The sequence below is a fragment of the Tachyglossus aculeatus genome, chromosome X2 (assembly GCF_015852505.1).
Source record: "Tachyglossus aculeatus isolate mTacAcu1 chromosome X2, mTacAcu1.pri, whole genome shotgun sequence".
NCBI classification, from domain to species: domain Eukaryota; kingdom Metazoa; phylum Chordata; class Mammalia; order Monotremata; family Tachyglossidae; genus Tachyglossus; species Tachyglossus aculeatus.
Window position 1 is genome coordinate 4,883,190 of NC_052100.1, and position 70,815 is coordinate 4,954,004.

The following is a 70,815-nucleotide window of genomic DNA, read 5'->3' on the forward strand; positions in this document are numbered from 1 at the left end:
TGGTGCATAACTGATAAACTGCTTTTCATTAGAGGGAAAACAGGGAACGAATCAATACGACCATCAAAATATGACACTTTTCTCCTGGTTCCAAGAGCGAAGCCTCGCTGCTCTGGGAGTTTAGGGCCGTGCCTGGAGGCTCGGGGTAGCCCAGACTCTCAGGGTAAGGCCAAGCGGCATCCTGCCTTCCACGGAAAAGGAAGCCAGTGGCTCAGAGCTTTTTTTCCTAGTGATGAGAGATGGACAGCAGCTCTCCATGTGTCCTGGAGGGCTGGAAGCCCCTTGAGGGCAGGGATTGCATCCACTGACTCTCCCAAGTGCTTAGCTCAGTGCTCTGCGCATAGCAGACTGGATGTTCCTTGAGGGCTGGGATTGTATCAGTCAATTGTATTTACTGAGCACTTACCTTGTGCAGAGCACTGTACAATGTACTTGAGAGAGTACAACATTCCCTTCCCACAACAAATTTATAGCCTAGGGATTGTCAGTAGTAGATTGGAATAGTAGTAATGATAATGATGATATTTGTTAAGCGCTTACTACGTGCCAAGCACTGTCCTAAACGCAAGGGAAGATACAAGGTCATCAGGTTGTCCCACGTGGGGCTCAGTCTTAATCCCCATTTTCCAGATGAGGTAACTGAGCCACACAGAGACTTGCCCGAAGTCACACAGCTGACGAGTGGCAGAGCTGGGATTAGAACCCACAGCCCGTTGCTGGGTAGGGACCATCTCTATATGCTGCTGACTTGTACTTCCCAAGCGCTTAGTACAGTGCTCTGCACACAGTAAGCGCTCAATAAATACGATTGAATGAATGATGTCCCAAGTCCGCGCTCTTTCCACTAAGCCAAGCTGCTTCTGTAGTCAGTAGATTGACTCTCCCAAGTGCTTAACTCAGTGCTCTGCACACAGCAGACTGGAAGCTCCATGTGGGAGCTCCGTCTTTCATCTACCTTAGCACTCAGTATAGTGCTTGGCACATAGTAAGCACTTAACTATCACAATTATTATTACGATCCCAAGAGCTTAGTACAGTGCTTGGCACACAGTAAGCACTCAATAAACAACTGAACGAGTGAATGAATGAACGCTATTACCAGCCGCGTGACCTTGGTCAAGTCACTTCCCTTCTCGGTTTCCTCGTCTGTCAAATGGGGATTCAATACCTGTTCTCCCTCCCCCTTAGACTGTGAGCACCGGGTGGGATGGGGCTGATGATGATTCTGCCCAGGTGCTCAGTGCTGGGAACATAGTAAGCGCTTAAATACAGCGATTATTTTTATTTGATCCCGGGGAGGCTTGGCTGGGTCCTCGCCCAAGGCTGGCAGAGCAGGAGGGTGGGAGGAAGAGGAGGAAGGAGCTGAGACCTTCTGGTACGGTGCCCGGGGGAGAGCTAGCTCTGATTCAGCCTCCGCTAAGACCCGCCCTGGGCCTCGTTTCCCCGGCAAGGTCACGCTGGAAACTGCTTCCCCGGGGGAGGGATTGAAGGCCTGTGAAAGAGGAATATTTTTTTTCAACGTTAGCAAGCCCACAACCCGTCCCGAGCCTCCTGGGCAAGACAAGGGAGCGGGCTCGGCAAGACCATCACCCTCCTCCCACTGAGAACGGCATCGGCAAACACCATTGGCATTCTCCTACCGGACAGGACTCCTAGTTGCCCTTCTGTGAAGCTCGTAGCAGGCAGGGACTATGTCTATTTATTGTTATATTATAATAATAATAATAATAATAGCATTTTTATTAAGCACTTACTATGTGCAAAGCACTGTTCTAAGTGCAGGGGAGGTGACAAGGTGATCAGGTTGTCCCACGGGGGGCTCACAGTCTTCATCTGTGGGGATTAAGATTGTGAGCCCCATGCGGGACAACCTGATCACCTTGTGTCCCCCCCCAGCGCTTAGAACAGTGCTTTGCACATAGTAAGCGCTTAACAAATACCATCATTAATCCCCATTTTACAGATGAGGTAACTGAGGCACAGAGAAGTTGAATGACTTGCCCAAAGTCACACAGCTGACAATTGGCGGAGCTGGGAGTTGAACCCATGACCTCTGACTCCAAAGCCTGGGCTCTTTCTACTGAGCCACGCTGCTTCTCTAAGTACACTTAGTGCTCAGTACAGTGTTCTGCCACTCAATACTACTGAATATGGAGCTGACCACAATCCTAATAATATTGGGGTATCGGGTAAGAACTGACACCGTGCTAAGCACTGGGGCTAATAGGCAATACATTCGGATCGGACCCAATCCCTGTCCCACATCGGACTCACAGTCTAAGGGGGAGAACGGAGATTGAATCCCCATTTTACAGGTGAGGAAACTGAGGCCCAGAGAAGCAAAGTGACTCGCTTTAGGTCCCACAGCAGGGAAGGGGCAGAGCAGAATTAGAACCCAGGTCTCCCGCTCCCCCCATCCATCCCGTGCCCTTTCTCTCAGCTGGGCCAGGCCACTTCTCCCTCAAGCTCACCAGTTCTTTCGGATCGTGGCATCCGGATCCGGGCTTTCAATCCAGGGGACACGTATGGCCGAAGCAATTAGGGTTGGGGAGGTGGGGTTTTCACCCCAGTTCCTTAGAGGTTAGTGCACAAAGCAGCAGTGTGGCCTGGCGGGAAGATTTCGGGCCTGGTAATCAGGGATCCTGGGTTCTAATCCTGAGCCCTTTATCTGTGGGGAGACCCTGCAGTCGCAAGGGGATGCAGAGGGCAGATATTTCCGCTGGGACCCTCTGGGGTAGGGGCGGAGGGGGCCGGCCTTCCAGATCACTCCTGAAAGAGGAAGAGGAAAATTCCAGAAAAGCCCCAGTGAAGGGTAAACCTCCCTGAAGGCAAGGGATGTTCCCAAGGCTTAGTTCTGTGCTCCGCACAGACTGCAGACTGTAACCCCTAGACTGTAAGTTCATTGCGGGCAGAAAATGTGTGTTTATTATTGTATTGTACTCACCCAAGTGCTTAGTATAGTGCTCTGCACACGGTAAGCATTCAATAAATACAACTGACTGCATCCACCCTCCTTGGTACTTGTGTGTAGACATTTGCTTCATGAAGCAGCGTGGCTCAGTGGAAAGAGCGCAGGCTTTGGAGTCAGAGGTCATGGGTTCAAATCCCAGTTCCGCCAATTGTCAGCTGTGTGACTTTGCCCACTTCTCTGGGCCTCAGTTACCTCATCTGGAAAATGGGGATGAAGACTGTGAGCCCCACGTGGGACAACCTGATCACCTTGTATCCTCCCCAGCGCTTAGTACAGTGCTTTGCACATATTAAGTGCTTAACAAATGCCATCATCATTATTATTATTATTTCTTGGCTTAGTGGCTAGAGGACCAGCTTGGGAGTCAGAAGGACCCAGGTTCTAATCCTGGCTCCACTACATGCCTGCTGTGTGACCTTGGGCAAGTCATTGGACTTCTCTGGATCTCAGTTACCTCATCCATAAAATGGGGATTAAGAGTCTGAGCCTCACGTGGGGTAGGGACTTAGAATAGTGTTTGGCGCATACTAAGTGCTTAGCCAGTGCCATAATTATTGTTTGTTTTTGACCACTGTAAGTAGCTTTCTGTTTGTCTCCCCCATTAGAATGAAAGCTCCTTGTCCGCAGGGAACAAGTCACTTTATCCTGTCCTTCCCGAGCGCCTAGTACAGTGCACCATCCTGAGGGGGCTCTGTCAAGTCTGCTCCTCCTGCCACAGCAGAAATACAGGAAATCCCACTGACCGTCTGGCTGATCCAGGGGTCCCTAAGCCACTGGTTCTCTCCAGGATTTGGGATTTCCTCCTTTTCCCTACAGATTGAAGCCATTTCTTGGAAAGAAAACGGCGTGTGAGGCTTTGGCTGAGCTGGAGTGACCACTTCCCTTCCCCACCCTGACCCCCCCACAACACACCCGAGAAATGTATCCAGGCAACACTTCCACCTTATGGTTTCAGGACTTCATAAAAACATACATAAATATATTTAAATTTTTCTCTTCGGCACTAAGGGAATCCCGACGGCAAGCTAGAAAACACTGGCTCTGGACATCGCTTCCCGGTACAAAGCATAGAAAACGTCAGACACGGTGGTGTCCGTTCTGCCTGCTGGCTTGGGGTGGGGGTGGGGGAGCGGCCGGCCAGTGGGGGCAGGGGAGGGGGGTGCGGCTCAGGATTTTCTCCTCCTTCCTCTGCCGGCTCTGGTCTGGGCCCGGCCGCCGGGCCGGATGGACAGCTGCTTCTTAAAGTCCACCAGGCAATCCGTGGCCTCCGAGATGGAAACGAAGGACTTGATGGGGGAGTCGTCGTCATTCAGGTCCGGGGGCGAGAGGCGACTGCGGCCTTCCCAGCTGGGGCCCGCAGCCACCCCTCCGTCCTCCTCCTCTGTCCCCGAGAGGAGCCTGGGGGAGGGGGCCGGCAAGAGGCAATCAAACAGGGCCAAGTGGGGTTTCCACCCCCTGCCAATCACCCCGGCCCGGGGCCGGCCTCCTCCCTGAGGTCTCGGTAATGTTCCCCGCTGACTGGACCTCCCCTGGGTTAGAGTCTGCTCCTCCCGCCCTGGCCATGAGCCCCGGCCATGACCCCGGCGGCTTTCCCGGGCCGAGCTACAAAGCCCAAGCCGAACTCTGGCTCATAAAGCCAAAGACCCCCGGAAGAGAGGATCAAGCCCCACAGATGCCTGGGCAGGACACCTCGGGGGGAACGCGGAAGCCAGGACCCCAACGGTGCCACTTTGCTCCATGCCATCCCACCTCACTTCCAACACTCGTGTAAACTGGGGCCGCCTACAACATTCCCAAAACATCCTCCCTTATCCCCCCACCCCCCTGACCTGGGGGCTGCACATGACACGTTGCCCTCCATTTGTCCCTGAATGTGCCCCGTCTCACCTGAAGGCTCCGCCTACTGAGGACCCCAGCTTCCCTTCGGCATCTGTGACGACAGGAAAGTTGGGGGGGGGGGGGGGGACGGACTTGTTTTTCCTACAGTCTTCTCTGTGGATGGTGCCCTGTGATGGGGATCCACTACAAGTGCAGAGAGGGGGTGCCCTCTACCACACTTGCTAACTTGGGGGTGGGAGAGAAGGGTCTGACAAAATCAGCCCCAGGAGGGAGAAATTGGGGTTTTTGGGCCGGGAGAGGAGGAGGACCAGGCCCGACAGGAGCGTTGCAGGCCGCTCTCCCGGGTGTGGCCCTGTGACGCCCCTTGTATTCCAGGAACTGCTGTGGACTTGGGGGCGGTCACTCCCTGTAGTTCTTGGGGCTCCAGGACTTCTCCCACCTCCACCTCCAGTTTTCTGAGTAAATTCCCCACCTTCCTCCTCCACTCTGCTGACCCCTGGGGACTTGAACATCCTTGTGGACTTTCTTGATGACCTCCCCGGCAGCTGCCCACTTCCTCTCAATCCCCGATTGCCCCCAGACTCCACCCCCCCAACCCCCTCAGACCCTGCCAAAGGTCTCCTCGCCATTAACTCTCGCACCGTCTCTGACCCGGCCTACCCAAAAGCCACCCGGACCCTCGGCTCGGAGCCCCTCACCTGAAGCCTTGGTCTCGGACTGCTCCAGGAGGCTCAGGAGGCGGCCCTCCTTTCGGGCCCCTTCCTGCGCCGGGGGGCGGGGAGAGAGAAACAAGCGTCACCCTTGGGGGGTCATGGAGAGGCCAGACTCTCAGGCCCAGCCCAGGTCCCTCTTGGGATGGAAAGGTGGGTGTGGGAACCAGGTTTGCTTTCTAACACACACCCCCATGCAGCAAATACTCTCATGCGCATACACTCATGCATATACTCTCATTCATATTCTCTCTTTCTGCCCCTCATGCCCAGAGTCCCAGGCAGCCAGCCAAACATCAAGTGCTGACTGAAGACCATCTAAATCTGGCCCCCTCCCAAGACTGGCCATCTCCCTGAGCCTAGTAGGCGGTGGTCCCCCTCCCCACCCCCAAAATCCCTGACCTGTCACCCTGAGAGAGCCCACTGCTGTCACCTAAGAGGATGGCCGGCCCTGGCTCGCACTCGGAGCCTAGACTAAAACATTGAGCAGCTCAGCTGAGTGGGCAGTCACCCTCCCCAAGGAGTTGGCATTGGGAACTCTCCACCTGGCTGCACTACGGAGCCAGCCCCTGGCGCGTGCCATCCACTTAGGCGGCTGCTGCCGAATGTGCCCATCTTCCCCGGACACTCAGGGGTACCCTGAGTCTTTTAGACCAGTCTTTTACCAGTCTTTTAGACTGTGAGCCCACTGTTGGGTAGGGACTGTCTCTCTATATTGCCAATTTGTACTTCCCAAGCGCTTAGTCCAGTGCTCTGCACACAGTAAGCGCTCAATAAATACGATTGATGATGATACCCTCGGGCTGGCATGGCTGCCGGGCTTTCCTCCCTGATGCTCCGGGATCCAATTTCTGTGGGTGGGTCTGCAGCCTCCGATTACAGTAACAATTATCATCACTGTCCTATGGGTTAATAATAGTGCTAGGGGTCAAACATTGTGCTAAGTGCTGTGGTAGACTCAAGATAGGCAGGTTGGACATAGTCCCTGTCCCAAACTGGGAACGGAGTCTAAGAGGGAGAACGGGGATTTCATCCCCGTTTTCCAGAGGCGGAAACTGGGGTCCAAAGAAGTGAAGGGATTTGCCAAAGGTCATCCAGGAGAGGTGCAGAACCCCGGTCCCCTGATTCCCAGGCCTGAGCCCTTTCCACTAGGCCACACTGCTGCTCTTGCAGCACCCAACCAAGGCAGCCGGTTGGCTCCCCATAATTTCTGGGTCTTGGCCATTTGGAAAACTTCAGTAGGGGATGGTGAGTGTGGAGGAGAGGCAAGAACCACAGCACCCTGGATAGAGAAGCGACATGGCCTAGTGGAAAGAGCCCAGGCCTGGGAGTTGGAGGACCTGGGTTCTAATCCTGCCTCTGCCACTTGTCGGCTGTGTGGCCTTGGGCAAGTCACTCCACTTCTCTAGGCCAGTTCCCTCATCTGTAAAATGGGGATTAAGACTGTGAGCTCCATGTGGGACAGGGAGTGTGTCCAACTCCATTTGCTTGTATCTACCCCAGGGTTTCGCACGGTGCCTGGCACATTATAAGCGCTTAACAAATACCACAATTATTATTATTATTAGTCGGCCCCCACCCACCTAAGCTTTACAACCCACTGGACCGGCCCAGGGCGATAAGGGGAGAGCAGGAGAAAGGCCCTCCTCATGGGGGCCTCTCCCCAGCCAGTGGCCGAGCTGGGGGTCAGGGCCCGGGCCAGTGGGCAGAGTGGCCCCTCGGGCCTGGAGCCCCTGGGCCCGGGGCGTTATGCTCACCTTCCCGCTCTTCGGTCTCCGCGACTTCCCAGGGCCATCCGGAAGCGGGTCGGCCTGCACGGTCCGAAGGCAGCTGTCGACGTGCCGCCGGTAGTCTGTGAATGGCACCAGGGACCTGCAGAGATAACATTTCTCCCTCCTCCCCGCCCCGGGAGAGAGGGAAGAGGAGTCACGGGAGGGTGGTGGGAGTCTCCAACAAATGGCGCCTTCCCGTCTCCGGGCCGTTACCGCCGAGAGTCCCGTGCCAAGCGGTCCAGATTCGCTCAGCGGGGCGGCCCGTCGACCTAACCCGGTGCCAATCAGGAGGGTTGAGTGATTAGCGGTTCTGCCGGGCCGCTTCCCTGTCCTCCCGCTGCTCTACCAGCGGGGTGATAATGAAATCAGCTCCTCTAACTACCTCAAACAACACTGATCGCTCTTCGCACGTAAACCATTCTGTCAGACGCCGCCGGAATGAAGTGTTATGGTTCTTTCGGGGGCGGGGGGAGAGGGGGAGTTGAAATTTCAATGGGAGGAGGAGCCCGGAAGGGCAGTAAATCAAGGTGACGGCTTTTACCCGGGTGGCTGAACTCTTCTGATTAGTAAATCAGTCCTGCCTATTCGCCGACTTCCTCCATTTTACAGCCGGCAACAGCGGCTGGAGCATGGGGTCTTCTGGGAGCCCTTCTGGGTCATGCCCTCCCGAAACCCCTCCCATCGTGCCCCTTTATCCCTGCCCTTGAGCTCAGAAAAAGACTGAAAATGATCTGCCACATCTTGGCTGTAAGCCGACCCTTCGATGAGGCCCTGAGGCGGCCTTTGGGCTGCCCATCCTTTCCTCCCCCATCGCCACCAGGCACCCCAGCTGCAGGGTGGCACTGTGGGAGGGGAGGATGGGAGGTCCAAAGGCTGCTTTGAGGCTCCATCCAAGTGCCGGCTCACAGCCAAGACGTGGCTGACCGTTTCGGAGGTGGGGTAGTTGGGGGACGGCGGGGGGACCTCCTCCGTGGCCTCTGACGGGTGGAGGAGAGGCAGAGGCAAGACGAGGCGAGTCCGCGGCTTGAAGGGAACGAGAGCTGCGAAGACGAGCGTACCTACTTACTTGTCAATGTCTGGGGGCGGGTGGGCATCTCTCCCGTCGTCGCTTCGGCCCCTGGGCTCCCTCCGACTCCGGGTGAGCACTGCAAATGAGAACGAGGGCGGGTCAGCCGGCTGGGCTACGAGGGTTTGGGAAGCGCGCCAACCCACGGCACGGGGAAGGCAGTTTTGCGATGAGCCCAAGGGAGAGAGTGCTGTCTCTGAAAAGGGCTCCCAGCGGAGAGATCCGTAGAAAGAGCCTGGGCCTCGGAACCCGGAGACCAGGTATCTAATCCTGGTTCCCGCCACTGGCCTACGGTGGCCATGGGCATGTCACTTCACTGGGTCTCAGTTTCCTTCTCTGTAAAATGGACACTCAAGACTCAGAGAAGCAGTGTGGACTAGTGGTTACAGCATCGGCCTGGGAGTCAAGGGACCTTGGTTTTAGTCCCGGCCCTCCCACTGATCTGCTGGGTGACCTTGGGCAAGCCACTTTATTTCCCTGTACTTCAATTTCCTCATCCGTAAAATGGGGATTAAGACTGTGAGCCCCATGTGGGACGGGGATTGTGTCCAACCTGATTTGCTTGTATCCACCCCAGTGCTTAGAACAGTGCCTGACACACAGTAAGTGCTTAACAAATACCATAATTATTGCCATTACTACCTGTCCTTTCCCTTAGACAGTGAGGCTCGTGTAAGATTGGAACTCCAACTGATGCAATGGGGATCTCTGGGCCTTTGCCCACTAATTCAGCTCTCCTACGGTCAAAACCACTTGAGCGTCCCAAACAGCACTCTCTCACAAAGATGACAGCTCTGTGTTTGTGTCAGTGTTGCTGTGGAGTCATTTCGAGGGCCAGGAGCGAGGGGAGAGGATTCTTTTTTTCACTACCTAACCACAGGAAAGGCCTAGAGGCAGCTGGGCTCCACTGGAGCTGTGGGGAATCACATTGGATTCAGCCTCTCCATCGGACCTTTCTGGATGGAGCTGCCTGCACTGAGAAGACCAAATGCTCTATTGTTCGGAAGGGCCTTGGGGCCTCTCGAGGCCAAAGGGGATTCAGGGAAAGCACACTGGAGGAGGCGAATCTCACGCGGTTCTTGAGCAGTTCTGGTCCTGGGCAATCAATCAATCAATTGGTGGTATTTACTGTGGGCAGGACATACATCTGTTGCGTTGCGCTCTCCCAAGGGCTTTGCACAGTGCTCTGTAAACAGCAGACTAAGTTCGAGGACAGGGAATTGTATCTATCAATTCTATTCAATTGTTCTCTCTCAAATGCTTAGGGCCCTGTGAAGAGTAAGTCTGTGAGGTCCTTATGGGCAGGGACTATCTACCAACCCAACTGTACTGTACTCTCCCAAGCACTTCATAAATAAATGCCACTAACTGATTAGTTGGAGGGGAAAGGAGATGGACCGGACAGGGCCCGGGGTCAGAGTCGGCAAACCGGAGACCTGTCCATTGGCTTGACTTCAGACTCAGAGGTCTTGGGAATGAGAGAGAAAGGGGTGGGATCCAGAGGAACTGGCTGGGCCTGAAGCTGTCTCTCGACGGCTGATGCAATAATAATAATAATGATGATAATAATAATAATAATAATGGCATTTATTAAGCGCTTACTATGTGCAAAGCACTGTTCTATCTTTTTTTCTGTTTTCTTTTATTTTTTTTGCAAAGCACTGAAATTGGGAACGTTTATGGGCTAAGGAGGAGTCAATCAATCAGTGGTGCTTACTGAGCATTGACAGTATGAGGAACACTAAACTAAGCCCTTGGGGGAGGAACCATAGTGTTAGGAGACATGATGCCTGCCTTCAAGGAGCTTACATCTACTGTGTGCAAAGCACTGAGCTCGAGAAGCAGAGTGACCTAGTGGATAGAGCATGGGCCAGGGCTACAGAAGGACCTGGGTTCTAGTCCCGGCCCCATCACTCATCTGGTGACTGTGAGCCCACTGTTGGGTAGGGACTGTCTCTATGTGTTGCCAATTTGTACTTCCCAAGCGCTTAGTAGAGTGCTCTGCACATAGTAAGCGCTCAATAAATACGACTGATTGATTGATTGATTGATTGGTGTGTGACCTGGGACAAGTCACTTTTCTACTCTGCGCCTCTATTCCCTCATCTGTAAATTGGGGATTCCGACCGTGAACCCCATGGGACAGGGATTCTGTCCAACCTGATTACCCTGTATCCACCTCAGCACTTAGTAGAGTGCCGAGCACACAAATACCATTAAAAGAAAAGAAAAGTTAACGTCTCACGAGGTGAGCTGGCTTCCTCAGACGAGGCCCTCAAAGCCCTGGATCAAAAGCTACGCAAAGGCCGAGGACCAGGGGACGTGGAGATTCCGATTAGAACGGGAAAATGCCGCAATCTGTCATGGTTTACACAGCCCAGGGGTCTCGGAGGGTGAATCCAATTAAGCAGCATTAGATTGGGTTACTGACCCTGAGCCGTCTCCGGGCGGATCAGGAAGGCACTCGGAACGTGGGATTCCGAGTCGGCTTGTTGAGAGGTCCTGCCGGGAGGGTCTCCCCGTGAAGTCAGAGGGCAGGTGGAACGAGCCTGGACTAGTGGAGGGAGGGCGGAAAATGGACACGGGAGCCGAAAGCCGATTTCGAGGTCGAGTGCCTGGGATGGCTGGGTTCCTTCCTCTCCTGAGCAGGGGACGGGGGAGGATCATGGACCAATTTCACGCTTGTGAGGGGGGCCTAGCAGCCGGTGCGATTTAAGGCCTTTGCTTGGCCTCAAAACTGCAGTCGCTGTGGGTAGCGGCATCGGTGGTAGCCTTCCCAGAATCCCTCTGGCCCGAGCCGTGGTCCTGGACCAAAAAGGATGCCTCGATACCCTGTTCCCCTTGACCTCCTAAACTACGCCTGACTCCCAGGCCAAAGGATGGGGAGGTTGTGTGGGCCTTTCCCCGCTCTGTAGCCACCTAAAAGTACTTGGAACTAGGTGAGGTCCAATGAGTAGGTTGGGGGGGTTTCTGTCGCTTTGAGCTACAGGCTCCCACCCCTCGATGATTTGCATCTGCAAATCACCTCCGCCCCACAGCTCCCCACTGACGAGGGGTCCGTTTCAAGTTCGAGCACTTCCTTATTCTAAGAAGCAGAGGTGTTGCTTCAGGAGGGTTAGATAAACCCCAGGTCTTTCCTTCCTGGCAATCAGACAGGGGTTCTCTTTCTGATACTTGCGGTGACCCAGCCCACAACTATTCGTCAGCTAGATTTGGGGGTCGGCAGAATGTGAAGGCCAGCTGTTGGTCTGAAATTCTCCTCCGCATGTGAACCCCGAAGGTGGTGGGGGGCGGGAGGGGAGGAAAAGCTTGACATCAAAGACCGGGTCTTGGGGCGTGTTCTCAGAAGGCAGACGTTTATTTAGTCAGGATCCCATTCTGCCACTGAGGCAGATACTGCTACACTCTGGGATCAGAGTAAGAGTCACATCGTCCTATTATTAATCCTACTGTTTAACTGGTACTTGTTAAGCACTTATAGCCAAGCACTGTAGAAGATGTTGGGGTAGATATGTGATAATAACAACTGTGGTATTTGTTAAGCGCTTACTATGTGCCCAGCCCTGAACTAAGCGCTGGGGTAGATGTGGGTTGAACAGGTCAGACACAGTCCTTGCCCTAAATTTAGGGCTTCGCGGTCTAATAAGGTAAGTAGAGCATTGATTTTATTCCCATTTTCCAGTTGAGAAACAGACCCAGAGAGGTAAAGTGACACAGGCCTGGGGGTCAGAGGTCCTGGGTCCTAATCCCAGCTCTGCCACATGGCTGCTTTGAGACCTTGGGCAAATCACTTAATTTCTCAGTGCCTCAGTTCCCTCATCTGTAAAACGGGGATTAAGACGGTGAGCCCCCTGGGGGACAGGGACTGTGTCCAATCCATTTATCTTGTGTCTGCCCCAGTGCTTACAACAGTGCCTGGCACGCAGTAAGGGCTTAAGAAGTATCATTATGTCCGAGATCACCCGGAGGGCCGGTGACGGAGTTGGGCCTAGGACTCGGGTCTCCTGACCACCCCCCGAGCCCCAGGGCTAAGCTCTTCCCAGGTAGCCACGAGAGGGGCACCGGCAGAGAGAGGAAGCAGCAATCGGCAACGGCGGGGTGGCCGCTGTCCGTCGTTCTACTTTTCACGTGGGTGCCTCATCACTCTGGCCAGAGGCGACTCCATAAAAGATGGGCAGGGGGACGTCATCGTAGCTCAGGTACCGAAATCCGCAAGCTTGTTCGAGGGCCCGGGAGTGGCAGGGGGAATGGGACGTTTTCACCTAGGCATTCCCCCTGCCGAGCACTTATGTACTTATCTGTAATTTATTTACTTACATTAACGTTCGTTTCCCCCTCTAGACTGTTAGCTCATTGTGGGCAGGGAATGTTCTCTCTCAAATGCTTAGTACAGTGCTCCGTACATAATAAGCCCTCAGTGAATACGACTGACTGACTGGCTGATGGTGGGAAAGGGGAAAAAATGGGGCTGACCTGGTGGTGGCCTGCTTTCCTGCTTCTCGAGGAAACCTTCGCAGTTCATGGCGTGCCGCTGGATCGTGCTGGGGGGGAAGCACCGATCACACAGGGGACATGTCACCCGCGGCCTCCAGGCCGCTGCTTCCTCCTCCTCCTTCTCCTCCTCCTGCTGCTCCTCCTCGGGGCTGCCAGCCTGGGGGTGAGGAGACAGCTGTGAGCCCGCGGTTGGGAAGGGACCGTCTCTATGTGTTGCCAACTTGTACTTCCCAAGCGCTTAGTACAGTGCTCTGCACACAGTAAGCACTCAATAAATACAATTGAATGAATGAATGAAGACCAGTCTGGACTGGAAGATGACTCCAGCACAGTCTGGGCATCTCTTCCAGCGCCACGCGACGCGAACTCCCTTCCCCAACTTCGCCGAAGTTCCAAGTCTTCACCGACGGGCAGAGTGCAAGTCCGAGGAGGGGGACGAGCTCGCGACTCTCAGCTCCACCAGCCTCGGATTGCTTAGTACAGTGCCCTGCATACAGTAAGTGCTCAATAAATATGATTAAATGAATGCCCCCCCCCGCCTCTCCGCGTCCCAGATTTTCCACCTTCCCACTTTGTGTCCGTCGGACCACCGCTCTCCCCATCTTCCAGGCCAATCACAGACGAGCCTACCAACTCTGTTGTACTCTCCCAAGTGCTTAGCACAGTGCTTCACACTCAGTAAGCACTCAATAAATACCAATGATTCCAAAATCACATCACAACCAGGAAGATTTCCCTGACTATCCTCTCATCTCTGCTCACTATTCGCCCTCCCCTATGCGTTGCCGATATATTTTTTTTTCTGGTATTTGCTAAGCACTTACTATGTGCCAGGCACTATAGTATGTGCTGGGGTAGATACTAGATAATCTTAAGCACTGATTTTCACCCCACAGCACTTCTGTCCATATCCTTACCCTGTACCTCTCCTGCTATCTTATTTTAACATCTCTCTCCCCGGCTAGACTGTGAGTTTTTTGAGGGCAGGGATCATTTCCACCAATTCTAGTGTATTTTCTTAAGCTCTTAGCCCAGGTCTCGGCACTCAGTAAGCGCTTGGTAAATACTATACTGATTGGTTGGAGCAAGTAGAAAACCCAACCAACTCCTACTTGGCTCCACTCAAGTGGCAAGAAATACCCGAGATCTGGGGGCACGGTCAGACACTGGCTGTCCTGGGATGTGGGGCCGATGGACATGTCTTTGAAATTCTGGGGTGGATTTTTTTTTTAATGGCATTTGTTAAGTGCTTACTATATGCCAGGCACTGTACTAAGCCCTGCGCTAGATCCAAGCTAATCAGGTTGGACAAAATCTCTGTCCCACAGTTATATCCAATGGACGATTACTCTCTCCCCCTTCAAAACCTTATTGAAGGCACATCTTCTACAAGAGGCCATCTCTGATTAAGTGCTCCTTTCCTTTTCTCCCACCCCTTCTGTGTTGCCTTGACTTGCTCCCCTTTATTCATCCCCCCTCCCAGCCCCAAAGCATTTATGTAAATACCTATACTTTTATTAATTATAAAACATCTGTCTTCCCCACTAGACTGTGAGCTCGTGGGCAGAGAATGTGTCTGTTGTAGTGTACTCTCCCAAGCGCTTAGTACAGTGCTCTGCACACGGTCAGTACTCAATCAACACAACTGACTGACTGGTGAGGAAGTGGGTTGATGGGGTTCGGTTATCTGTGAGCTGAATGGAGGTTGTCACTGGGGTGGTTCTCTCCAAGGTGTAGGCTTGAAGCTCTTTGTGGGCAAGGATCACATAATAATAATAATAATAATAATAATAATAATAATAATAATAATAATATGATATTTGTTAAACACTTACTATGTGCCAGGCACTGTACTGAGAGCTCGGATAGATACAAACAAATCGGGTTGGACACAGTCCCTATCCCGAATGGGGCTCACAGTCTCAATCCCCATTTTACAGATGAGAGAACTGAGGCCCAAAGAAGTGAAGTGGCTTGGCCAATTACACAGAGCAAACAAGTGGAGGAGTTGGGACTGGAACTCATGACTTCCTGGTTTCCAGGGCCATGCTCTATCCACTACGCCATGCTGCTTCTCAGCCACATCTACTGACTCTGTTGTACTGTGCTTTCCTAAGTGCTTAATACCATGCTCTGCACACAGTAAACGCTCAACAAATATTACTGATTAAGCGCTCAAATACCACTGAGCAAGCCTTCAATAAATACCACTGATTAAGCCCTCTATAAATAACACTGATTAAGCGCTCAACCACACCACTGCTCATTTGTTTCTTTGACATTTTTTAAGCACTTACTGTGCCAGGTACTGTACTAAACCCTAAGGTAGATACATTATCATTGGGTTGCACAGTCCGGTCTTCTCCAACTCCCTTCTGCGTCACCCTGACTTACTCCCTTTTTATTCATCCCCACTCCCAACCTGACAGCACTTATGTCCATATCTGTCATTTATTTATTTCTATTAATGTCTGTCTCCCCCTCTAAACTGTAAGCTCGTTGTGGGCAGGGAATGAGTCTGTTTATTGTTATATTGTACTCTCCCAAAAGCTTAGTACAGTACTCTGCACACAGTTAGTGCTCAAGAAATACGATTGAATTGAATGAATGAATAAAAGTGTTGGTAGACACGTTCCCTGCCCGCAAGGAGCTTAGAGTTACACTGAGGCAGGAATCTCCCCTGATGTCGGCATCCTTACAGTCTAGAGGGAGCTGAGGCCGGCGTCTCCCCCCCAGCCCGGGTTGGCGCCGGGGTCTTACCTGAGGAACTGGCTCTCTGTCCACTGAGTAGGCCTCCTCCTCCTCTCTCTCCAGGTCACAAGCCTTGGGCGGGCTCAGCTGCGTCTCTGCAATACAAGAACACGATGCCTTCCGGGGGAACCTGCCCGGCAAGCACTCTCCCCCTTAGCCGGCCCTTCGGGAGGCCTGTTGCCCGGACTCTGTCTTTGGAAGCAATCAGGTGTGCTTCCCCCGGCCCCCAATTCCAGCAGGCGAGAGTAACACTCAGCAGGGAGACGGCACCCAGAAGGTGTGAGAGATACGGAGACAAAGACAAAGAGACAGACCCAGAGAGACACAGGCACCACCACACATAGAGACCTCCACATACAGACACGCAGGTTGCAAGGAGCAGCGAGGCCTACTGGACAAAGCTAAGGTCTGGAGTCAGTAGGATATTCATTCATTCACTCATTCAATCATATTTATTGAGTGCTTACTGTGTGCAAAGCACTGTACTAAGCGCTTGGGAAGTACAAGTTGGCAACATCTACAGACGGTCCCTACCCAACAGCGGGCTCACAGTCTAGAAGGGGGAGACAGACAACAAAACAAAACATATTAACAAAATAAACAGAATAGTAAATATGTACAAGTAAAATAAATAGAGTAATAAATATGTACAAACATATATACAGGTGCTGTGGGGAGGAGAAGGAGGGATTGTCTCTCTTCATTGCTGAATTGTACTTTCCAAGTGCAGAGAAACAGCGTGACTCAGTGGAAAGAGCCAGGGCTTTGGAGTCATATGGGTTCTAATCCTAGCTCCACCACTTGCCTGCTCTGTGACCTTGGGCCAGTCACCTCACTTTTCTGTACCTCAGTTCCCTCATCTGTATAATGGGGATTCAGAATGTGAGCCCCACGTAGGACAGGGAATGCGTCCAAATTGATTTGCTCGTATCCACCCCAGGGCTTAGTAAATTACCGGAACATAATAAGCACTTAACAAACACTACAATAATAACAATAAATAATTATTATTTATTCTAACTGATAATTTTTAAAAGATAAGAACAGTACTTCAGACGGAACTGACTCTGGGGCAGCAGCTGCAGGCTGCTCTGTCTTTTTTAGGCACTGGTCGGCCATCTGGATGCAATCGGAATGTGGAAATGTCCGTGCCCCGTTCAACGGGAGGGGAGGAGATGGGTGAAGAAAGAGATCTCTCTCTCCCAGGGTGCAGAGACACAGATTTCCAAAGCATCGGGTTTCACAACGGCGCTGCCGGCGGGGTGACGGGGGGGAGGGGAGCCCCTTCTAGACTGAAAGCTCTTTGTGGGCAGGGAATGTGATTCCCAGGCGCTTAGTACAGTGCTCTGCACACAGTAGGCGCTCAATAAGTACGATCGAATGAATGAATGAGAGAAATGTTTGAGTGTTTTGAGAGCAGAAAGCGGGGTACTGCCACGTCGGAAACATGCCGGGCCCGCAGCTTCAACACGTGGAGGAGGCAACTTCCTGTTGTAACGCCTCTCATTTCTCAACCAGGCAGGTGCTCTATTTCGGAGCCTCGGAAACAGCCGGGGGAGCTTGCGATAATGGGGTGGGGGAGGTCCCCCTGCTCCCCCAAACTGGCCCTGTGCCTCGGCGTTCTCTCTGTTGAGCCGAATGAGCTGCCGGCCTTGCCCGTGGGGTCAGCGGGCCCTGGGAGGCCGGGGAAACGAACGCCTTGGGTCACTGAAACCTTGGGCCCTCCCCGAGTGGAATATGTCAGCAAACCTTTGGACTAAATTACCAGGTTAAGGGGCAGCAACTGAGGATCAGAAAAGCTGTCTCACCTCAGTCATGGTGTGCCCATCCCCTTCCTCGCCCCGACCCCGACCTTAACTGTGTGCTAAAGAAGCAGAAGCAGCACGGTTGAGTGAAAAAAGCACAGTCTTGGAAGCTGAGGGACCTGGGTTCTAATCCCGGTTCCGCCGCTTGTCTGCTGTGTGACCTGGAGTAATCACCTCACTTTTCTGGGCAAGATGGGGACTCACCACCTGTTCTCCCTCCTACTTAGGCTGTGAGCCCCCTGTGGGACCTGAGGATCTTGTATCTACCCTAGTGCTTAGTAGATCTACTAGCTTCTGCATTAGATTCTTTGGAGAGTCCAACAGAGTTGACTCTCAAGGGGCTTCAAGTCTACTGTAAATACCCTGATTGATTGATTGATTGGGGGAATCCAATATAGGGGAAAAAAATGATCCCTGTCTTCAAGAAGATTACAAGGGCCAGGGATTGAGACAGGCAGAAAATCTGGAAGCCAGAGAGGAGGATGCTTAATGACGGCAGCTCCGATTTCCTTTCTCCCAAAGGATTTACGGGTCAAACCATGACACACAATTCACTGTAAACAGATACACAGTGAACAGCTGGGCAGATATTTTCCCCCATTCTGGATCATCCCCATAAGCTGTGGGCGTATCCCCCAAGTGTCTCATCTTTAGGTCATCGGCAGGTCTCGAGGGGGGCCCTGGGAGCCAAATTCGCTCCTCTCAGACCCTCACCACAAAACCACACCGAAAAAAAGCCTGAACCCCCTTCTCCTACTCCTCTAAGCCGAACAAGGGCTCCCATCTGCACCGAAGCCATGGTTAATCAAGAAATCTCGGACAAGAATGGCGCACCAAGTCCACGAAAGATCCACGTCCGTTTGGGAAATTCTGGGCGGAGAAGTGATGGGAGCTGGGTGCCCAGTCCTGCCAGAGACTCTGCGGTCGAAAAGCCAGCGGGTAATGCTGACTTTCGGCCACCCAAGGCACGGGCCAGAGACAGAGCGTGAAGAAGCTCGGCGATCTAAGACGCTCAGTCAGAAGATAATAATACTAATTATAGCATTTGTTAAGCGCTACTATATGCCAGGCACCATCCTAAGTGCTGGGGTGTATACAAGCAAATTGGGTTGGGCACAGACCCTGTCCCGCATAGCGCTCTCCATCTTAACCTCCATTTTACAGATGAGGTAACTGAGGCACAGACTAGTTAAATGCCTTGCCCGCAACCACACAGCAGACAGGAGCCGGGATTAGAACCCATGACCTTCCGAAGATGACGGTGCGCTCTTACCGGGACAGACGGTGACGTCCTCCGGCGGGCTTCCGGGGGCGGCAGCCGGGCTCTTCGCGTTGGTCAGCGGCATCCAGGTGGTGGGGCTGGCAGCGGCGGTGGGTTGTAACCGGGCCCAGCGGAAGACAAAAGAAAATCAGTCAGAAAACGGAAGCGCGGCCGCGGAGAAGGGCTTTCCCCCAGGGGCTCTAATTTGGCGACCGGTCTGGTCAAGAGGGGACTCCTGGACTTTGGGGCTTCAGGAGAAGCAGACCCCCGGTTGAAAGAAGACCCGAGCTGCTGGCCACCCGGTCCCTCTCTAGCGGAGAGGCGAGTGGGCTGGACAGAACGGCATGTGGGAAACGGAATTCTGCAATGCCCTGCAGATGGGCCTGGGACCTCATCAGCCCAGTCTGGTTTCTGTGGTACTTGTATATTGTTCTATTGTTCGCTCCCAAGCACTTAGTACGGTGCTCTGCCCACCGTAAGCACTCGATAAATACAACTGGCTGTTTTAAGCGCTTACTATGTTCTTGCACGTGCTTACATATGTTCTTACATATGTACTATATGTTTGTACATATTTATTACTCTATTTATTTATTTATTTTGCTTGTACATAGCTATTCTATTTATTTTATTTTGTTAGTATGTTTGGTTTTTTTTTTCTCTGCCTCCCCCTTTTAGACTGTGAGCCCACTGTTGTCTCTATATGTTGCCAATTTGTACTTCCCAAGCACTTAGTACAGTACTCTGCACATAGTAAGCGCTCAATAAATATGATTGATTGATTGATTGATTCCGGGCACTGCTTTAAGCCTTGGGTTACATACAAGTAAATCAGGTTGGACACAGTCCGTGCCCCACAGTGGGCTCACAGTCTTAATCCCCATTTTACAGATGAGGGAACTGAGGCCCAGAGAAGCGAAGTGATTTGCTCCAAGTCACAAAGCAGACAAGTGGCAGAGCCGGGACTAGAACCCAGGGCCTTCTGACTCCCAAGTCCGTGCTGTATCCATCAGGCCGCACGCTGCTTTTCTCGGGTGGGCTCTCCGTTAGCCCTGTCTTGGAGGCAGGGGGTGGAGGTTATCTCCCCGGCAGCCCTTGGCAGAGACGTCTCCCCCGGCCCCCACCCCCGATCGGGGCAACCCCTCACCTGTGTGTGATCTGCCTCGTCTCCCCTTCTTCGGGCGGGTCCCCGTCAAACAGCCCCTGCGAAGCCTGAAAAAAGAAAACACCCATGTCACCGCGTAGCCGGCTCCGCCTTCCCACTCACCGCGGCGATTCCCGAGCCACGAGGAAGGAGAGGAGCGGGCTTCCCGCAGTTGTCGGGAGTCAGAGCCAGCCCGTGATTTTTAGGTAAGCAGTTTCCCGACTGTGGAAGGGAGGGAAAGGTGGGTGAGAGCGGCAGGAGGAAGAAGAGAAGGGACCAGCAGGGAGGGAGGGAATCCAGAACTCACTGCTGCACATCAGATTCCCCTCGCAAGGCAAAACCCTACAGAGAAACCCGGGGTCTGCTCGCTCTGCACAAGGTAGACTGTAAGCTCCTTGAAGGCAGGGATCGTATCTGCTAACTCTATTCTCCCAAGTACTCAGTACAGTGCTCTGCACACTATAAATTCCTTGAAGACAGGAACCGTGTCTCCAAACTCTATTTATATTCATGTCTGTCCCCCCACACAAGTATACTGTAAGCTCGCTGTGGACAGGGAATGTGTCTGTTCACTGCTGTATTGTACTCTCCCAAACTCTCAGTCCAGTGCTCTGCACACAGTAAGCATTCAAATTTGATTGAATGCACGAATGAATTCTATTCTCCCAAGAGCATGAGTTTGGGAGTCAGAAGACGTGGGTTCTAATCCCGGCTCCGCAATGCTGCTGTGTGCCCTTGGTCAAGTCACTTCACTTCTCTGTGCCCATTAAATCATCTGTAAAATGGGGATTAAGACTGTGAGCCCCATGTGGGACAGGGACTGTGCCCAACCTGATTACCTTGCTTAGAACAGTGCTTGGCACATAATGAGTGCTTAGCAAATACCATAATTATTATTTATACTCTCCCAACCACTTAGTTCAGTGCTCTGCACACAGTAAGTGCTCCACCAATACTATTGAGTGACTGATCTCTAAAAGGAAGAGGCAAATTCACCCCACTCAGAAGTAAATCCACTTTCACGGCAGGGATCCGGATGGGGTCAAGGGAAGCAAACCAAGAGCTACGCTCTGGGATTAAAGTCTGAAGCCCTCGAAATCCATTCATTTATTCAACTGTATTTATTGAGCGCTTACTGCATTCATTCATTCATTCAATCGTATTTATTGAGCGCTTACTGTGTGCAGAGCACTGCACTAAGCGCTTGGGAAGTACAAGTCGGCAACATTTAGAGACAGTCCCTACCCAACAACAGGCTCACAGTCTAGAAAGGGGAGACAGACGACAAAACAAAATATGTAGCCAGGTGTCAAAACTGTCAGAATAAACAGAATTATAGCTATATGCACATGCCGAACCCCCAAATTTGGGAGTGTCCTCATGTCCTCTTCTAGACTGCGAGCCCGCTGTTGGGTAGGGACCTTTCTCTGTATGTTGCCAACTTGTACTTCCCAAGCGCTTAGTACAGTGCTCTGCACACAGTAAGCGCTCAATAAATACGATTGAATGAATGGGAGTATTGCCTGCCTCGGGGCGCCTTCTGCGACCCCAGGTAGGGGGTCGAAGCGGGGCCCTTTCCGTGGTGGGTTCCGTGTGGCCCCACGCCCCATAAATAATGCCGGCGGTGGCGGAATGATGGGAAATGACAGAAGTGATGGCAAGGATGGAGCCGAGCCTTCGGTCGGAGGGGAGAAAGAGTCATACGGTGATGGCGATCGGAGAGCCAAGTCCGTTATGAAAAATTGGTGGCGGGGAGGAGGGGGTGTCGAAAGAGACGGTCGAAGAAACTAAAATACAACGGCCATAAAATACTTCACCTGATGAGCCATTTGTTGGCACCGTCCAGTGACAAAGAGCCCCAGTCCACCAAGGTGGGCGTAAAAAAGGAAGAAGCCGCACTGACATCTACCGGCTGGATACTAAACCCTGGGGAAGGAGGAGGCAACGGCCACCGTGGCTAGAGTCGGGGCGTGGGGGGGCCGAAGGACCTGGGTTCTAATCCCAGCTCTTCCACATGTCTGCTGGGTGACCTTGGGCTAGTCGCTTCACTTCTCTGGGCCTCACTTACCTCACCTGTTAAATGGGGATTAAGACCGTGAGCCCCACGGGGGACAGGGACCGTGTCCAACCTGATTATTATTATCAGCCCAGGTTGGAAGTATAATTATTATCATCATTCGCCCAGGTTCTCCCTGAAGAACCAGCTTCCAGATATCCGCTCCAAGTCTGTTCACCCCGAAGCCAGTTCCGTCCCCGGATCTGGGCTAGTGGGATCTCCTCCCCTGCTTTTCCGAAGCGCCCCAGGGCAGGAAAGGGTCCTTTTCCCCCATTCGTCGAAAGCGGATTCGGTGTGGCCTAGTGGAGAGGACCTGGCCCCGGGAGACCTTGTGCAAGTCTCCTCCCCTCCTGCTGCCTCAATTCCCTCATCTGGACAATGCGGATAGGAGCACTGCTCTCCCTCATCATTCGTTCATTCATTCATTTATTCAATTGCATTTATTACGCCTTTACTGCGTGCAGAGCACTGGACTAAGCACTGGGGAGAGTCCTATACAACACTAAACACATTCCCTGCCCACAACGGTCTAGAGGGGGAGACGGACATTAATAGAAATAAATTACAGATATAATAACTTAGTGTACTCTCCCAAGGACCAAGTACAGCACTCTGCACACAGTAAGCACTCAATAAATATGACTGACTGACTCCCTTTCTCCTCCCCACCAACTGGGCGGTGGGCTCCCATACCTGACAGTGGCTGGTCGTCGCCTCGTCCTCCGACGGGGCCCCCTCCTGCTCTTGCTGGTCCCGCGTGGGGCTCTCTGGGGGCTCCCCGCTTTGGGGGCACCAGGCCGCGGCCCCGGCCCCCCCGCTGTTCTCCGAGTCTCCGTCTCCCGCTTCCTCGGGGGCCGCTTGGGGTTCCCGGTCCCGGTCACCTCGGGCCGGGGGGCCGGGCACCACTGGCTCGCCGAATGCCCTTTTCCGCAGGAGCTGGCGCTGGGCCAGCTTCAGGCTCTTTTGGTAGGCCTCCAGCTGGCACAGGATGACCCGGGTGTACTGGTCTGGGTCCACCCCCGCCGGGCAGAACGGGACGCCCCAGTAATAGTGCACTGAGCCCCCATCCTCCTGCTGGGGCCCCGGAGCGTCCGCCGGGCCGGGCAGGCGGCGGGGGTGTAGGGTGGGCGCGGTCCCGGCTGCTGGGGGGTCCCCGGGGGAGCGGCGGGCGTCCCCGCAGCCCTCCGCTGACCTCTCGCCCTCCGGGTCCCCGGGCAGGTGGCGGCTCCGGCGGCGGGAGGCTTCGGCCTTCCGGACCCCGGGGGCCGGCCGGCTGGGTCGATCCTGGCCCTCCGGGCCTCCGGGCGCCGGCCCGACGTCCAGTCTCCCAGAAGGGTCCGGGGACCGCTCGGGCGTCCCCTCGCCCCCGCCCCTCCGGCCGCCGAACAGCTTCCGGGGCGCCAGCTGCCAGGGGCTGCCCGCCGAGCGGGGGAAGGTGGGACTGGGGGCCAGCCGGCTCCGGGGACCAGGCCCGCCGCCATCGCCGCAGCCGCCGAAGGTGGGCGAGGGGGCGTCGTCGCCGCAGCCGGGCGGGGGCCGGTCCCGCCCCGGGGACACGACGATGCCAGCCGTCAGTGAGGACTCCACGATGTCCTGGCTGAGCCTCTTGAGCACGACCAGGGGGCTCCTGGGCACCTCGGCCCCGCCGCCACCCCCCGGGGACTCCCGGGACCGGGCCGGAGACCGCGGAGACTCGGGTCGGGTCGGTCGGTCCCGCTCCAGTCCGGGGTCGGCCGGGTTGTCGCCGACATCCGGCGAGGGGGCTTTGTGCGTCCCCGGACCGTCGAAGGAACCGGAGGGCTGGCAGCTCTGAAACAAGGAAACCCTGGTGTTTGAATACAGTGCTCGGCACATAGTAAGTGCCTATCCGATACCATTAGAACAAAGAGAAACCACACAAGGAATGAAGCTACTGGAAGCATTGAGGGGAGGGAGGGCCTGTTATTGGATTTGCTCCCTTTATTCACCCCTCCCTCAGCCCCACGGCATTTATGTCCATATTTAAATTATATATTACAAATGACTTATTTATTCATATTAATGCCTACCTCCCCCTCTAGACTGTAAGCTCATTGTGGGCAGCAAACGTGCCAGCTAATTCTGTTATAATGTACTCTCCCGAGCACTTAGTACAGTGCTCTGCACATAGCAAGCGCTCAATAAAAGCCACTGATTGACTGATGTCTGTAAATTATTTATATTGTCTATCTCCCCGCCTCTGGACTGTACGCTCCTTTTGGGCAGAGAAGGTGTCTTATCAAATCAGCTGTATTGGACCGATCTGGGCTAGCAGAGCTCAGTTCGGAGAATAGGGAGGGAGGGAACGGGCTGGAAGGCTTAAGGTTCAGTTTTTCCTGGCTCCCTGGACGCCCACAACCTTTCTTTGCCAACAAGGGCTGACTGATAGAAGGAACGGCTTGGAGTGCACCCTCATCCTCTAAAGGAGCCACTCCCCGCCCCTTTGTTTCATTTCCTTATATCTGCATAAATAAGAGCACTCTGACTTGGCATCATCCGGTTCCCCTCCCTCCCCTCCACTGCTCAATCTCTCCAGGGCGGCTTAATTACATTCAGGCTCTCGGCGATGGCCTTCCTCAGCAGCTCCTCTTCTTCCTCCTCCTGACTGTTTGCTTGCCTGGCTTCCTGCTCGCTCATCTGCAGAGCCAGAGCGAACTGCTCTTCTTCCGTCATCTCTGAACGACAGGAGGAAAGACAAACCCACAGCTTATTAAAAGTATCGAAGAGAATAATAACTACAACAGTAACTGTGGTGTTCGCACAATGCTTACAATGTCCAAGCCCTGTGCCGAGCACTTGGGTAAAGACAAGATCATCAGCTCAGACATAGTCCTTGTTCGATGAGTGGGCTCGCGGTCTAAGAAGGGGAATAGGGATTTCTTCCCCATTTTACAGAGGACACGGAGGCCCAGAGAAGTGACTTCCCCAGAGTCACCCAACAGGGAAGGGGCAGAGTTCTCCTCAGGGGTCACAGCTTGGGGTTTTCATTCCCTCGCCTTTGAGTTCGTCTCCTCTGCTAATGATAACGACGATGACTGTGGTAACTCAAGTGTATACTATCCGCAGTGCACTGTGCTAAGCACCTCGTGGATAGAGCATGGGGCTTGAAGTCAGAAAGACTCAATCCCCATTTTACAGATGAGATAACTGAGGCCCAGTGAAGTGACTTGCCCAAGGTCACACAGCAGACAAGTGGCGGAGCCAGGATTAGAACCCACGACTTTCAGACTCTTTCTCCACTACGCCACACTGCACTAGTTCGAATCAGTCACCATCTAAAGGTGATAAAACCTTGACCGCCTTTCTCCCCGGCCTTCCCACGCCGCGGAAGAAGGGGCTTGACTGCATTAGGGACCTCAAAAGAAAACCGAGGCCCTTCTTTTTGAGTCTTTGTTGTCAAGATGTGCTGACGGCAATTTCTGGGCTGTACGATTTTTCAGACAAATGGTCTCCTTTTAGAACAGGCCCTGACTTAAGGCAGAACTCATAAGAAAAGCAGACCTCGCGTCTTAGGGGCTTTATTTTATCCTGCCTGAATAAAACATCTCAGGTAGAGGCTACGTGATGAATAAATGACGGAGAAGCCTCCGGGGGGCTCTGACTGTCAGTGAAAACCCTTTCTCCCGCCCCCTTAGGCCCTGAGCCCTGTGAGGGGCAGGGGCTGGATCCGACAGAGAGCTTGGCTTTCTAAATACGGCCATTATTATTTAATTATGAGCCCACCCAACTCAGACTGGCAACCTGAAATGCACAGGATGCCAGAAAGCAGGGAAAAAGAAAAATAAATCAGTCTTTCTCCATCAGGATGTGAAAAACACATCAGGGCTCATCGGTCTGTGGCAGGGTTTTTTTTTTGTTGTTTTTTTTTAAGTCAGCTAGTGGGATCATAAAAGAGAAGGAAGGAATTGGGAGGATTTCAGACTGAGGAGGGTCTCAGAACCAGCAGGACCACCAGTGACTGCTGGGGTTGTGAGACCCTTGAGGAAGGGGATCGCTACTAATTCTAGCGTGCTCTCCCGTGGGCTGAGTTTGGTGCTCTGCACACAGAATGCATGCGAGAAATGCTAGGGATCGGCTGGGTGGGTCTGACATCCACACAAGCAGCGTTACAGAATAAATATCTGTAATTCGTTTATTATATCTGCCATTTATTTATTATATTTGTAATTTACTTATTTTTATTAATGTCTGCCTCCCCCTCTAGACTGTAAGCTCATCTTGGGCAGAGAATGTGTCTGCTTATTGTTCTATTGTACTCTCCCAAGCACTTAGTACAGTGCTGTGCACACAGTAAGTGCTCAATAAATATGGCTGACTGACTGACCGACGAATTGACTTAGTAGTAACAGTAATTGCTCTTTAGGCGTTTATGGTGTGCAGGGCACTGTACTAAGCACCAGGAGAGACTCTACATATATGGGAATCAGACACGGTCCCTGTCCCTCAGAAGGTTCACATGTGACATCTCTAAAACTCGATGTGCTTCTTTTTATTTTATAGTATTTGTTAAGTGCTTACTATGTGCCAGGCACTGTACAAAGCACTGGGGTAGATCCAAGCTATCAGGTTGGACACAGTCCCTGTCCCACATGGGGCTCACAGTCTTAATCCCCATTTTACAGATGAGGGAACCGAAGCTCGGAGAAGTCAAGTGACTTGTACAAAGTTACACACAGCAGGTAAGTGGTGGAGTCAGGATTTGAACCCAGGTCCTTCTGACACCCAGGCTCACGCTCTAACCTCTACGGCCATGCTGCTTCTGACATGGCTGCCAACGTCTGACAAACTTCGGATGAACGAAACAGAACTCCTTATCTTCCCACCCAAACCCTGCCCTCCCTGATTTTCCCATCACGGAACCACCATCCTTCCCATCTCACAAGCTTATCACCTTGGCATTATTCTTGACTCATCGCTCTCATTCACCCCACCTATTCAATCTCTCACTAAATCCTGTCGGTTCAGCCTTCACGATGTCACTAAAATTCCCCCCTTCCTCTCCATCCAACCTGTTACTGCTTTTCATCCAAGCACTTATCCTATCCCGCCTTGATTACTGGATCAGCCTCCTTGCTGACCTCCCTGCCTCTCCCCACTCTAGTCCATACTTCACTCTGTGGTCTGGATGGACCGTCTGTCTACCAAAACATTCAGTCCACATTTCCCCCACTCCTCAAGAACCTCCAGTGGTTGCCCATCCACCTCCGCATCAAAGAGAAACTCCTCACCATCGGCTTTAAAGCACTCAATCACCTTGCCCCCTCTACCTCACCTCGCTACTCTAACACACCTTGCACACTTTGCTGCTCAAAAGCCAACCTTCTCACGTACCGCAATCTCATCTATTTCACCGCCGACCTCACGCCCTCCCTCTTCATCTCCCGACATTTCCTCTTCTCCCTCTCCCTTCTGCGTCACCCTGATTTGCTCCTTTACTCACCCCTCCCTTATCCCCAAAGCACTAACACCCATATCCCTAATTTATTTCTATTATTGTCTGTCTCCCCCTCTGGACGGTGAGCTCATTGTGGGCAGGAATGTTTTATTGTGTTGTACTCTCCCAAGCACTCAGTACAGTGCTGTGCACAGAGTAAGCGCTCAATACGATTGAGTGAGTGATTGTTCGGGCCGGGGGGGTCGAAAGTGTCCCGCCGGGGGCTTTAGCTGACTCACAGGTGCTGGGTCTCCCTCTCCCTTCTGCATCGCCCTGACTTGTTCCCTTCATTCATCCCCTCCGCCAGCCCCACATCACGTACGTCCATATCATTTATTTATTTTATATAAATGTCCGCCTCCCCTTCTAGACTGTAAAACAGTGGGCCGGTAATGTGCCTGTTTCCTGCTGTACTCTCCCAAGCGCTTAGTACAGTGCTCTGCAAAGAATAAACGCTCACTAATTACAACTGAATGACTGAATGTTCCCGGCCTCTGCTGGGAACGATACAGCACTCCTGAGAACCAGCGCTTAGTACAGTGCCCGGCACTTAAAAGACTCTTCAATAAAAACCTGTACCTTGGACACACCCCCACGTTTCGAACAGTCGCAGCAGTGAGGAGTTCCAATCAATCAATAAGCAATCCCTCAATCAATCGGTGCCTCGCCCTGCAACGGAGGGGCCGGGAGACCACTCGGTCGGCGAGCTGGAGCGGAGGCGGCCTGCTTCTGCGGGACGACCTCCGGCCCCGCCTTTCCCCTCGGTCAATCCCACGGCAGGGTCCGCTCGGGTGCCCCTCTGCCCGCCCGTTCCCCGCCACCCGGGTGAAAACCTACGTGAGATTTTCCTCTTGGCCGAGCACTTGGCCCTCTCCACCTGCTGCCTCGTCTTCGTCCTCGGCAGACCGTTCTCCTCCTTGGGCTCCTGCTGCGGACGAAGCAACGCGGTGAGGGCGGAGACCGTTAGAAGCCGCTTGCTCCCCGAGCACCGAAACGCCAACGCAAAAGCGGCGGCCCGGCCTAGTGGACACAGCCCGGGCCTGGGAATCGGAAAGACCTGGGTTCTAATCCCGGCTCCACCACCTGTCTGCTCTGTGACCTTGGGCAAGTCACTTCTCTGAGCCTCAGTTACCTCACCTGTAAAATGGGGATGAAGACTGTGAGCCCCACGAGGGACAACCTAATCACCTGGCATCCTCCCCAGCGCTTAGAACAGTGCTTTGCACATAGTAAGCGCTTAACAAATGCCACCATCATCATCATCACCTCATCTGTAAAATGAGGATTGAGATCGTGAGCCCCGTACGGGAACTGGATTGTGTCCAACCTGATTTGCCTATATCTTCCCCAGTGCTTAGTATAGTGCCTGGCACATAGTAAGCACTTAATAATAATAATGAAGGCATTTATTAAGCGCTCACTATGTGCAAAACACTGCTCTAAGCGCTGGGGAGGTTACAGGGAGATCAGGTTGTCCCACGGGGGGCTCACAGTCTTAATCCCCATTTTACAGATGAGGGAACTGAGGCACAGAGAAGTGAAGTGACTTGCCCAAAGTCACACTGCTGACAATTGGCAGTCGGGATTCGAACCCATGACCTCTGACTCCAAAGCCCGTGCTCTTTCCACTGAGCCACGCTGCTTCTCTATACCAATTTAAAAAAGAAACCCTCCAAAGGGGGCCCTGAGGAGAAACTACATGGAGGCCAAACAAAACGGCGCATGCTTTCTTTGGAGCTCAGAGCGGGGTAAAGTCTGGTGACTGAGAAAAAGTTGGGAGAATAGATAAAAGGCACCCCTCACCATCAAACACATCTCCATCTTTTCTCTCTTGTCCATAAAGCCTGATGAATCAACTAATTGTTGACTGATTAATTGGTTTTAATGGATTAAGATCAGTCAATCGAGCAATCTCTAGACTGTAAACTCATTGTGGGCAAGAAACGTGCCTACCAGCTCTGTTATACTGTCCCCTTCCAAGCGCCTAATACAGTGCTCTGCACACAGTAAGCGCTCCGTAAATACCGCTGAGTGACTGGAGTGGACACTTTCTTCATTCAATCGTATTTATTGAGCGCTTACTGTGTGCAGAGCACTGTACTAAGCGCTTGGGAAGTACAAGCTGGCAACATAAAGAGACGGTCCCTACCCAACGGCGGGCTCACAGTCTAGAAGGGGGAGATAGACAACAAAACAAAACATATTAACAAAATAAAATAAATAGGATAAATATGTACAAATAAAATAGAGTAATAAATACGTACAAACAAATATACATATATACGGGTGATGTGGGGAGGGGAAGGAGGTAAGGCGGGGGATGGGGATGGGGGGAAGGGGGAGAGGAAGGAGGGGGCAAAGTCTGGGAAGGCCTCCTTTCTGCTTCAACCTAAACAGAGCCACTGACCTCTCCGTCGCTGTCCGAGATCACGATGAAAGCGTCCGCAAAACTCCGCTTCTTCCTCACGTGGACCACGGCGTCCGGTTCTTTCTCGTCCTCTTCCGTGTTCTGAACTTCAGGGCTGTCGGCGACCTTCTTCTTTTTCCGGGGCATCTTTCACTCTGAAACAAGAGGAGGGTACAAAGGTGGGTTACTCCAGCGGTCTTTGCGATAGTCCGCTTATTTCCTGGACGGCCAAAGGCCCCGGTTGAACCGAAGTGGTGAAAAGATGTTGAGGTTCTTCCGGGGGAAATGACGACTGAGGTTCTGACTCCCGCTCACTAAGGGACGGCTGGGAAGCAGCATGGCCTGGTAGACGGAGCCTGGGTGTCAGAGGGCCTGAGTTCTAATCTCAGCCCCCTATCTTGCCTGCTGCGTGACCCTGGGCAGGTCATTTGACTTTTCCGGGCCTTGGTTACCTCATCGCAGAATGGCGATCAAATCCTCCTCCCTGTAACTGGACTGCGACAGTGACAGTGTATATATGTTTGTACATATTTTTTTACTCTACTTATTTATTTATTTATTTTATTTGTACATATCTATTCTATTTATTTTATTTTGTTAGTATGTTTGGTTTTGTTCTCTGTCTCCCCGTTTTAGACTGTGAGCCCACTGTTGGGTAGGGACTGCCTCTATATGTTGCCAATTTGTACTTCCCAAGCGCTTAGTACAGTGCTCTGCACATAGTAAGCGCTCAATAAATACGATTGATGATGATGACAATCGTATGGATTGAGCACTTACTGTGGGCAGTGACAGGGACTCTGGCTCCACCACTTGTCTGCTGTGTGACCCTGGGCAAGTCACTTCACTTCTCGGGGCCTCAGTGACAGGAACTGGGTCCAACCCAATAATCCTGTATCTACCCCAGCACTTAGTATAGTACCTGGCACACAGTAAACTCTTAATAAGTACAGTATATATATATATATATATATATATATATATATATATTTCAACTCAAAGTAGAATTGAGCCATTTCTGCAGAGAATGTTATTCCCAATTCCCTTTTTCCTTCCTCCTATCTGTATACTACTACAGGAAAATCTCTCCAGCTTGAATGCAAGCTCCTTAACAGCAGGAATCATGTCTATTTACCCAACTGTGGTCTCCCAAGTGCTTAGCACGGTGCTGTGCTCCCAGTGAGCGCTCAATAAATAGCAGCATTAGTACTTGTTGAGTCCCCGCTAGATGCAGCGCACTGCACTGAACACTTGGAATGAATACGATCGATTGGTTGAACCTGTCATTTCCCTACTCACCCGTGACTGCTCCCGACCGACGATGTAGAACAAAACTAATTCAGGGGAGAAATTATAACCCCAGCCCAGTGGCTTCGCTCTTCTCCGAGGAAAATCCATAGCGGGAGAAGTGGCCATTAATTTTCCTATCAGCCTGCAAGCATGCTGATTGATTGATACACACGAGGTGAAAAAAACCACGTTTCTGCACCATTCAATTCTCCTCTCTCGTCCACTCTTTATTTACTCTTTGCGGAACCTATCGCTAACGCACAAAGATCAAGAAAAAGGACGACGGGCGTCTGGTTAATTAAGAGAAACGCTGAACACCGAAGAGGAAAAAGAACTCTCTTTGCAAGACCAACTGCTGGTGTCAAAATGCTGCCGTTTGAGAGAAGCAGCACGGCCTAGTAGACGGACGGATAGAGGCCGGGCCTGGGAGCCGGAAGGATCTGGGTTCTAATCCCGGCTCTGCCACGTGTGTGCTGTGTGGCCTTGGGCGAGTCACTTCACTTCTCAGGAGCCTCAGTGCCTCACCTGGAAAATGGGGATTAATAATAATAATAATAATAATGGTATTTGTTAAGCGCTTACTATGTGCAAAGCACTGTTCTAAGCATTGGGGGGATACAAGGTGATCAGGTTGTCCCACGTGGGGCTCACAGTCAATCCCCATTTTACAGATGAGGGAACTGAGGCACAGAGAAGTGAAGTGACTTGCCCAAAGTCACACAGCTGACGAGTGGAGGAGCCGGGATTTGAACCCATGATCTCTGACTCCAAAACCCGGGCTCTTTCCACTGATTAAGACTGTGAGCCCCAAATGGGACAGGGACTGTGTCCAACCCGATTAGCTTATATCTACCCCAGGATTTAGAACAGTGTCTGGAACCTAGTAAGCATTTAGCAGATACTGTAAAAACAGAATAAATATGACTGATTAAATGTAAGAAGCGCTTTCTCCTTGCTAAAGCCCTGGGGAAGACTGAGGAAAATCAGAACACCAACCCTCTCCCAAATAAGATCACCACCTAAGGGTTAGGGAGAGCACAGATCTCAAACGCTTTTTCCAGACGAGGAAACTGAAGTCCAGAGATTTACTCAAAGTCATCCGGAAGGCCAGGGACTGAGCTGGAAATATTTCTAGAGTCTCCTGACACCCAAACCCAAAGGGGAGATGTTCGGAGTCAACAGAAGAGCAGCGTGGCTTGGGGGGAAAGAGCATCGGCCAAGGAGTCAAAAGACCTGGGTTCTAATCCCTGCTCAGCCACTTTCACTCAATTGCATTTATTGAGAGTTTACTATGTACAGAGCAGTGTACTAAGCACTTGGAAAATTACCAAACAACAACAAACAGGGATATTCCCTGCCTGCAACTTGTCTGCTGCGTGACCTTGGGAGAGTCACTTCACTTCTCTGGGCCTCAGCTACCTCATCTGTAAAATGGGGTTTAAGACTGTGATCCCCATGTGGGACGTGGACTATGTCCAACCTATCTTCTCTCTACCCCAGTGCAGTACACTACAGTGCCTGGCACTTAGTAAGCGCTTAATAAATACTTTTTTTAAAAAAAATGGCATCTATTGAGCACTAACTGTATGCGAAGCACTGTACTAAGTGCTTGGGAAAGTACAAGCCAAAAGAGTTGGTAGACACACGCTATTTTTGGTTTGCACTTCAGCTCAGGGCCCGTGTAATCCTCAAGAGCCTACTGGCTTATTTTCAAAAGAAAACGAAAGGCAAAGGTTCATGGGGCAGCCTCTTCTTTCTCCCCACAAATTCCCAATTCTGGATCTGGCTTCTGCCCAGGACCAGAAGTCGGAAGGCGGGAAGAGAGGGAATTTGGGACCCAGCTGAAAAAGTCATTACTGGAGCACCAACAGCATTACTCGCTCTCGCCACCCACGGCTCCCAGAGAGCCATGATTAGAACCCAGTTCCCGACTTCCAGGTGCATGGTCTTCCCACTAGGAGGAAGAGGAAGGGGGGGGGGAGAGAAAGAGAGAGAAAGAAACTACAATCCCCCTACTTTCCTGTAATGAAAGTCTCACAAGCCTCTAGGACTTTGTTCGCGTAACTCGAAACGTCAAACCTCACCACCTTTTCAACCGCTTCAAAAGGCCATCCCCTTCTTTAACTTTTAAAAGTAGAGAGGAGGGGAATGTTAAAAAAAATCTGAAAAGTAAACTTCTAGACTATGAGCCCATCGTTGGGTAGGGACCGTCTCTATATGTTGCCGATTTGTACTTCCCAAGCGCTTAGTACAGTGCCCTGCACACAGTAAGTGCTCAACAAATACAACTGAATGAAACCAGCCATTTTAAACACCCGCGAGGCCACTCTGAGCACTAAACGCACGTTCAACTTCCTGATCAAAGAGATGAAACCCCGCTGACTGCACAACTGCACATTGTAGAGGAGACCGCGGGCCTGGGAGACACACAACCTGGTTCTAATCCCAGCTTTGCCGCTTGTCTGCTGTGTGACCCTGGGCAAGGCACTTGGCTTCCCTGTGCCTCAGTTTCCGCATCTGGAAAATGGGGATTCGATACCTGGTCTGTCTCCCCTTTAAACTGTGAGTCCCACGTGGCACAGGGATTGTGTCCAGCCTATTAGTATTATCCCAGTGCTTAGAATAGTACTTATCACATAGTAAGCGCTTTAAGAAGCACAATTATTATCATCATTTTAACAGTGGGTAAGGTAGAAATGCAACCTGCAAGCAGACACTTAAGGGCAACTTCGCTAACAAAATTTCTGAATCGGGCAATAGGCACTGCTTCCCAGTAACTCACATAGGGAAAATATTGAATTATAGGTGAGCTCTTCAGCATGCGAAGTGGGTGAATTAACACTGCCGTTTCAACTCTGCTTTCCCCAGCTCCCAGATAAATGTTCCGTCTCAGCGAGGTAACGTATGCACTTTCTTATTTTATTTTATTTGGTGTGCAAGGTTCCCTAACCCAACGAGCGACCAATTCGACAGCGGGGGGAAAAATTTGCCGTTTACCGAATGCTTTGCCTGAAGCACGTAAATAAAGAAAAACCTTTTTCCCTAGCCTTCAATCAGCTGCTGGGCTACTCGGTAAGTTTTCAAAATATCCCAACAAGCAAGGGATCAATAAGAGACAACAGGCAGGAGTCTAGCCCACATAAATCCATAAAATCGAAATTTTCAGCTTTGCTAAGACAGTGAGCTGCGGTGTTTCCAGAGTGACGTTCTGAAAACACAGAGCAGGGTGACAGGAAGGAATGCACGTGCTCATCTTAATTATCAGACCATAATTATTATTATCTAACGACAAGAGTTAAGCACTATTTAAGCACCGTCCTCCAGAGTCACTGACAGGACGACTTTTTTGATCATTCAAGCTGGGGTTTTAAGAACGAATTACCACTGATAATAATAAAAATAATTATGCTACTTAAGTGTGATTTGCCAAGCATCGGTTCTACGCGCTGAGGTGGATACGAGTCAATCATGTCAGACCCAATCTCTGTCCTCATCTCATCATTTAATCATCATTAAATACGATTGATGATGATGATGATGATGTCCCACGTGGGGCTCACTCTCTTATCCCCGTTTTACAGATGAGGAAACTGAGGCACAGAGAAGCCAAGTAACTTGCCCAAAGGTCACGCAGCTGATGTATGGCTGAGCCCAGTTCCTACTCACATCGAGGTCTGTGCTTTACCTATTAAGCCACACTGCTACTTAGGAATTTCAGGGGCACAGCGTGGCCCGTAGGAAAGAGTCCAGGCTTGGGAAGAAGAGGATTTGGATTCTAATCCCGGCTCGGCCACGTGCCTGCTGTGGGACTTTGGGCAAGTCGCTTCACTTCTCTGGGTCTCACCCTCCTCATCTGTAAAATGGGGATTCAATCCTCTTCCCTCTGATTTAGACCCATGAAGGACTGGAACTGTGTCCAATCAGATTATCCAATACCTATCTACCCCAGCGCTTAGTACAGTGCCCGGCACGTCGGAAGTGCTTAATGGGCACCATTAAAAAACAAGGACATCCTCTGAGGTTGTAAGCTCCTTCAGGGCAGGGAGCACGTCAACCCACTCAGTTGTACTGGACCCTCCCCGGCGCTGAGTACAGTGCTTCAAACACTGTAAGCGCTCACTAAATAGCCCAGACTGACGGGTCGGTCTCAGCCCCAGTGGATCCGTTTTTAACGGTGATAGTTGGGACTGAAGCATTTTGGGATGAATCCAGAGACAGTAAAGCTGACCCCGGAGGAAGGAACTCAACTATTTATTTCAAAGGCAACAGTCTAAGGGGCGTCCTTGAAAAGCCACCCATTTGTGATATTATTTATCATCTCCTCTCGGCACATCCATCATCGCGATACACCGGTAGAACAATCGCTGACAAGATAATTCAAAATCTTGACATTCCAAGAACTACACCTGTCAAAGCTGCTGTGACAGCTGAGGAAAGGGAACTGGAAAATGAAGTCTGAATGAAGGAATCTCACCCGAAACAAGGCGATGCTCGAAAGGCTCTGGGCTGGAAAAAAAAAAAAAGAAAGAGACTGCTCAGAATCAAGCAATCGGTGGTATTTATTGAGTGCTAACTATGTGCAGAGCACTGTTCTAAGCACTTGGGAGACTACGATACAAGAGAATTTGCACTCTCCCTGCCCATAATGAGTTTACAATCTAGAGGAGCAATGGATTTTATCTTCCCCTCCGCCTTCCACACACTCAGGCCTAACACTCAGGGCTTAGAACAGTGTTTGGCACATAGTAAGAACTTAAATACCATCATTATTATCCCTGAAACCTAACTTTTATGGGGTGGGGGGGAAATCATTAGACGAAATTCACTAAGAAACAGCTTCCCTCCTCCTCCTCATCATCAATCGTATTTATTGAGTGCTTACTATGTGCAGAGCACTGTACTAAGCGCTTGGGAAGTACAAATTGGCAACATATAGAGACAGTCCCTACCCAACAGTGGGCTCACAGTCTAAAAGGGGAAGACAGAGAACAAAACCAAACATACTAACAAAATAAAATAAATAAATTTCTGTTTTGAGCTGGAGGCCCAGTGAACAGGTTGGTGTTGGAGAAGCGGGCAGTAACAATTATAATAATAATTGTGGTATTTGTTGAGCACTTGCGATGTACCAGGCACTGTACTAAACGCCTGGAGGGGAAGAGGAAGGAGGGGGCTCAGTGTGGGAAGGCCTCCTGGAGGAGGGGGGTTCATTCATTCAATCATATTTATTGACGGCTTACTGTACGCAGAGCACTGTACTAAGCGCTTGGGAAGTCCAAGTTGGCAACATCATCATCATCAATCCTATTTATTGAGCGCTTACTGTGTGCAGAGCACTGTACTAAGCGCTTGGGAAGTACAAGTTGGAAACTTCTAGAAACGGTCCCTACCCAACAATGGGCTCACAGTCTAGAATGGGGAGACAAAGAACAAAACAAAACATATTAACAAAATAAAATAAATAGAATAGATATGTACAAGTAAAATAGAGTAATACATCCGTACGACCTCAAAATAAAATAAATAGAATAAATAGAATAAATAAATAAGTAAATAAATAAACAGAATATGTACAAATAAAATAGAGTAATAAATCCGTACGAACATATATACATCTATCCAGGTGGTGTGGGGAGGGGAAGGAGGGAAGGCGGGGGGGATGGGGAGGAGGGGGAGAGAAAGGAGGGGGCTCAATCAATCAATCAATCGTATTTATTGAGCGCTTACTGTGTGCAGAGCACTGTACTAAGCGCTTGGGAAGTACAAGTTGGCAACATATAGAGACAGTCCCTACCCAACAGTGGGCTCACAGTCTAAAAGGGGGAGACGGAGAACAAAACCAAACATACTGACAAAATAAAATAAATAGATCAATCAATCAATCAATCGTATTTATTGAGTGCTTACTGTGTGCAGAGCACTGTACTAAGCGCTTGGGAAGTACAAGTTGGCAACATATAGAGACAGTTCCTACCCAACAGTGGGCTCACAGTCTAAAAGGGGGAGATGGAGAACAAAACCAAACATACTAACAAAATAAAATAAATAGAATAGATATGTACAAGTAAAATAAACAAACAGAGTAATAAATATGTACAAACATATATACATATATACAGGTGCTGTGGGGAAGGGAAGGAGGCAAGATGAGAGATTTTTAGACTGTGAGCCTACTGTTGGGTAGGGACTGTCTCTATATGTTGCCAACTTGTACTTCCCAAGCGCTTAGTACAGTGCTCTGCACACAGTAAGCGCTCAATAAATACGACTGATGATGATGACTGTCTCTATATGTTACCAACTTATACTTCCCAAGCGCTTAGTACAGTGCTCTGCACACAGTAAGCGCTCAATAAATACGATTGATGATGACTGTCTCTATATGTTACCAACTTATACTTCCCAAGAGCTTAGGACAGTGCTCTGCACACAGTAAGCGCTCAATAAATACGACTGATGATGATGATGCCTGTCTTTATACGTTACCAACTTATGCTTCCCAAGTGCTTAGTACAGTGCTCGGCACACAGTAAGCGCTCAATAAATACGATTGATTGATTGATGGATGGAGAGGGGGACGAGGGGGAGAAGTAAACAGAGTACTAAATCCGTACGAACTCCAAATAAAATAGATGGAATAAACAGAATGAATAAATACACGGAATAAATATGTACAAATAAAATAAATAGAGTAATCGATCCGTACGAACATCATCATCATCAATCGTATTTACTGAGCGCTTACTATGTGCAGAGCACTGTACTAAGCGCTTGGGAAGTACAAATTGGCAACATGTAGAGACAGTCCCTACCCAACAGTGGGCTCGCAGTCTAAAAGGGGGAGGGGTGGGGAGGGGAAGGAGGGATGGGGGGGGGAGGGGAAGGAGGGATGGGGGGGGAGGGGAAGGAGGGGGCTCAGGGTGGGAAGGCCTCCTGGAGGAGGAGGGGGGGTGTGATGGGTTGGTGTCGAGGCATGTGATGGACGGAAGGGACTCACTCACCGGGCTGGGGGCTCCGACCTCGTAGGGGCGAAGGGCGGAGGGCTCCCCTCCGCGGCGTGGGCACGGGGCGGACTGCGCAGGCGCGGCGGGGCCGGGGGCTCGGGACCGAACCATCCCGACCCGAGGCGGGGGGGGGGAGGAGCGCAGGCCCGCCGCGGCACGAACCAAGTCAGCGCCGGGGGGGGGGGCGGCATTCATTCAACCGTATGTAAGCAGCGCTTACTGGGTGCGGAGCACTGGACTAATCAATCAATCAATCAATCGTATTTATTGAGCGCTTACTATGTGCAGAGCACTGTACTAAGCGCTTGGGAAGTACAAATTGGCATCACATAGAGACGGTCCCTGCCCAACAGTGGGCTCACAGTCTAAAAGGGGGAGACAGAGAACAGAACCAAACATACCAACAAAATAAAATAAGTAGGCTAGAAATGTACAAGTAAAATAAATAAATAAATAGAGTAATAAATATGTACAACCATATATACATATATACAGGTGCTGTGGGGAAGGGAAGGCGGTAAGATGGGGGGATGGAGAGGGGGACAGGAAAGAAGGGGCTCAGTCTGGGAAGGCCTCCTGGAGGAGGTGAGCTCTCAGCAGGGCCTTGAAGGGAGGAAGAGAGCTAGCTTGGCGGATGGGCAGAGGGATTGGGGGCATTCCAGGCCCGGGGGAGGACGTGGGCCGGGGGGTCGATGGCGGGACAGGCGAGAACGAGGCCTAACGGTGAGGAGATTAGCGGCGGAGGAGCGGAGGGTGCGGGCTGGGCTGGAGAAGGAGAGAAGGGAGGGGAGGTAGGAGGGGGCGAGGGGATGGAGACACTAACCGCCTCGGAAGTCCAACTGGGCAACATACAGAGACGGTCCCGACCCAACGGCGGGAGGGGGAGGGAAGGGGGAGACAGAGAACCAAACATATTAATAAATATTAATAAAATAAATATTTTATTTATAAATAATATATAAATGTATATTTATAAATATTATATATTATATATGATCTCATATATAATAATATGATGATGATATATAATAATATATTATATTGTATTGTAATGTGATATAATAAATTATATGTTATATATTATATGATATGATATATTATAAATATTGTATATGTAAATATATGAATAAATATTAATAAAATAAATATGTACAAATAAAATAGAGTGATGTCATCCTCGTTCATTCAGTCCTATTGATTGAGCGCTTACTGGGTGCAGAGCACTGGACTAAGCGCCTCGGAAGTCCAACTGGGCAACATACAGACACGGTCCTGACTCAACAGCGGGCTCACGGTCTAGAAGGGGGAGACAGAGAACCAAACATATTAATAAAATCAATATGTACAAATAAAATAGAGTAATGTCATCCTCGTTTATTCAGTCCTATTGATTGAGCGCTTACCGTGTGCGGAGCACTGCACTAAGCGCTTGGGAAGTCCAACTGGGCAACATCTAGAGACGGTCCCGACCCAGCGGCGGGCTCACGGTCTAGAAGGGGTAGACAGACAACAAAACATATTAATAAAATAAATATGTACAAATAAAATAGAGTAATGTCATCCTTGTTCATTCAACCCTATTGATTGAGCGCTTACTGTGTGCGGAGCACTGGACTAAGCGCTTGGGAAGTCCAGGTTAGCAACATACAGAGACGGTCCCGACCCAACAGTGGGCTCACGGTCTAGAACAGGGAGACAAAGAACAAAACATATTAATAAAATAAATATGTACAAATAAAATAGAGTAATGTCATCCTCGTCCATTCAACCCTATTGATTGAGCGCTTACTGGGTGCGGAGCACTGGACTAAGCACTTGGGAAGTCCAAGTTGGCAACATACAAAGACGGTCCTGACCCAGCGGCGGGCTCATGGTCTAGAAGGGGGAGACAGAGAACCAAACATACTAATAAAATAAATATGTACAAATAAAACAGAGTAATGTTGTCCTCGTTCATTCAGTCCTATTGATTGAGTGCTTACCGTGTGCGGAGCACTGGACTAAGCGCCTAGGAAGTCCAACTGGGCAACATCTAGAGGCGGTCCCGACCCAATGGTGGGCTCACGGTCTAGAAGGGGGAGACAGACAACAAAACATATTAATAAAATAAATATGTACAAATAAAATAGAGTGGTGTCATCCTCGTTCATTCAGTCCTATTGATCGAGCGCTTACCGTGTGCGGAGCACTGAACTAAGCGCCTCGGAAGTCCAACTGGGCAACATACAGAGACAGTCCCGACCCAACAGCGGGAGGAGGAGGGAAGGGGGAGACAGAGAACCAAACATATTAATAAATACTAATGAAATAAATATTTCATTTATAAATAATATATATAAATATATAAATATATATTTACAAATATAAATATTATATATTATGTATAATAATGTAATATTATATGATGTAATAATATGTGATTATATATGTTATATTATATTATGATATGTTATATGTGATATAATATTATATTATGAATATTATATATAGATATGCAAATAAATGAATGAAATAATATTAATAAAATAAATATGTACAAATAAAATAGAGTGATGTCCTCGTTCATTCAGTCCTATTGATTGAGCGCTTACCGTGTGCGGAGCACTGGACTAAGTGCCTCGGAAGTCCAACTGGGCAACATCTAGAGACAGTCCTGATCCAACGGCAGGCTCACGGTCTAGAAGGGGGAGACAGACAACCAAACTTATTAATAAAATAAATATGTACAAATAAAATAGAGTGATGTCATCCTCGTTCATTCAACCCTATTGATTGAGCGCTTACCGTGTGCGGAGCACTGGACTAAGCGCTTGGGAAGTCCAAGTTGGCAGCATACAGAGACGGTTCCGACCCAACAGCAGGCTCACGGTCTAGAAGGGGGAGACAGAGAACAAGACATATTAATGAAATAAATATGTACAAATAGAGTAATGTCGTCCTCATTCATTCAGTCCTATTGATTGAGCGCTTACCGTGTGCGGAGCACTGGACTAAGCGCTTGGGAAGTCCAAGTTGGCAACATACAGAGACGGTCCTGACCCAACAGCGGGCTCACGGTCTAGAAGGGGGAGACAGAGAACAAAACATATTAATAAAATTAATATGTACAAATAAAAAAGAATGATGTCGTCCTCGTTCATTCAGTCCTATTGATTGAGCGCTTACCATGTGCGGAGCACTGGACTAAGCGCTTGGGAAGTACAAGTTGGCAACATACAGGGACGGTCCCGACCCAACAGCAGACTCACGGTCTAGAAGGGGGAGACAGAGAACAAAACATATTAATTAAATGAATATGTACAAATAAAATAGAGTAATGTCGTCCTCATTCATTCAACCCTATTGAGTGCTTACTGTGTGCGGAGCACTGGACTAAGCGCTTGGGAAGTCCAACTGGGCAACATCTAGAGACGGTCCCGACCCAACAGCGGGCTCACGGTCTAGAAGGGGGAGACAGAGAACAAAACATATTAATAAAATAAATATGTACAAATAAAATAGAATGATGTCGTCCTCGTTCATTCAGTCCTATTGATTGAGCGCTTACCGTGTGTGAAGCACTGGACTAAGTGCCTCGGAAGTCCAACTGGGCAACTTCTAGAGACGGTCCCGACCCAACGACGGGCTCACGGTCTAGAAGGGAGAGACAGAGAATAAAACATATTAATAAAATAAATATGTACAAGCAAAATAGAGTGATGTCGTCCTCGTTCATTCAGTCCTATTGATTGAGCGCTTACCGTGTGCGGAGCACTGGACTAAGCGCTTGGGAAGTCCAACTGGGCAACATCTAGAGACGGTCCTGATCCAACGGCGGGCTCACGGTCTAGAAGGGGGAGACGGACAACGAAACTTATTAATAAAATAAATATGTACAAATAAAATAGAGTGGTGTCATCCTCGTTCATTCAGTCCTATTGATTGAGCGCTTACCGTGTGCGGAGCACTGGACTAAGCGCCTCGGAAGTCCAACTGGGCAACATACAGAGATGGTCCCGACCCAACAGCGGGAGGGGGAGGGAAGGGGGAGACAGAGAACCAAACATATTAATAAATACTAATAAAATAAATATTTTATTTATAAATAATATACAAATATATATTTACAAATATAAATTTTATATATTATGTATAATAGTGTAGTATTATGATATAATATATGATAATATGTTATATTATATTATGATATGTTGTATATTATATAATATTATATTGTGAATATTATATAAAGATATATAAATAGATGAATGAATGAAATATTAATAAAATAAATATGTACAAATAAAATAGAGTGATGTCGTCCTCGTTCATTCAGTCCTACTGATTGAGCGCTTACCGTGTGCGGAGCACTGGACTAAGTGCCTCGGAAGTCCAACTGGGCAACTTCTAGAGACGGTCCCGACCCAACGGCGGGCTCACGGTCTAGAAGGGGGAGACAGACAACAAAACATATTAATAAAATAAATACGTACAAATAAAATAGAGTGATGTCATCCTCGTTCATTCAACCCTATTGATTGAGCGCTTACCGTGTGTGGAGCACTGGACTAAGCGCTTGGGAAGTCCAACTGGGCAACATCTAGAGACGGTCCTGATCCAACGGCGGGCTCACGGTCTAGAAGGGGGAGACAGACAACCAAACTTATTAATAAAATAAATATGTACAAATAAAATAGAGTGATGTCATCCTCGTTCATTCAACCCTATTGATTGAGCGCTTACCGTGTGCGGAGCACTGGACTAAGCGCTTGGGAAGTCCAAGTTGGCAGCATACAGAGACGGTCCGACCCAACAGCGGGCTCACGGTCTAGAAGGGGGAGACAGAGAACAAAACATATCAATGAAATAAATATGTACAAATAGAGTAATGTCGCCCTCATTCATTCAGTCCTATTGATTGAGCGCTTACCATGTGTGGAGCACTGGACTAAGCGCTTGGGAAGTCCAAGTTGGCAACATACAGAGACAGTCCTGACCCAACAGCAGGCTCACGGTCTAGAAGGGGGAGACAGAGAACAAAACATATTAATAAAATAAATATGTACAAATAAAATAGAATGATGTCATCCTCGTTCATTCAGTCCTATTGATTGAGCACTTACCATGTGCGGAGCACTGGACTAAGCGCTTGGGAAGTACAAGTTGGCAACATACAGAGACAGTCCCAACCCAACAGCAGGCTCACGGTCTAGAAGGGGGAGACAGAGAACAAAACATATTAATTAAATAAATATGTACAAATAAAATAGAGTGATGTCGTCCTCATTCATTCAGTCCTAATGATTGAGCGCTTACCATGTGCGGAGCACTGGACTAAGCGCCTCGGAAGTCCAACTGGGCAACTTCTAGAGACGGTCCCGACCCAACAGTGGGCTCACGGTCTAGAAGGGGGAGACAGACAACAAAACATATTAATAAAATAAATATGCACAAATAAAATAGAGTAATGTCGTCCTCGTTCATTCAGTCGTATTGATTGAGCGCTTACTGTGTGCGGAGCACTGGACTAAGCGCTTGGAAAGTACAAGTTGGCAACATACAGAGACGGTCCCAACCCAACAGCGGGCTCACGGTCTAGAAGGGGGAGACAGAAAACAAAACATATTAATAAAATAAATATGTACAAATAAAATAATGTCGTCCTCGTTCATTCAATCCTGTTGATTGAGCGCTTACCGTGTGCGGAGCACTGGACTAAGCGCTTGGGAAGTCCAACTGGGCAACATTTAGAGACGGTCCCGACCCAACGGCGTGCTCACGATCTAGAAGGGGGAGACAGACAACAAAATATATTAATAAAATAAATATGTACAAATAAAATAGAGTAATGTCATCCTCGTTCATTCAGTCCTATTGATTGAGTGCTTACCGTGTGCGGAGCACTGGACTAAGCGCTTGGGAAGTCAAACTGGGCAACATCTAGAGACGGTCCCGACCCAGCGGCGGGCTCACGGTCTAGAAAGGGGAGACAGAGAACAAAACATATTAATAAAATAAATATGTACAAATAAAATAGAGTAATGTCATCCTCGTTCATTCAACCCTATTGATTGAGCGCTTACCGTGTGCAGAGCACTGGACTAAGCGCTTGGGAAGTCCAGGTTAGCAACATACAGAGACGGTCCCGACCCAACGGCAGGCTCACGGTCTAGAACGGGGAGACAGAGAACAAAACATATTAATAAAATAAATATGTACAAATAAAATAGAGTAATGTCATCCTTGTTCATTCAACCCTATTGATTGAGTGCTTACCGTGTGCGGAGCACTGGACTAAGCGCCTCGGAAGTCCAACTAGGCAACTTCAAGAGATGGTCCCGACCCAACGGCCGGCTCACGGTCTAGAAGGGGGAGACAGAGAACCAAACATATTAATAAAATAAATATGTACAAATAAAATAGAGTAATGTCATCCTTGTTCATTCAACCCTATTGATTGAGCGCTTACCGTGTGCAGAGCACTGGACTAAGCGCTTGGGAAGTCCAGGTTAGCAACATAGAGAGACGGTCCCGACCCAACAGCGGGCTCATGGTCTAGAACGGGGAGACAGAGAACAAAACATATTAATAAAATAAATATGTACAAATAAAATAGAGTAATGTCATCCTTGTTCATTCAACCCTATTGATTGAGTGCTTACCGTGTGCGGAGCACTGGACTAAGCGCCTCGGAAGTCCAACTAGGCAACTTCAAGAGACGGTCCCGACCCAACGGCGGGCTCACGGTCTAGAAGGGGGAGACAGAGAACCAAACATATTAATAAAATAAATATGTACAAATAAAATAGAGTAATGTCGTCCTCGTTCATTCAGTCCTATTGATTGAGCGCTTACTGGGTGCGGAGCACTGGAATAAGTGCTTGGGAAGTCCAAGTTGGCAACATACAGAGACGGTACCGACCCAACAGCGGGCTCACGGTCTAGAAGGGGGAGACAGAGAACAAAACAAAACATATTAACAAAATAAAATAAATACGTACAAATAGAATAATGTTGTCCTCATTCATTCACTCGTATTTATTGAGCACTTACCGTGTGCAGAGCACTGGACTAAGCGCTTAGGAAGTCCAAGCTGGCAACATACAGAGATGGTCCCGACCCAACAGTGGGCTCACGGTCTAGAAGGGGGAGACAGAGAACAAAACATATTAATAAAATGAATATGTACAAATAAAATAGAGTAATGTCATCTTTGTTCATTCAACCCTATTGATTGAGCGCTTACCGTGTGCGGAGCACTGGACTAAGCGCTTGGGAAGTCCAAGTTGGCAACATACAGAGACGGTCCCGACCCAACAGCGGGCTCACGGTCTAGAAGGGGGAGACAAACAACAAAACATATTAATAAAATAAATATGTACAAATAAAATAGAGTAATGTCATCCTCGTTCATTCAACTCTATTGATTGAGCGCTTACCGTGTGCGGAGCACTGGACTAAGCGCCTCGGAAGTCCAACTAGGCAACTTCTAGAGACGGTCCCAACCCAACGGCAGGCTCACGGTCTAGAAGGGGGAGACAGAGAACCAAACATATTAATAAAATAAATATGTACAAATAAAATAAGAGTGGTGTCGTCCTTGTTCATTCAGTCCTATTGATTGAGTGCTTACTGGGTGCGGAGCACTGGACTAAGTGCTTGGGAAGTCCAAGTTGGCAACATACAGAGACAGTACCGACCCAACAGCGGGCTCACGGTCTAGAAGGGGGAGACAGAGAACAAAACATATTAACAAAATAAAATAAATATGTACAAATAGAATAATGTCGTCCTTGTTCATTCACTCGTATTTATTGAGCACTTACCGTGTGCAGAGCACTGGACTAAGCGCTTGGGAAATCCAAGTTGGCAACATACAGAGATGGTCCCGACCCAACAGCGGGCTCACAGTCTAGACGGGGGAGACAGAGAACAAAACATATTAATGAAATAAATATGTACAAATAAAATAGAATAATGTTGTCCTTGTTCATTCAGTCCTATTGATTGAGCGCTTACTGTGTGCGAAGCACTGGACTAAGCGCTTGGGAAGTCCAAGTTGGCAACATCTAGAGATGGTTCCGACCCAACAGCGGGCTCATGGTCTAGAAGGGGGAAGACAGAGAACAAGACAAAACATATTAACAAAATAAAATAAATTTGTACAAATAAAATAAATATAGTAATGTCGTCCTCATTCATTCAAGCCTATTGATTGAGCACTTACTGTGTGCAGAGCACTGGACTAAGCGCTTCGGAAGTCCAAGTTGGCAACATACAGAGACGGTCCCGACCCAACACTGGGCTCACAGTCTAGAAGGGGGAGACAGACAACAAAACAAAACATATTAACAAAATTAAATAAATATGTACAAATAAAGTAATGTCGCCCTCGTTCATTCAATCCTATTGATTGAAAGCTTACTGTGGAGCACTGGACTAACCGCTTGGGAAGTCCAAGTTGGCAACATCTAGAGACAGTCCCGACCCAACAGCGGGCTCACAGTCTAGAAGAGGGAGACAGACAACAAAACAAAACATATTAACAAAATAAAATAAATAGAATCAACATGTACAAATAAAATAAATAAATAAATAGAGTAATGTCATACTCGTTCATTCAATCCTATTGATTGGGCACTTACTGCGTGCGGAGCACTGGACTAAGCGCTTGGGAAGTCCAAGTTGGCAACATACAGAGACGGTCCCGACCCAACAGCGGGCTCACAGTCTAGAAGGGGGAGACAGAGAACAAACCATATTAACAAAATAAAATAAATATGTACAAATAAAATAATGTCATCCTCGTTCATTCAATCCAATTGATTGAGCGCTTACTGTGTGCGGAGCACTGGACTAAGCCCTTGGGAAGTCCAAGTTGGCAACATCTAGAGACAGTCCCGACCCAACAGCGGGCTCATGGTCTAGAAGGGGGAGACAGACAACAAAACATATTAATAAAATAAATATGTACAAATAAAATAGAGTAATGTCGTCCTTGTTCATTCAGTCTATTGATTGAATTTAGTACAGTGCTCTGCAAACAGTAACCGCTCAATAAATAGGATTGAATGAACGAGGACGACATTACTCTATTGATTTATTTTATTTGTACATATTCTATTTATTTTATTTTGTTAATATGTTTTGTTTTGTTCTCTGTCTCCCCCTTCTAGACTGTGAGCCCGCTGTCGGGTAGGGACCGTCTCTGTATGTGGCCAACTCATACTTCCCAAGCGCTTAGTACAGTGCTCTGCACACAGTAAGCACTCAATAAATACGATTGATTGATTGACTGTATCTACCCCAGCGCTTAGAACAATGCGTGGGACATAGTAAGCACTTGAATACTACCATCATCAATAAATACGATTGAATGAATGACAGTCACTTCACTTCTCTGGGCCTCAGTTACCTCATCTGGAACATGGGAGTTAAAAGTGTGAGCCCACAGGGGCGGGCAACCTGGCTTAGTGGAAAGAGCCCAGGCATGGGAGTCAGAGGTAATGGGTTCTAATTCTGGCTCTGCCACTTATCAGCTGTCTTTGGCCAAGTCCTTAACTTCTCTGTGCCTCAGTTACCTCATCTGTAAAATGGGAGTTAAAACTGTGAGCCTCGCGTGGGACAACCTGATTACCTTGTATCTACCCCAGCGCTTAGAACAGTGCTTGGCACATAGTAAGCGCTTAACAAATATTATTATTAAACAAAATAATCAGGTCAGACACAGTCCCTCATAGGGCTCACAGTTTAAGTAGCTCAATTAACCAATCAATCATTGAGATTTATTGACAGAGGTGGAATTGGGATTAGAACCCAGGTCCTCTGAGTCCCGGGCCCGTGCTTTTTCCACCATGCCATTCTGCTTCCCTATTTTCCATATCTGCCCAAGCATTCCGCGGGCACTTACATATTTTATCGGTGGTGATGAGCACTTCTCTGAAAGCATTTTCAAGCAGCTGTGACAACCACTGATCAAGATAAAATTAAATTGCAATTTTCATGTAGCTGATTCTTGCCAATGCCCGTAGCCAAAGTCGGGAAGACAAAGAGAATAATAAAAGCACCGCCAACTGTAGCTCTGAGGAAATTTATTTTACACTTCACTGACTTAACCAGGACATTATTGTACCCAATTCCCCTAAATTAAAAGAGTAAAACATTCCTGGACGCTCTCTCAAGGAAAGGCCAAGACCCAGAGGGACCAAATAAATCAGGAGCGTTGACTTAATCGTCCTTCTGTGACTGAAACTGCTTTCTATCCTTTAGCAAAGACTTTCCCAGCGCTTAGTACAGGATTTGGCACCTAGTAAGCACTTAACCAATACCACAACTATTATTATTATTATTTCCCTGGCACCTGTAGTCTCCCACAATCATGCCAAGAAAATGAAGCAGATTGTTTCAGTTCATTCATTCAATCGTATTTACTGAGCGCTCACTGTGCGCAGAACACCACACTAAGTGCTTGGGAGAGTACAATACAACAATAAACAGACACATTCCCTGCCCACAGCAAGCTTACGGTGTAGAGGGGGGCAGCTCCTTAAACTCATTCATTCATTCAATCGTATTTATTGAGTGCTTACTGTGTGCAGAGCACTGTACCAAGCGCTTGGAAAGTACAATTCGGCAACAGAGACTATCCCTACCCAACAATGGGCTCAAAATCTAGAAGGGGGGAGACAGACAACAAAACAAAACAAGTAGACAGACATCAATAGCATCAATATAAATAGAATTATGGATTAACCCCCATTTTACAGATGAGGGAACTGAGGCACAGAGAAGTGTAGTGACTTGGCCAAGGCCATACAGCAGACAAGCGGCAGAGGCAGGATTAGAACCCATGACCTCTGACTCCCAATTCCGGGCTTTTTCCACTAAGCCACGCTGCTTCTCTTAGTAGTCATGGTCTTTCAGGGAAAGAGCTCTGCTTTATCTGTACCGTCTGAAAGTTGTAATACAGGGTCATCAGAGAATTGGGAGAATTAAACCCCTGGGAATATTAAACCATCACGGGAATCCTGCATGGCAACTGGAAACAGTCTACTACAATACAACGAACCATGGCTGTGCAACACATTACTCCGTGTGGAATCGAGAACTATTTTTAGCAACTAATTGGACTCAGAAGGTTTTATTTTCCACTACAATACACAGGGGCTTAAACAGGCAGCTACTTAAATTCCCCAGGCACTGAATTAAGAATACCTTGGTGGAGTCTATCTACTCCACCAAAATGCCCTTTATCCCTCTGGGTTTCTAGCAAAATGATCTACCCTTGCAGGATTAGGTTCCCGGCATCATTCATTTGAACAATAAAATTAGTTTGCTGGCAGAAATAACAGACTCTATTAACCCCACAAATTTATAATTCTTCAGTCGATAGTATTTAATCAGAGCTCACTGTGCAGAGCCCAAGGCTAAGCGCTTGGAAGCAGCCCGGGCTTGGGAGTCAAGGGCTTTGCGTTCTAATCCTGGCTCTGCCGCTTGTCTGCTGTGTGACCTTGGGCAAGTCACTTCACTTTTCTGGGCCTCAGTTACCTCATCTGTAAAATAATAATAATGATAAAAGTGGTATTTGTTAAGCGCTTACTATGTGCCACGCATTGTTCGAAGCACTGGGGGAGATACGAGGTAATCAGGTTGTCCCAAGTGGGGCTCGCCATCTTAATCCCCATTTTACAGATGAGGGAACTGAGGCACAGAGAAGTGACTTGCCCAAAGTCACACAGCTGACAAGTGGCGGAGCCAGGATTAGAACCCACGACCTCTGACTCCCAAGCCCGTACTCTTTCCACTAAGCCACACTGCTTCTCAAGTTGGACACAATTCCTGCACCCCAAGGGGCTCCCAATCAATCCTCAGTTTCCAGATGAGGGAACTGAGGCCCAGAGAAGCAGCGTGGCTCAGTGGAAAGAGTCCAGGCTTTGGAGTCAGAGGTCATGGGTTCAAATCCCAGCTCTACCAATTGTCAGCTGTGTGACTTTGGGCAAGTCGCTTCACTTCTCTGCGACTCAGTGACCTCATCTGTAAAATGGGGATTAAAACTGTGAGCCCCCCGTGGGACAACCTCATCACCTTGTAACCTCCCCAGCGCTTAGGACAGTGCACATAGTAAGTGCTTAATAAATGCCATCATCAGAGAAGTGAGGTGACTTCTCCAACGTCACACAGCAAAGTGGCATTCATCCATTCATTCAGTCGTATTTATTGAGCGCTTACTGTGTGCAGAGCACTGTACTAAGCGCTTGGGAGGTACAAGTTGGCAACATATAGAGACGGTCCCTACCCAACAATGGGCTCACAGTCTAGAAGAGACTAGGGGGCAGAGCCGGGATGAGAACCCTGGTCCTTTTGACTTTCTGGCCCGGGCCCTATCCATTAGGCAACCTTATTTTTCAAGTCTTCTTTCTAAAGTTCAAAATCCCGGCTCTGCCAATTGTCAGCTGTGTGACTTTGGGCAAGTCACTTATTTATTCTATTTATTACATATTTATTCTATTTATTATATATTTATTCTATTTATCACACATTTACTCTATTTATTGCATATTTATTCTATTTATTACACATCATCATCATCATCAATCGTATTTCTTGAGCGCTTACTATGTGCAGAGCACTGTACTAAGCGCTTGGGAAGTACAAATTGGCAACATAAAGGGACAGGCCCTACCCAACAGTGGGCTCACGGTCTGAAAGGGGGAGACAGAGAACAAAACCAAACATACTAACAAAATAAAATAAATAGAATAGATATGTACAAGTAAAATAGAGTAATAAATATGTACAAACATATATACATATATACAGGTGCTGTGGGGAAGGGAAGGAGGTAAGATGGGGGGGATGGAGAGGGGGACGAGGGGGAGAGGAAGGAAGGGGCTCAGTCTGGGAAGGCCTCCTGGAGGAGGTGAGCTCTCAGCAGGGCCTTGAAGGGAGGAAGAGAGCTAGCTTGGCGGATGGGCAGAGGGAGGGCATTCCAGGCCCGGGGGATGATGTGGGCCGGGGGTCGATGGCGGGACAGGCGAGAACGAGGCCTAACGGTGAGGAGATGAGCGGCGGAGGAGCGGAGGGTGCGGGCTGGGCTGGAGAAGGACAGAAGGGAGGTGAGGTAGGAGGGGGCGAGGGGATGGACAGCCTGGAAGCCCAGGGTGAGGAGTTTCTGCCTGATGGGCAGATGGATTGGTAGCCACTGGTAGAACTGGTACCTGGTAGACCTGGTAGAACAAGCACCGTTCTAAGTGCTGGGGAGGTTACAGGGGCATCAAGTTGTCCCACGGTGGGCTCACACTTTTCATCCCCATTTTCCAGATGAGGTCACTGAGGGATTGATTTGTGTGTGTGAGTTTTAGGGCCTCGGAGCTGGCCTTCGCCCTGGCCCCACTGCCCCTGGCCGACCTGCCGTCGCCTCCGGCCCTCACCGAGGTAAGGCCAACCCCGCTTCGGTCCGGTCTGTATCCGTTCCCGGGCGTCCTCCAGACTCACCTCCTCCAGGAGGCCTTCCCAAACTGAGCCCCCTCCTTCCTCTCACCCTCCTCCCCCTCTCCGTCCCCCCCGCCTTACCTCCTTCCCCTCCCCACAGCACCTGTATATCTGTATCTATGTTTGTATGGATTTATTACTCTAATTTGTACGTATTTATCCTATTTATTTTATTTTGTTAATACGTTTGGTTTTGTTCTCTGTCTCCCCCTTCTAGACTGTGAGCCCGCTGTTGGGTAGGGGCCGTCCCTAGATGTTGCCAACTTGTACATCCCAAGCGCTTAGTACAGTGCTCCGCACACAGTAAGCGCTCAATAAATCCGATTGAATGAATGAATGAACTTCTCTGGGCCTCAGTTACCTCATCTGTAAAATGGGGATTAAGACTGCGAGCCCCCCGTGGGACAACCTGATCACCTTGTAACCTCCCCAGCGCTTTGGAACAGTGCTTTGCACATAGCAAGCGCTTCACAAATGCCATCATTATTAGTATTAAAGACCACAGAAAGTTGAGGAGGGATTCGAACCCATGACCTCTGACCCCCCCCCCAGACTGTGAGCCCGCTGTTGGGTAGGGACTGCCTCTATATGTTGCCAACTTGGACTTCCCAAGCGCTTAGTACAGTGCTCTGCACACAGTAAGCGCTCAATCAATACGATTGATTGACTGAGGAGACCAACTGCTCCTGCCCCACTCAACATGGCGGACGGGAGTGCGGCCTCCTTCACCCACCCGCGCCGCCTGAGGAGCTCTCGCGAGACTACGCGCGCCGCCGGCTGAGAGCCCGCGCGAGCCGGCGCCGAACTCTCGCGAGATCGGGGAGCCCTGGGGGGAGAGGGAGGAGGCCTTCCCTCAGCGGTGGGCTTCGGAGAAGATGGCGGACGGCGGCGCGGGCAGCAACGGGGACGCCGTGGTCGTGGCTCTGCCCGTGGGGAAGGCGGCAGGTGAGTGTCGGGGGGCTCGGGGGGGACACCCCCCTACGTCTCTGCTGCCTGTTTCCTGCCTTTCCGAGGTGAGGGGATGACCGTTACAGGGCGCATGGAGGCGGAGTCCCCGCCCCCTCAGGCGCCTCATGGCCACGCCCCCCTGGCTCTGTGGAAAGAGCCCGGGCTTTGGATCAATCAATCAATCAATCAATCGTATTTATTGAGCGCTTACTGTGTGCAGAGCACTGTGCTAAGCGCTTGGGAAGGACAAGTTGGCGACATATAGAGACAGTCCCTACCCAACAGTGGGCTCACAGTCTTCCCTTCCTCTCCATCCCCCATCTTACCTCCTTCCCTTCCCCACACCACTTGTACATATATGTATATATACATATATATGTATGTATATGTATGTATATATATACACAGCATATATGTATATATGTTTGTACATATTTATCACTATTTACTTTACTTGTACATATCTATTCTATTCGTTTTATTTTGTTAGTATGTTTGGTTTTGTTCTCTGTCTCCCCCTTTTAGACTGTGAGAAAAGTGCTTCGCATGTATATATACATATATATGTGTATATATATACACAGCATATATGTATATATGTTTGTACATATTTATCACTATTTACTTGTACATATCTATTCTATTCATTTTATTTTGTTAGTATGCTTGGTTTTGTTCTCTGTCTCCCCCTTTTAGACTGTGAGAAAAGTGCTTCGCACGTAGTAATCGCTGTATTAATAACAATCATTCGGTCGTATTTATTGAGCGCTTATTGTGTGCAGAGCACTGTACTAAGCGCCTGGGAAGTCCAAGTTGGCAACATATAGAGACGGTCCCTACCCAACAGTGGGCTCACAGTCTAGAAGGGGGAGACAGAGAACAAAACATTAACAGAATAAAATAAATAAATAGAGTAATAAATACGTACAAATATATATACACATATACAGGATCACCATGATCACTTTGTATCCCCCCCAGCGTTTAGAACAGTAATTCGCACGTAGTAAGCGCTGTATTAATCATATTCATTCATCCATTCAATCGTATTTATTGAGCGGTTACTGTGTGCAGAGCACTGGACTAAGCGCTTGGGAAGTACAAGTTGGCAACATATAGAGATGGTCCCTACCCAACAGCGAGCGGGCTCACAGTCTAGAAGGGGGAGACAGACAACAAAACATATTAACAAAATAAAATAAATAGAATATGTACAAGTAAAATAAATAGAGTAATAAATACGAATAAACATACATGCATATATACAGGATCACCATGATCACCTTGTATACCCCCCAGCGCTTAAAACAGTGCTTCGCACATAGTAAACGCTGTATTAAGAAGTCATTCATTAATTCATTCAATCGTATTTGAGCAGTTACTGTGTGCAGAGCACTGTACTAAGCGCTTGGGAAGTACAAGTTGGCAACATACAGAGACGGTCCCCACCCAACAGCGGGCGGGCTCACAGTCTAGAAGGGGGAGACAAACAACAAAACAAAACATATTAATAAAATAAATAGAATAAATATGTACAAAATAAATAAATAATAATAATCATGGCGCTTACTACGTGCAAAGCACTGTTCTAAGCATTGGGGAGGTTGCAAGGTGATTAGTTTGTCCCACGTGGGGCTCACCGTCTTCACCCCCATTTTCCAGATGAGGGAACTGAGGCCCAGAGAAGTGAAGCGACTTGCCCAAAGTCACCCAGCTGACAATTGGCGGAGCCGGGATTTGAACCCCTGACTCCAAAACCCGGGCTCTTAGCAAGGAGCCACGCTGCTTCTCCAGAGCCTCGATGGTCACGTGCCCCTCGAGGTCACGCCCACACACAAAGTCACGCCCACTTTCATTGCCTCAAGGGTCACGTGTCCCTCTCTGCCCCCGAGACCACGCCCCCCTCCGTTCGTCGTGGCCATTCACGACCCCGATGGTCACGTGCTCCGGGGGCTGCGCCCCTTTATCTGACCACGCCCATTCTTCTGCCCCTGATGGTCACGTGTCCCAGAGGCCGCGCCCCTCCTCGTCCCAGATGGTCACGTGTCCCCGGTGGCCGCGCCCATCTGACCCTGTTGGCCACGCCCCTTGCCCTGGAGGCCACGCCCCCTTCACCACCGGCGTTCCTGCCCACGCTGGGCTTACAGTCGAGAAGGGGGGAGACAGGCATCAAAGCAAGTAAACAGGCGTCACTATAATAAATAGAATTATATTCATTCACTCATTCAATCGCATTTATTGAGCGCTTACTGAGTGCAGAGCACTGTACTGAGCACTTGGGAAGTACAAGTCAGCAACATATAGAGACGGTCCCTACCCAGCAGCGGGCTCACAGTCTAGAAGGGGGAAACAGACAACAAAACAAAACATTAACAAAATAAAATAAATAGCATTCATTCATTCAGTTGTATTTATTGAGCGGTTACTGTGTGCAGAGCACTGTACTAAGCGCTTGGGAAGTACAAGTTGGCAACATGTAGAGACGGTTCCTACCCAACAGCGGGTTCACAGTCTATAAGGGGGAGACAGACAGCAAAACAAAACATGTTAACCAAATAAAATAAATAGAATAAATATGTACAAATAAAATAAATTGAGTAATACATACGTACAAACATATATACATATATACAGAATAAATATGTACAAGTAAAATAAATAGAGTAATAAATATGTACAAACATATATACAGGTGTGGGGAGGGGAAGGAGGTGAGGAGGGGGAGAGGAAGGAGGGGGCTCAGTCTGCGCATCAAAACAAGTAAATAGGCATCAATATAAATAAATGGAATTATAGGTATGTACATATTCATTAATTCTTTCAGTCGTATTTATTGAGTGCTTACTGTGTGCAGAGCACCGTACTAAGTGCTTGAGAAGTACAAGTTGGCCATATATAGAGATGGTCCCTACCCAGCAATGTGCTTACAGTCTAGAAGGGGGAGACAGACAACAAAACAAAACATGTAGACAGGTGTCAAAACCGTCAGAATAAATAGAATTATAGCTATATGCACATCTTTAACAAAAGTAATTCATTCATATGTACAACTAAAATAAATAGAGTAATAAATCTGTACAAATATCCACAAGTGCTGTGGGGTGGGGAGAGAGGGGTGGAGCAAAGGGAGAGATTCGGAGCGATACGGAGGGGAGGGTGAGGCGAGGAAGAGGGGGGCTTAGCCTGGGAAGGCCTCTTGGAGGAGGTGAGCCTTCAGTAGAGCTTTGAAGGGAGGAAGTGTGATTGGAGAATTTGTGGAGGGAGGGCATTCCATAGATAGGACGGGGGCCAGGGATCGACGGTGGGACAGGCGAGAACGAGGCCCAGTGAAGAGGTTAGCGGCGGCAGAGGAGCGGAGTATGCGGGCTGGGATGGTGAAAGCGAAAAGGGAGGTGAGGTAAGAAGGGGCAAGATGATGGAGAGCTTTGAAGCCATTAGTGGAGTTTTTGTGTGATACGGAGGTTGACAGGCAACAACTGGAGATTTTTGAGGAAGGGGGTGAAATGCCCAGAACGTTTCTGTAGAAAGATAACAATGATGGCATTTATTAAGCGCTTACTATGTGTAAAGCATCCGGGCAGCAGAGTGAAGCATAGACTGAAGTGGGGAGAGACAGGAGGTTGGGAGGTCAGAAAGGAGGCTGATGTAGTAATCCGGTCGGGACAGGATGAGTGTTTGTACTAACATGGAGGCGGTTTGGATGGAGAAGAAAGGGCGGATCTTGGTGATGTTGTGAAGGTGAGACCTACAGGCTTTGGTGACGGATTGGATGCTCATATGCCGTGAACCAGGGTAGATACAATATAATCAGAGCGGACACCGTCCCCGTCTCAGTTGAGACTCTACTAACGCTGTCATTTTCTCCCAAGCACTTAGGACAGTGCTCTGCACAGAAGTGCTCTATAAATACTACTGACTGCTTTTGTCAGTGTAATCCCTACCATGATCGCAACAAAGCCGAGGAAGCTGGAAGGATCAATAACTGCAGCTTTGCTTTACTTCAGTGAGCTTAGTTTTTAGCTGGAGGAAGTAGTGGATTGCTTTGCTTTCACAGGTTAAGTTATGGTGAGGATTCAATTCGGCTTCTAGTTTACCATGAAACGTTGCCTACTTTTCTCAAAGAAAAGGGCACCAAGCCTTACCTAAAGCCTTCCCTCCAGGAGAATAGATAAGCAGTGGAAAGGCCCCCCGGGCCTGGCAGTCAGAGGACCTGGGTTCTAATTCCAACTCCACCACACAACGTGTGACCCTGGGCAAGTCACGTCGCTTCTCTGTGCCTGCTTCCTCATCTGTAAAATGGGGGTGAAATAAGAGATTGTGTCCAACCTGCTTATTTTATATCTACCTCAGTGCTTGGCACAGAGTAAGTCCTCCGTGGCCTAGTGGTAGAGCACAGGTCCGGGTGTCAGAAGGACCTGGGTTGTAATTCCACTCAGCCACTTGTCTACTGCGTGACCATGGGCAAGTCACTTCACTTCTCTGTGCCTCCGTTCCCTCATCTGTAAAATAATAATAATAATAATGGCATTTGTTAAGCGCTTACTATGTGCAGAGCACTGTTCTAAGCACTGGGGGGATACAGGGTGATCCCAGCACGTAGAACAAATGTCTGGCACATAGAAAGTGCTCAACAAATACTATTATTGTTATTATTTTCAATACTTTCAGTCAGTGGAACTTATTGAGCAGTTACTGTATGCAGAGCGCCTCACTAAGCGCTTGGGAGAGTACAGTAGAAGACTATAACAGACACATTCCTTCCCCCAAAACCACAGTCATCATCATCAGGGAGGCAGCAGGCGGGAACGTGGGTGGGTGGGCAGGCAGGTGGATGGCTGGCCCTCGGGGACATCTTCCTGTCTCCCTTTCAGTGGACCGTATGATCCAGGACAAGAACCACCTGTTCACCTCCACCCAGTGTAAAGTGTGCAACGCCCTGCTCATCTCCGAGTCCCAGAAACTGGCCCACTACCAGGTATCCCGGGCCTTGGGGTCGGGGGTGGCCCTGGGCCAGAGTTGGGGGCCTATGAGGTGGTGGGGGGTCTTACCAACATTGAAGTTTCCCGGGGCTTGTCTTGAAGATGGGGTCGGGGCGGAGGTGGGGATAGTGAGGTAGAGCGTCGGATGAGGCGTCTGGGTGATTTCTCACTGTTTCCCGGGGTGGGCGGGGGTCCTTTCCAGAGCAAGAAACACGCCAACAAAGTCAGGCGGTATCTGTCCATCCACGGCGAGGAGGAGTTTACCCAGGGGAAGAGGATGAAGATGGATTCCTCACAGGTAACCAGACCCTCGGGGGCCGCTCAGCTGGCCAGTGGGAGAGACCACTTAGCCAAGCCTGTCAGGTCGGGGACACTGGGCTGCCCTCACCCCTCCGGGACTCGACACCAAAACTCCAGCTTTCCATGCCCGCTGGCCCGCCCGCCCTCTACCTCCGGGCCCCTTCCCCCCCAGCCAACACAGCTCGACCCCTTGAGCGGCCAGGAAAGGTGTCGGAGAATATATCGATGGAGTTTGTGGAGCACTTACCGTTTGCGGTAGAAAAGCAGTGTGGTGTAGTGGGTAGAGCCCGGACCTGGGAGTAAGACGGTCATGGGTTCCAATGCTGACTCTGCCACTTGTCAGCTGTGTGACCTTGGGCAGGTTGCTTAACTTCTCATTGCCTCAGTTACCTCATCTGTAAAATGAGGATTAAGACTGGGAGACCCACGTGGGACGGGGACTGTGTCCAGCCCGATTTGCTTATATCCACCCCAGCGCTTAGTACAGTGCCTGGCACGTAATAAGCACTTAACAAATCTCTCTCTCTCTTTTTTTTTTTTTTTAATAAGGACTTGGGAGAGGACAATAGAGTGGGTAGACAAGATCCCCGCCCTCAAGGGGCTTCCAGTCTAACGGGGAAGGCAGACTTTAAAGTAAGTTTCAGACGAGGGAGCAACTGAGTATGAGGACGCGGATACAAGTGCTGTGGAATGGAAATGTCATCGCCTCTTAGGGTTGAAATCAAGTGCATGGGAGAGGCAATAAGGAGGGAGAATGGGGTGGGGAGATGAGACGTTGATCCAGGAGGGCTTCCTGGGGGAGGTAGGATTTCAGCAGGACTATGAATAATAATAATAATAATGATGATGATGGCATTTATTAAGCGCTTACTATGTGCAAAGCACTGTTCTAAGCGCTGGGGCAGATACAAGGTAATCAAGTTGTCTCGTGTGGGGCTCACAGACTTAATTCCCATTTTCCAGATGAGGAAACTGACACACAGAGAAGTTGCCCAAAGTCACACAGCTGACAAGTGGCGGAGCCAGGATTTGAACCCATGACCTCTGACTCCAAAGACTGACTCCATTTGCCCCAAAATGAGATCCCAGGTGTCCTGACTCCCCACCCTGTGCCCTTTCCACTAAGCCTCACTGGGCAGTGGTTCCCCCTCTCGGAGGGGTGGGGCCTGTTAAGAGAGGCCCGGGTTCCTGGTCTCTGTGTGTTTGGGAACCTCTGCTCTGCCCCTCCCAGACTTGCTTGTCACATCTTCCCTTTCTCTTAAATGCCGGTCATGTGGCATGGAAGGCGGAGGCCAGTGGCCCACCTTCTCCCAGGGAGCGGCCAAGCACCTCAAGAAGAGCCTGGCCTGACGTGGCAGGAATGGCTCCGTCCATCCGGGCCTGACCGGCGGCCTCCCACTCCCGGGAGGCCCCACCGGAAGGGAGAGTCCAGCCAGAGGAACAGTGGCCAAGGCCCTGGGACATGCTTGGGTGTCACGCCCATCGCCCTACAGGGGCTGAGTCTGGCCTGGAGGGCCTCCTTTCCCACAATCTGACACGATCCCGCCTCACTGCGGTCACTGCCTCTCGGAGCCGGATACCGGACCGTCCTGAGGGGAAGGAGTAGGCGGACGAGGGGCTGAGGGGCTCCCGTTGGTTCGGTGGCTGACGCACCCCAGAGCCATACCGGAAACGGGGGCCGGGGGGGGGCCGATCTGTAGCGCGGACCCCTCCCGTAACTAACCTACAGACCTCCACCCGTTCCTTCTCCCGGCCAGGAGAGCGGCCGAGCCGAGGACAGGAACAAATGCTGCCCTGTCTGTAACATGACCTTTTCCTCGCCCGTCGTGGCCCAGTCGCACTACCTGGGGAAGACCCACGCCAAGAACCTGAAGCTGAAGCAGCAGCAGCCGCCGCCCCCCCCGCACCACACCGAAGGTACCGCCAGCCACAGCTCCGCCCGGGGCCCCGGTACCCCCCCACCCCCCGTGAGACGACCGGACTGGCCGGTTGCTGTGACCCTGGGAGCACAGGGCGGTTGGAATCCTCTGGGAGAGGCCCAGGCTTGGCATTCAAGTTGTAAGGGAAGTCTTGAGTGGTATCGGAACTCCCCAAACCCACCCCGAGGGTCTCCCTCCCTGACGCTCGGCCTCTCCTCCCCCCCAGCTCAGGCGAGGCTCCCCGCCAGCCCCAGCCCGGCCCCCGTCAGCACGCCCTCTCTCGAGGTGAGCCAGGATCCGTCGTCCGACCCGGACCGGTTCTGCCGCCTGTGCCACGCCACCTTCAACAACCCCACGGTGGCCCGCCAGCACTACGTCGGCAAGAAGCACAAGAAGCAGGAGACGAAGCTCAGGCTGTTGGCTCACTACGGGCACAGCCCGGACTCCCCCGTGGCTTCTTCCGGTGAGAGGTCGGCCCCCCCGAGGGGAGGAGGGGGCAGCTGGGCCCGGGGGGTCCGGAGCCGGAGGCTCTGGAGAGCCAGGGGAAAAGGCCCAGCCCTGGGAGTCAGGATGTGGGTTCTAATCCCAGCTCCACCCCATGTCTGCTGTGTGACCTTGGGCAAGTCACTTCACTTCCCTGGGACTCAGTTACCTGATCTGTAAAACTGGGATTAAGACTGAAGCCCCGTGTGGGACATGGATTGTGTCCAACCTGATTAGCTTGTATCTACCATTTTAAAAACACTAAACAAAAAAGCAGCCAACCCTCTCTCCCTCACTCACTCAGGCACACTGGATTCTATCCCTCACTGAACTTGCTAAATGGCACAATCAATCAATCAATCGTATTTATTGAGCGCTTACTGTGTGCAGAGCACCGTACTAAGCGCTTGGGAAGTACAAGTTTGGCAACACACTGTTCTTTAAAACAAACAACCAAAAAAAATAAAAAAAGAATCTTCAAGCCCTCCTAAAATCACATCTCCTCCAGAAAGCCTTCCCTGCTTAACCTCTCATCTCCCCACCCTATTCTCCATCCCTTCTGCGTCACCTAGGCGCTTGGGTCTTCCTTCCTTAAAGCACTTTGAGACTCACCCCGGACGCTAGTCCTCTCCCACATGCTTTCTGAAGTGCTTGGCACAAGGTAAGCGCTCAATAAATATGTGCCATTGTTTGATCGACTGATTGGCGATTGTGTCCCCCTTTTAGACTGTGAGCCCACTGTTGGGTAGGGACTGTCTCTGTATGTTGCCAATTTGTACTTCCCAAGCGCTTAGTACAGTGCTCTGCACATAGTAAGCGCTCAATAAATACGATTGATGTTGATCTGGAGTAAACCGAATACCTTCTCTGGGAACTCCTGGTCGGGAAAGCCCTTCAGAGCTCCTGAAGGTGGGAGCTGACCTGCAACTTCCGAGTGGGAAACTTTGGACCTGGAGCCGGAAGAGAGAGTAGGCGAGACACCCATGGCCCATGTTCTATCCACTAGGCCACACCGCTTCTGTGTTTCGGAGCCACCCTTTTAGAAGGATGCGGTAGCTTTGTTCTCGGTCGCAACCAAGCGTCGCTGCTGATCCTTGAGGATAGGCATTGTATCTTCTAACAATTTAGGACTCTTCCAAACGCTTAGTAGAATAGGTTTTCAGCTGCTCGAGGGTGGGGAATCATTTCCTAGCTGTATTGTCTTCTCCCAAGCACTAAGTACAGTGCTCTGCCCATAGGAGACTGTCAGCTTCTTGAGGACAGATATCACAACTACTACCATTCCCTCCTAAATGTTCAGTATAGTGCTCTGCACAGAGTAAGCACTCAATAAATACCTTTGGTTGCTTGGTTGACAGGGACTGGGGAGACCAGCCCCTTCCTGAAGACCCCATCCAAGTGGGGCCTTGTCAGTGAGCGGATCAGGACCCAGAAATCATCCCTCTCACCAGGAAATCAGTCAATCAGTAGTATTTGCTGAGCACTTAATTATGTGCAGAGCACTGTATTAAGCTCTTGAGAGAGGAGGATGCAACAGGGTTGGCAGACTTTATCCCTGCCCTCGAGCTTACGGCCTAGAGGGAAGTGACCGGAGAGATTCTGGAGTGAGGTGCTTGGGGCTTCTGGGAATGGGGAGGACTCGGTCCCCCCGGTCAATCGGCTGCCGAGGGATGGGGCTCCGGGTGAACGCCCACCGCCACCCCCAGCCGGCTCCCCCATTAACTGGATTCGTTAATGCTGGTGTCCGTTTCAGCTGGGAAGGGTTACCCCTGCAACACGTGCCACCTAGTCCTCAACTCCATAGAGCAGTACCTCGCCCACATCAGCGGCTTCAAACACAAGAACCAGTAAGTAACCTATTCGGCTCTAGGTCGGTCCCGGGGGCTGCCGGCTCGCCCCGGGGCCGAGGGACCCTCAGGGCCGTTGTCATGGGGAGCGGCGGACCCCCAGGAATCGGCCCCCGAGTCTGTCTCTCTGAGGCGGAAATGTGGGCCGGTGGGCTTTGGCGTCTGGGCCTCCCGGGCCCAGTGGTGAGGTGTGTGGACGTGGGGGGCTGGGTCTCTGGCTGATCCCCCAGAGGGCACTGACCCGGCTCCATGGGCACCCAGGGTGAGGCCCCGTTGTTTGTGGGCCCTCCCAATCTGACCTCTTCCGTCCCACTCCCCCCTCTGTCAGGACGCCAGGAGCAGGGCCGGCCCCAGGGCGCTTCGCCAGGCAGCAGTACGTGCAGGAAGAGCCGACCACCCCGGGAGGTTACAGCTACTTCAGCCAGGACTTCTAGAGCCAGGCGACGAAGCGCTTCTCCTCCCCGGACCTCAGCCGCCAGCCCGGAACACACGACTCCCGCCGACTGACGCCTGCCGCGCTCTCCGGACAGCGGGCGGCGGTCAGGCTTCCTAAACCGATCCGGCTGGAGCTGGCCCCCTCGCCACGGTGAGCTGCCGGATCGGCGCCTCGGCCCGGGAGTCCCTCGAGCACACGGGCGGGCGGGCGACCCTTCTCACCCGCCGTCTGGTCCCCCTGTGCCGTCTCCCCCAGCCTTCTGTGTCCAGCACAGAGTTTGGTTCTTGACCGAGTGGAAGGCAAGAAGGATTCTGGGAGCTCTGGCTGGTGCCCTTTAGTGGCCAGCGGGAGGGCAGGTAGTCGTGAATTGGGATTCTGTGTTCCCAGGGAACTGGGCGGAAGGAAGTGCAGAGACCCTCCCCCATCATCACTCGCCCCGTTCCCACAGCCTGCACTTCCCCGCCCTGCCCTGGGACGTTCCCAGCGCCTTGGGGTTGTGGCGTCTCCCCAGGCAACAGCTGCTGCTGGCAGGGGGGCGTCAAATGGGACAGGTGGGGAGCGTCCCCCCCCCACCCCCAGCAGCCCCCTCCTCGTCAGGAGGGTCTCTCTGCCCCACCAGGATTCGTTTGTGGCTGCTGGAAGATCGGTCTCCCAGCTGGAGAACGGACACAAGGGCCGACTGAGGGGCTTTAGAGGGAGGAGGGGGCCCCTGCTAATCCCGCGCTGGCCAGGCTGAGGTCCTCTGGCCACGAGGAGCCCGCGGCTGTGGGGCGGAGAGGAGGAGACCACCCCACACCCGCACCTCCACTCCTGAGGGGTCGCTGAGTTTTGCCCCCCTCCTCCTCATCCGTTACCCTGCCTGCGTCGCGGCCATTTGGGGGAGAATGTGTCAAGCTGCCTGCTTTAGAGGAGGTTGCCCATCAAGCCCCTCGGTCCCAGGGAGGCACCTCCCTGGGGCATGGAGGGACAAAGAGCATGCCCTTGGCCATGGGGGCCCCTGGGGACACCGGCCAAGGCCCCGAGCGGGGGGCAACTGGGCACTGGGAGGGGTGGAGGCCCTGGCAGAGATGGGTGGGTTCACTCAGTCCTGCTTGGCGCGAGTCTTTCAACAACAGAGCGTGTTTCCTAGAGCTGGCTGGCGTGTTTTCTGTGCTTAGCGGCAGGACATGTCCCACCCCTTCTTCCAGGCACCTGTGGGAGCCGGAGGGGTTTCTCCACAAGGGAACCAATCCTGGATGGTCCCGAGGCTTAAACAGGAAGCATGACGCCCTTCCAGACTGGGAATTATCCACGCCTCGCGAAGGGGCGGCTGGAGGAATGGGTCGTCCCCTGCCAATATTGCGGCCGCAGAGAGCGGCCGACACCACTGCCCTAGGGTGCCAGGCAAAGGCTGGAACATCCCCCATCTGTCGGGGCACCGAGAGAGCGGAAGCCCAAACGGCAGTGACCCAACTCCACCCCCCTGCATCTGCTGATCCGCCAGCCCAGCTCCAAACTCGTTCCGCTGCCGAAGACCAGGTTCCGCTTGGGTGTAGAGATACAAAGGGGCCTGGTGAAACGGGCTTGGGGCCTGGGTTCAAATCCCATCTCTCCCCTTGTCTCAGGGGCCTCAGACAAGTCCCTTCACTTAATAATAATGGCGTTTATTAAGCGCTTACTATGTGCAAGGCACTGTTCTAAGCGCTGGGGAGGTGCGGGGCTCACGGTCTTAATCCCATTTTACAGGTGAGGTAACTGAGACAAAGAGAAGTGAAGTGACTTTCCCAGAGTCACACAGCTGACAACTGACGGAGCCGGGCTTTGAACCCATGACCTCTGACTCTAAAGCCCGTGCTCTTTCCACTTCTCTGTGCTGATCTGTAAAGGGATGTTACAAAGACTTCCATTCGTTCCTTCAGTCGTATTTATTGAGCGTTTACTGTGTGCGGCACTGTACTAAGCGCTTGGGAAGTACAAGTTGGCAATATATAGAGGCGGTCCCTACCCAACACGGGCTCACAGTCTAGAAGGGGGAGACAGACAACAAAACATGTGGACAGGTGTTAAAGTCGTAAGAACAAATAGAATTAAAGCTGTATGCACATCATTAACAAAAATAGAATAGTAGATATGTACAAAGTAAAATATATATACAAGTGCTGTGGGGAGGGGAAGGAGAGGAAAAAGGGGGCTCAGTCTGGGAAGGACTTGTTCTCGGTACTCCTTGGACTGGGAGTCCCCAGCTTGATTGTCCCCAGCACTTAGCACATAGTGAGCACTTAACCAAGACAGACAGGGACCCATTCTTCACAGGGCCAGTAGTCGATAGGCTTAAATTAGCCCCACTTCCAGAAAGCGGTGGCAAGAAAGAGAGATGGGCTAGCCACCTCAGGGCAAGTCAGAAGCCTCATATGAGACAAAGGGAATCAAAGATGGCAGGGCCCCAAATGTAGGCATTCCAAAGCTTGGTAGTCCGCCTATTCTATTATACCAAGGAAAGCAGGCAGAGTTAAGACTCAGATTTGCTTCAGTCTTATCTGGGAATAGCATTGGATAACGGGAAACACAAGCATTTTAAATCAATTCCGTCCCACTTCAACAGCAGGTCTTCTGCCCTACACCCACTGACCCAAATGAATGGACTTTGCGATCAATTTTAAGTGTTTACTCTGTGCTAAAACGCTGAGGCAGATGCGAGGTTGTCAGATCAGTCCCACTCTGTCCCCCGTGGGCCGGACTAAGAGGGAGGGAGAGCGGGGATTGAATTCCCACTTCACAGATGAGGAAAGGGAGGTACAGAGTGTAATCCCGACTCTGCCCCTTGCCTGCAGTGTGACCTTAGGCAAGTCATTTCACTTCTCTACAGACTCAAGGGCGCAGGTAGCTGGATGCAAGGCAGATAGTTGGGGGAGATGAGAGGTTAATCAGGGACGGCTTCCTGTAGGAGATGTGACTTCTGAAAGGCCTTGAAGACCGGAGTTTGGCCGTCTGCTGTCCGTGCAAGGGGTTGGCAGTGCCATCTGAGGGAGAGGCATTAGCGGAGGGAAGTGTTTGAGCTGGGATGTAGTGGGTGAGGAGTGAAGCCAAAAGGGAGAGCATTGGTTGTCTTTTTGATGGAGAGATGCTTCCTCCCCTGGCCCTAAAACAGTAAACTGCTCATGAGTGGGTATCTTCTCTACCGAATCCTGTACTTTTCCAAGCGCTTACTTCATGGACTCTGCTTTGTACTCGAATGGGTATGTCAGAGACAATTTTATAGACTTAGTACAGTGCTCTGCACACAGTAAGCGCTCAATAAATACGACTGAATGAATGAACTACTAGCCCTTCGTGTAGCACTAGTAGAGCACGGTGACTGACTGGCAGAGGTCTCCCTGCTAGTCAAGTCCAGCTCAGCCTTAAGGAAGCCAGAGCTTCTTCATAGAATAATAATTAAGGTATTTGCTAAGCACTTACTAAGAGCTGGGGGTAGATAAAAGCAAATCGGGTTGAACACAGTCCCCGTCCCACGTGGGGCTCACAGTCTCAATCCCCATTTTACAGATGAGGCAACCGAGGCACAGAGAAGTAAAGTGACTCGCCCAAGTTCAGCCAGCACACAAGTGGCAGAGCCGGGATTGGAACCCATGCCCTAGCCGCTACTTGATGCTGCCGCTCTGTCTACAGTTGGTACAGCCTTCTAATTTAATCAAAGAGTACAATATAACATAAATACATCAGGATAGGCAGCAATGGGATGGGGTTTTCCCAACTAGCCCCTCCTTTGTTCTCTAGGTGATTAGATCCCACTTAACAGCAGGGGCAGGGGGCCTGATTAGCTCAAGGGGGTAGTTTCATCTTGTTTTCAGCTACTCCTTTTCAGGAGGCCAGAGAATAAAGGGAAGATGTGTTGTGAAAAGTGGGCTTCGGTAATCAAGCACACCAAAAGGCCATCAAGGAGGCCTAGAGCTGAAACGGCTCGGAGAGAAGGGGGGCAGAAGGTTTTCACCATTCTCGCTTCCACAGTACAGTGCTTTGCCCACAGCGAGCGCTCAATAAATAATATCGATATAAAATCGATTGATTAGTCGGACAGGCGGTTCCGAGCAGCATGGCTTAAAGGAATAGAGTACGGCCTGGGAGTCAGAAGGATCTGGGTGGTATTTTTTGTTTGGTTTGTGGGGGTTTTTTGGTGTGGGGGGGGGGTATTTATTAAGCGTTTAATAATAATAATAATGATGGCATTTATTAAGCACTTAAAAAGCACTGTTCTAAGCGCTGGGGAGGTTACTGTGTGCAGAGCACTGTACTAAGCACATTGTACTTCATTATCATCATCAATCGTATTTATTGAGCGCTTACTGTGTGCAGAGCACTGTACTAAGCGCTTGGGAAGTACAAATTGGCAACATCTAGAGACAGTCCCTACCCAAGAGTGGGCTCACAGTCTAAAAGGGGGAGACAGAGAATGAAACCAAACATACTAACAAAATAAAATAAATAGAATAGATATGTACAAGTAAAATAAATAAATAAATAGAGTAATAAATATGTACAAACATATATACATATATTCAGGTGCTGTGGGGAAGGGAAGGAGGTAAGATGGGGGGATGGAGCGGGGGACGAAAGGGGTCTGCTGGGTGACCTTGGATAAGTCAGTTCACTTAGAACAGTGCTTGGCACATAGTAAGCACTTAACAAATACCATTATTTATTATTTGATTCACTTCTCTGTGCCTCAGTTCCTTCATCTGCAAAATGGGGTTTAAGACCTTGAGCCCCACGTAGAACATGGACTGTATCCGACCTGATTATCTCATATACATCCCAGTGCTTGGGACAGTGTGTGGCATATAGTAAGTGCTTAACGAATACTATTAAAAACAAAAAAGAAGTGAGGAGAGGGGCGCAGAAGGATAATTTAGAACCCAGAAGGCAGTAAAACTTTTGTGCAGGGGCTGGGAGGTCTGGCTAGAGCTGAGCAGGTGAGTAGAGAAGCAGCGTGGCTCAGTGGATAGAACGTGGGCTTGGGTTCAAATCACAGCTCCCCAAATTGTCAGCTGTGTGACTTTGGGCAAGTCACTTCACTTATCTGGGCCTTACCTGTACATATCTATTCTATTACCTGTACATATCCTATTTATTTTATTTTGTTAGTATGTTTGGTTTTGTTCTCTGTCTCCCCCTTTTAGACTGTGAGCCCACTGTTGGGTAGGGACTGTCTCTATATGTTGCCAACTTGTACTTCCCAAGCGCTTAGTACAGTGCTTTGCACACAGTAAGCGCTCAATAAATGCGATTGATTGATCTGTAAAATGGGGATTAAGACTGTGAGCCCCCAGTGGGACCACTTGATCACCTTGTAACCTCCCCAGTGTTTAGAACAGTGCTTTGCCCATAATAAGCGCTTAATAAATGCGATCATTATTATAGAGAAGCAGCATGGCTCAGTGGAAAGAACCCAGGCTTGGGAGGTCATGGGTTCGAATCCCGGCTCTGCCACTTAGCTGTGTGACTTTGGGCATTTTACAGTTAGCTTCTCTGTAAAATGGGGATTGAGATTGTGAGCCCCCCCCCGTGGGACAACCTGATTACCTTGTATCCCCCCCCCCCAGCGCTTAGAACAGTGCTTGGCACATAGTAAGCGCTTAACAAATACCATTATTATTATTAATTATCATTATATTATATATTGTTAATAATAATAAGAATATTATAAGGGGCTGAGGGGCCGTGCGGGTTTGAACCAGAACCCCTCCCCAGGACCAAGTCCAGACCCGCGCCCGTCTGCTAAACGCGTCTCCGTCCACTAGGGGGCGGGAGAATCCCCAAGCAGCAGCAGCGCCCCGCTCGGCCGGATGGGGGCGCTGTCAGCCCGGCTCGGCCTCCCTCCCTCAGGGTCATTCATTCATTCAATAATAATAATAGTGATGGTGGCATTTCTTCAATCGCATTTTATAATGTTGGTATTTGTTAATAATAATATAATAGAAATGGCATTTGTTAGGCGCTTACTATGTGCCAAGCCCTGTTCTAAGCTCTGGGGAGGATACAAGGGGATCAGGTTGTCCCACGTGGGGCTCACCGTCGGCATCCCCCGTTTTACAGATGAGGGGACTGAGGCTCGGAGAAGTGGAGTGACTTGCCCCAAGTCACACAGCAGACACGTGGCCGAGCCGGGAGCGGGGATTAGAACCGCTTACTATGTGCCAAGCACTGTTCTAAGCGCTGGTTATTAGGTTGTCCCACAGTCTTGATCCCCATTTTACAGTTGAAGTCACTGAGGCGCAGAGAAGTTGAGCGACTTGCCCAAAGTCACACAGCTGACAAGTTTTCTAGACTGTGAGCCCCCTGTTGGGTAGGGACCGTCTCTATATGTTGCCAACCTGTACTTCCCAAGCGCTTAGTACAGTGCTCTGCACACAGTAAGCACTCAATAAATACAATTGATTGAATTGGCAGAGCCGGGATTAGAAACCACGACCTCTGACTCCCAACAGTGCTTGGCACATAGTAGGCACTTAAATACCATTATTATTATTACTCCGCCCTCCCCCCAGATCTCCCCATTTTCCCTGTACTCCCCACTCCACTCCCCCCAGATTTCCCCATCCTCCCTCCGCTGACCACTCCACTCCCGCTCAGATCTCCGCATTTTCCCTGTGCTGACCATTCAGCTCCTCCCTCCTTCCCTCCTGGTCCCGCCGCCTCATGCTGAATTAAGCTGCCGGACACGTCGCCCGCCTGCCTCCGGAGCGAACAGGGTGACAATGGGGGCGGTGGGATGGACATCTCAATAAGGGAAAGGCCCCGGCCGCTCACCCTGGGCGGACCAGATTTCCCTCTGCGACCTGCGGCCCTGGCCCGCTCCATGGGGCCCTCACCTCCGGCCCTACTCTGGGGCCCACCGTTCCTCACGGATTAGCCACCCCCTCCCCGCAGACCCCAGCCCCGGTTTTTGGGGTCAGGAATTCACAGGTCAAGCGAAGGGAGCCAGAGGGAGGGAAGGGGTGTCTGTGCCCGCGGTGGCGGGCTGTGCGCCCCACGGGAGCCGAGTGGACACAAAGGGCAGTCGAGGAGGGGCAGCCAGGAGAGGAATTCGGGCAGGATTCAGGTTTGTGCACGCACCCCCCCACACATACACACACACTCAGTCCAGGCCTCTCCCCAACCCCAGTCCCGCAGCCCCCCGCAGTGCCCTCGCAGGGCGGTGGTCTCAGCCTGGCTGTCTCCACCCCAGCCACAGTGGTTCCCAAGCTTGGGGGTCTGGGCCGGGCTCCAGAGACATAATCCCATCCCTTGGGGCTCTGCTGTCTCCAGTGCAGAAATTGGGTGCAGATGTGCCCAGATATGGGGGGGCACGGAGGGAGGGGCGGCACCTGCCAGCTGCAGTGGGGCGGAGCAAGAAGTGGCAGACAGCTGAGCCCACTCCCTCCTCCCCCTTTTCCCTCTCCCCCATTCCCCCTCTTCTCTCCCCTTCCTCCCTCCTTCCCCCTCTGGTTTTACAGTAAGGCCGATCCTGCCAGGGATAGATTCAACTTCATTAATATTATTAATAGTAATAATAATAATTATGGTACTTGTTAAGCGCTTACTGTGTGCCAAGCACTGTTCTAAGCGCTGGGGTAGATACAAGTTAGTCAGGTTGGACACAGTCCCTGTCCCACGTGGGGCTCACAGTCTTAACCCCCATTTTTACAGATGAGGTAACTGAGGTACAGAGAAGTGAAGTGACTTGCCCAAGGTCACACAGCAGACGTGTGGCAGAGCAGGGATTAGAACCCAGGTCCTTCTGACTCCTAAACCCACGCTCTACCCACTACGCCAAATAAAGAAGGCAGCGTGGCCTAGTGGAAAGAGCACAGGCCTGGAGTCAGAGGGCTGGGTTCTCAACCCTGCTCTATAATCGCCTGCTGTGTGACCTTGGGAAAGTCACTTAGCTTCTCTGGGCCTTAGTTTCCTCAACCGTAAAATGGGGATTAAACCCTACACCCTCTTATTTAGACTGGGAGCCCAGCCCTTAGCACAGTGCTTGGCACATAATGCTTAACAAGTACTATTATTATTATCAGAATAACAATCACTGAAGCATTCACTAAGTGCTTACTACGTGCTAAGCTCTGGGATAAATGCAAGATCATCCGACCAGACCCAGCTCCCGTAGGGCTCCCAATCTAAGGAGGAGGGAGAACTGATGTTCAGTCTCATTCATTCGGTCATATTACTTGAGCACTGTACTAAACACTTGGGAGAGTACACTATAACAGTAAATAGATCTAGACTGTAAGTTCGTTATGGGCAGGGAAGGTGCCTGCTCATTCTCTTGTCCTCTCCCTAGCCCTTAGTACGGTGCTCTGCTACAAAAGGCTCAATAAATATCATTGATTGATGGATTGCTTGAGGAAACCAAGGCCCAGAGAAGTGAAATGACTCGTCCAAGGCCGCAGCGT

General features: G+C 50.3%; 2 protein-coding genes across 8 annotated transcripts; one reads left to right on the plus strand and one right to left on the minus strand.

Moving 5' to 3' along the window:
* Window positions 1–3,912: 3,912 nt before the first annotated feature.
* On the minus strand, window positions 3,913–38,055 carry UIMC1 (ubiquitin interaction motif containing 1). 4 transcript variants are annotated; one of them, XM_038771097.1, is made up of 15 exons: window positions 38,020–38,055; window positions 35,425–35,524; window positions 29,729–29,883; window positions 28,159–28,246; window positions 24,438–24,562; window positions 22,563–23,678; window positions 19,817–19,881; window positions 18,682–18,767; window positions 15,613–15,698; window positions 12,832–13,009; window positions 8,359–8,437; window positions 7,278–7,416; window positions 5,509–5,572; window positions 4,859–4,901; window positions 3,913–4,369 (listed from the first exon to the last, which is right to left on the minus strand). In XM_038771097.1, exons 3-15 carry the CDS (start codon window positions 29,873–29,875, stop codon window positions 4,138–4,140), a joined length of 2,448 nt encoding a protein of 815 aa, XP_038627025.1. In that variant the 5' UTR covers window positions 29,876–29,883; window positions 35,425–35,524; window positions 38,020–38,055; the 3' UTR covers window positions 3,913–4,137. The 4 variants fall into 4 exon arrangements, with proteins under 4 accessions (XP_038627025.1, XP_038627023.1, XP_038627024.1 ...); XM_038771095.1 differs by having other exon boundaries at window positions 28,159–28,249; XM_038771096.1 differs by having other exon boundaries at window positions 28,159–28,249; window positions 35,493–35,524; window positions 38,020–38,050.
* A 14,275-nt stretch (window positions 38,056–52,330) lies between these two features.
* Window positions 52,331–63,540, plus strand: ZNF346 (zinc finger protein 346). 4 transcript variants are annotated; one of them, XR_005457186.1, is made up of 9 exons: window positions 52,331–52,437; window positions 57,312–57,415; window positions 57,622–57,717; window positions 58,269–58,352; window positions 59,477–59,636; window positions 59,865–60,101; window positions 61,875–61,968; window positions 62,297–62,554; window positions 62,987–63,540. XR_005457186.1 is itself a non-coding variant. In XM_038770993.1 (8 exons), exons 1-8 carry the CDS (start codon window positions 52,368–52,370, stop codon window positions 62,400–62,402), a joined length of 951 nt encoding a protein of 316 aa, XP_038626921.1. In that variant the 5' UTR covers window positions 52,331–52,367; the 3' UTR covers window positions 62,403–62,979. The 4 variants fall into 4 exon arrangements, 2 of the variants coding, with proteins under 2 accessions (XP_038626921.1, XP_038626922.1); XR_005457187.1 differs by having other exon boundaries at window positions 63,002–63,540; XM_038770993.1 differs by lacking the exon at window positions 62,987–63,540 and having other exon boundaries at window positions 62,297–62,979.
* The last annotated feature ends 7,275 nt before the right edge of the window (window positions 63,541–70,815 follow it).

Excerpts from the sequence above, each read along its gene's own strand:
- UIMC1 (XM_038771095.1), bottom strand. The coding sequence starts at position 29,875 with ATGCCCCGGAAAAAGAAGAAGGTCGCCGACAGCCCTGAAGTTCAGAAC. Across the intron at positions 19,882-22,562 it reads CGACGACCAGCCACTGTCAG|GCTTCGCAGGGGCTGTTTGA; the intron begins GTATGGGAGCCC and ends TTCTTTTTTCAG. Across the intron at positions 5,573-7,277 it reads GGAGACCGAAGAGCGGGAAG|GAAGGGGCCCGAAAGGAGGG; the intron begins GTGAGCATAACG and ends CCCCCGGCGCAG.
- ZNF346 (XM_038770993.1), top strand. The coding sequence starts at position 52,368 with ATGGCGGACGGCGGCGCGGGCAGCAACGGGGACGCCGTGGTCGTGGCT. Across the intron at positions 57,416-57,621 it reads AGAAACTGGCCCACTACCAG|AGCAAGAAACACGCCAACAA; the intron begins GTATCCCGGGCC and ends GGTCCTTTCCAG. Across the intron at positions 61,969-62,296 it reads GGCTTCAAACACAAGAACCA|GACGCCAGGAGCAGGGCCGG; the intron begins GTAAGTAACCTA and ends CCCCTCTGTCAG.